This window comes from Staurois parvus, unplaced genomic scaffold (genome assembly GCF_062004578.1).
Source record: "Staurois parvus isolate SC_StPar_1 unplaced genomic scaffold, SC_StPar_1.0 ptg000308l, whole genome shotgun sequence".
Classification (NCBI taxonomy): Eukaryota; Metazoa; Chordata; class Amphibia; order Anura; family Ranidae; genus Staurois; species Staurois parvus.
The window spans coordinates 2,859,798-2,931,886 of record NW_028318104.1 but is presented as its reverse complement, the minus strand read 5'-3'; the positions used below and the strand labels follow the sequence as shown (position 1 = coordinate 2,931,886).

Genomic DNA, 72,089 nt, shown 5'->3' with positions numbered 1-72,089 from the left:
GCGAGGTCACTGGTGGATAACAAATGCTTTCTATGACACCCAACTCACCTAACACCATTTACAAGCCAACCTCATCTCCACCGTACTCTTTGATTACACACCTTCTATTGGCCTCTAATACCTCCTCTCCTAAGCATACTCTATATACCTATCATTCACATAAACCACTTTACTCATTACTTACTCATACCTACTTTAAAATTCGATGTCATATGAACGCTTTCTATTAACTGCTCTCACCACACTGAATGAGTATTATCCTTTCTTCTTGTTCTATGTTTTTTCTTCTCTTATACACTTCTACACTGCTCTTCTACCACTCCGACCAGAATTATTGTGGCAAGTGTATCTTAATTGTCATGACTTTTTGATTGGTTCAACCCTGTTAAAACCCAATAAATAATAATAAAAAAAAAAAAAAAAAAAAAAAAAAACTTTCACGTAAACCAATTAATTTACACATATTGGTATTTTTTTTTTAGCAAAGACACGGATCGAAATACATTTTGGCTTAAGGTTATGAAAAATTAGATTTTTAATTTTTTTTTACTGGATATGTTTAATGGAAAAAAAGTCAAAAATATTGTTTTTTTCCAAAATTTTGATGTTTATAGCGCAAAAAATAAAAAACGCAGATATTATTAAATACCACTGAAAGAAATCTCTATTTGTGGGAAAAAAATACCTAAATTTCATTTATGTACAGCATTACATGACCACACAATTGTCAGTTAAAGTAATGCACCTCCGTATCACAAAAAAAATGGCCTGGTCAGGATGGGGGGGGGGGGGGGTGGATCCTCTGGACGACAAGTGGTTAATTAACCACCTGATGCCAAAAGTATGCGTATATGCATACTTGTGTTTATGCTGGGAGCTTGCTTGCACAGGGGCCCGGGTTGTCACCAGGATGCCCAGGTACTGTACTAGTGATTGGGATCCAGGACTCCTGGTTCCGGGTCACCTGATTTCTATGATACCCTCTGATTGGCTATCGCAGTGATCAGTCACGGTGCAGCCCTCCCCTGTGAAACGGAATGTACCTGGGTTCTGTTTGGGGTAGGTTCTGCAAATGTTACCAAAGTTTGGATCCCAAATCTGAACCCCACTGAAAACAATTAAAGCCAAATGTTGGAAATCAGTAATGGTCATTTTCTAGGTTAATAGACAAGGAATATTAAAGCAAGGGACAAGGGGAGCTGAGCAGTGGTCTTGAACACCAGGCACTAGTGATGGGCCGAACACCCCCATGTTTGGTTCTCGGTCGAACATTCATACCTGATGAATTTTCGATTGCAAACTTCAAAGTCAAAGTCAATGCAAGTCTATGGGACTTGAACTTGTACATTCAAAAGTGCCCATTATATGCAAGGTATTGGCCATAAACGTGGTATGGGGACTCGTGTGCTGCCCTATGGAACATAAATCAGTAAGAAAAATTTTTCAAAAAGAACCGTTTTTAAACAGGCATTCATTTTTCATTGCTTAAAGCTAAAGAAAAAGAAACATTCCTTTAAATATCATGCCTGGGGGGGGGGGGGTCCCCTTAAACTACCTGCAAAGTTGCACATCTATACAATGTATAGAACCTGCTGCAGTAGGACTGACATATAAAACTCCCCTAAAAACAGCATGGACCTTTAGGTCTGGTAGGAAGGTAGGAGGGATACCACAGTAAAAAAAAAAAATAAAAAGTGTGGGAGGGGGTTTACCCTAAAAGTCACACCAGGCCCTTTAGTCCTGGTAGGACCTTTAGGGGAAACCCCCACCCTCAACAAATGGGGGAAAAATTGTGGGGTCTCCCTTAAATTCCTACCAGATCCTTGATCCAAGCACAAGCCTGGCAGGGCAGGAAAGAAGGGGTCAATCGAGTGCCCCCCCTTCCCTCCAGCTTACCAGGCCACTTGCCCTCCAGGGACAAGGGCTTCTTCCCTACAACCCTGGCCCGGTAGTTGTAGGGGTCTGTGGGCAGGGGGCTCATTAGTATCAGGGTTACCCATTTAAATAAGGGGGCATCCTGATTCTGCCCCTCTCCCTTGTGAATGGGTAAGGGGTACTTGTACCCATTCACTAAAGGGTTCATTTAGAAAAAATAAAGACGCCAGCCTTTTGAAAAATTCCTTTAACTGACCAATAAACAAAACAGTTTTTGACCACTACCTCTGCCCAATTGTTTACATATGACCGGCAATTGTCAAACCTGTCATATTGCGGTTTGCTCGATGGGTGCGGACGGGTCGGCGGGCATTGCTTTTTGTTATTTCGGCGAGTCGACGTCATCAGGAAAATGCTGGAAGCTGTGATTGACGATGGATTACATCAATGGAACCATTTTTTTGGCTTTTTTGTTTAATTAAAGGACTTGTCAAAAGTCTGGAGTCTTTATTTTTTTTTTGTAGGAGGAACCCCATGCACTTTTTTTTTTAAATTTTTTACTGTGGGATCCCTCTTAACCTTCCTACCAGACCTAAAGGGCCTGGTAGGGATTTGGGGGGGGGGGCACTCTGTTTCTATATTCAAATGTATTTTTTGCTTTATTTCTATTTGTTTTATTTTATTATTTATTTATTCAAGGAGCGTATTCTCCCCTCTGTTTTCAACAGTGTCCAGCAACACAGTGCATAAGGCTGCAGTGTAAACAGCTTTATATAGTGTGAAGCGTGGACTTATATAGTGTATGCCATGAGCCACGATTGGCCAAAGTCACCATCACTTTGGTCAATCATGGCTCTCGCGATGCACACAGAGCACAATGCATTGTGGGGAGCTTGGCGGGCAAACAGCTCGCCGAATGTTCTTACCATTCGTGTGTTTGGCGGATGGCCAGTGTTCAAGTCGAACTTACATTCAGCTGGAACATGGAGCCCAACACTACCAGGCACCAACACACAAATATATATATAATTTTTTTTTCATCTTATGTATTATACATATCCATGTATAATACATAAGGGGGATATGATCACCATGTATAATACATAAGGGGGATATGATATCCATGTATAATACATAAGGGGGGATATGATCTCCATGTATAATACATAAGGAGGATATGATCTCCATGTATAATACATAAGGGGGGATATGATCTCCATGTATAATACATAAGGGGGGGATATGATCTCCATGTATAATACATAAGGGGGGATATGATCACCATGTATAATACATAAGGGGGATATGATCACCATGTATAATACATAAGGGGGGATATGATCTCCATGTATAATACATAAGGGGGATATGATCTCCATGTATAATACATAAGGGGGGATATGATCTCCATGTATAATACATAAGGGGGGATATGATCTCCATGTATAATACATAAGGGGGGATATGATCACCATGTATAATACATAAGGGGGATATGATCACCATGTATAATACATAAGGAGGGATATGATCACCATGTATAATACATAAGGGGGGTTATGATCTCCATTTATAATACATAAGGGGGGATATGATCACCATGTATAATACATAAGGGGGGTTATGATCTCCATTTATAATACATAAGGGGGGATATGATCACCATGTATAATACATACGACCCTCCTACGACCTTCCTCCTCCTCCATCCTACGCTCCCTCACCCACATCTTCAATCTCTCCCTCTCCTCAGGCACTTTCCCCTCCCCTCTGAAACATGCACACATCACCCCCATACTTAAAAAGCCCTCCCTGGACCCCAATGACCCGAACAACCTCAGACCCATCTCCCTGCTCCCATTTACATCTAAACTCCTCGAGCGCCTAGTCTACACCCGCCTATGCTCTCACCTCAACGACAACAACCTCCTCGATCCCCTACAGTCCGGCTTCCGTCCCCTACACTCCACCGAAACTGCCTTACTCAAACTCTCCAACGACCTGCTAACCGCCAAAGCTAATGGACACTATTCAGTGCTCCTACTCCTTGACCTCTCTGCGGCCTTCGACACAGTCGACCACCCCCTCCTCCTCAAAAAACTACACTCCCTCGGCCTCAGAGATTCTGCTCTCTCCTGGATCTCATCCTACCTGTCACAACGCTCTTTCAGCGTTACCTATAATGCCACCACCTCCCTCTCACTCCCCCTCTCTGTTGGGGTCCCTCAAGGCTCTGTCCTCGGGCCCCTTCTCTTCTCCATCTACACCTCCTCCCTTGGCCAACTCATACACTCTCACGGCTTCAACTACCACCTCTATGCTGACGACACACAAATCTATCTCTCAACCCCCCACCTCACCCCCTCGGTCTCAGCCCGAATCACACACCTGCTGAGCGACATATCAGACTGGATGTCGCTCCACTTCCTTAAACTGAACCTCTCCAAAACCGAATTTCTTGTCTTCCCTCCAGCCCGGACACCACCCCCCATTGACTTCTCCATCATGTCCAACAACGGCACCATCAAACCCGCCCCGCAGGCCAGAATACTTGGTGTCATTTTGGACTCCAACCTATCCTTCCAGCCCCAAGTCCACTCTTTAACAAACTCGTGCAGACTCCACCTCCGCAACATCGCCAAAATCCGCACGTTCCTAACTCCAGAAACCACTAAACAGCTCATCCACTCCCTCATCATATCACGACTCGACTACTGCAACTCCCTCCTCACTGGCCTGCCTCGCCGCTGGCTATCCCCGCTTCAGTCCATCCTGAATACGGCTGCCAGACTCATTCACCTTTCCAACCGCTCTGTCTCTGCCACCCCCCTCTGCCAATCCCTCCACTGGCCTCCGCTCAGTGTCCTCTACCCCCCTCTGCCAATCCCTCCACTGGCTTCCGATTGCGCAACGGATCAAATTCAAAATCCTAACGCTGACGTACAAAGCTGTCCACCATACTGCCCCAAACTACATCACTGACCTAATATCCAAGTACCGCCCAGCACGCACACTCCGCTCCTCACAAGACCTCCTTCTCTCTAGTTCCCTGGTCTCCTCCTCCCATGCCCGCCTCCAGGACTTCTCCAGGGTGTCACCCATCCTCTGGAACTCCCTGCCCCAACCCATCAGATTATCACCTACTCTCCTCTCCTTTCGGTGCACCCTGAAAACCCATCTCTTCAGGGAAGCCTACCCCGCCCCCTGCTAACTTGCTGACCTCCTCCACTCTTCCTACCACTCCATCCCCCACAGCTATCTCCTCCTGTGCCACCATCCCCTCCCTCCTAGATTGTAAGCTTGAAAGAGCAGGGCCCTCGATCCCCTCATGTTTTGCATTGTATTGGTATTGTTCTGTCACATGTTCTGTCCCCCTTTGTAATGTACAGCGCTGAGCGAACTATTGGCGCTTTATAAATACTGTATAATAATAATAATAATAGGTAAGTGTCTTTTTTTCTGTCGGGGGGGGTGTTAGTGGTAGGCTCTCTCGGGTGGGGTGGAGAAGGGGTGCTGTTTGTTCACCATCAGGCTCTCTCCATGGGGGGGGATGTCCAGAGCTGTGAAGGTGTCTTTTTCTGTTGGGGGGGTGTTAGTGGAAGGCTCTCTCAGGTGGGAGTGGAGCAGGGGTGTTGTTGGTCACTGTCAGGCTCTCTCCATGGGGGGGATGTCTAGAGCTGTGAATGTGAGTGTCTTTTTTTCCATCGGGGGGGTGTTAGTGGAAGGCTCTCTCGGGTGTGGGTGAAGCAGGGGTTTTGTTGGTCACCGTCAGGCTCTCTCCGTGGGGGGGGATGTCCAGAGCTGTGAAGGTGAGTGTCTTTTTTTCTGTTGAGGGGGTGTTAGTGGAAGGCTCTCTCGGGTGAGGGTGGAGCAGGGGTGTTGTTGGTCACCATCAGGCTCTCTCCATGGGGGGGATGTCCAGAGCTATGTAGGTGAGTGTCTTTTTCTGGGGATGGGGCAGGCGTGTGGTTAGTCACTGTCAGGCTCTCTCCACGGGGGGGTGCCTGGAGTTGATTGGTGGCAATCTCTCTCCGCGGGGGGGGGTCTGGTGTTGGTTGGTGGCAGGATCTCTGCACCGGGAGGGGGGTGTCCAATTTTTGTATTACCTAGGGCAGCACAATACCTAAGTACACCTCTGCTGTTACTACGATCCTATCATAGATTACATAGTAATTGTGTGACCAAAGTGAGATGGACCGCGATCTCCGACCTCCCTCTCACTGTCCGCAAAATTGCCGGCAATACAATGTTTGTTTCTCCTATACAGTTTTTAAATATAATTAAATAAATGGTTGGCTATTAAAAGGGGGGGATTTTTTTTTTATTAATTGTATATGCCATGTTATGAGACACATTCAAATAGTCCAGGTTCATATATAATTGATATACATTATATATATACAAAAAATATATGTGTTCAAAATAATAGCAGTGTGTTGAAAAAAGTGACTAAAGCTGAAAATCCTTCTAATAGCTTTTATTTCCATCCACACAAATGCATTGGGAACACGACACATTCTATTCCAAATCACAACATGAAGAAAAACACATCAAATTTGTGTTGTTCCTCTAAAATAATGGAATAAAAGTGAATATTAGACGGTTCAAAAAAATGGCAGTGTTTGTATTCTTCTTTACAAACTCAAACATTCACTATATAAACTGAGAAATGTTTGAAGATTTTGCTTTCCTTTGAATGACTTCATGAATATTTGGTTGTAGTCGCACTGTTTCTGAGAACTGCTGTACATCTGTGTTGCATGGAGTCACCCAACTTCTGGCTCCTGTGATCAGGTATTCCAGCCCAGGATGATTGGACCACATTCCACAGTTCTTCTCTATTTCTTGGTTTGGCCTCAGAAATGGCATTTTTGGTGTCACGATGTCACAAGTTTTCTATTGGACTAAGATCTGGGGATTGGGCTGGCCACTCCATAACGTCCATCTTGTTGGTCTGGAACCAAGATGTTGCACATTTACTGGTGTGTTTGGGGTTGTTGTCTTGTTGGAACACCCATTTCAAGGGCATTTCCTCTTCAGCATAAGCCAGCATGACCTCTTCAAGTATTCTGATGTATTCAAACTGATCCATGATCCCTGGTATGTGATAAATAGGCCCAACACTGTAGTATGAGAAACATCCCCATATCATGATGCTTGCACCACCATGCTTCACGGTCTTCACAGTGTACTGTGGCTTGAATTCAGTGTTTGGGGGTCGTCTGACAAACTGTCTCCGCCCACTAGACCCAAAAAGAACAATCTTACTTTCATCAGTCCACAAAATGTTCCACCATTTCTCTTTAGGCCAGTCAATGTGCTCTTTGGCAGATTGTAACCTCTGCAGCACACGTCTTTTTCCCAACAGTGGGACTTTGCGGGGACTTCTTGCAGATAGCTTGGCTTCACATAGGCGTCTTCTAATTGTAACAGTCCTCACAGGGAACGTCACACCTTCTTTCATCTTCCTGGAGCTGATTGTTGGCTGAGTCCGCCCCATTTTGGCTATTTTTCTATCCATTCCAATGGTAGTTTTTCGCTTTCTTCCACATCTTTCAGGTTTTGGTTGCCATTTTAAAGCATTTGCGATCATTTTAGCTGAGCAGCCGATCATTTTCTGCACTTCTTTATATGTTTTCCCCTCTCCAATCAGCCTTTTAATCAAGGTACGCTGTTCTTCTGAACAATGTCTGGAATGACCCATTTTCCTCAGAATTTCAGAGAGAAATGCACTGTAACCAGCATGTCCAACATTTGCTGCCTTCCTTCCTTAAATAAGGGCAATAATTGCCACCTGTTTCTCAAAGAATGAATGACCTCACTAATAGAACTCCACACGGCTATTATTTTGAACACTCCCCTTTCAATGAGTGATTCAATGACACAGAATCAGCAGCATGCATGTCATGACTGTTGGGTCTGTTGGATTTCTATGACTCTACTACACCTGCTAGGAAATTATTTGCCATGTAGAAATATAATTTCCACCAAAAACAGTGATTGATCCGGTTAGTGATGTCTGACTGCTATTATTTTGAACACAACTGTATCTGGAGTATATATATATATATATATATATATAAAAATATATATCGTATTTTACATTCCATAAGACACACCTAGGTTTTAGAGGAGAGAGACAAGAAAAAAATATTCTGAACCAATGGACTGCAGACACAGTACAGGGGATGACCAGAGACTGCGGACAGTACAGGAGATGACCAGAGACTGCAGACAAAGTACAAGAGATGACCAGAGACTGCGGACACAGTACAGGAGATGAGCAGACACTGCGGACACAGTACAGGAGATGACCAGAGACTGCAGACACAGTACAGGAGATGACCAGAGACTGCAGACACAGCACAGGAGATGACCAGAGACTGCGGACACAGTACAGGAGATGATCAGAGACTGCGGACACAGTACAGGAGATGACCAGAGACTGCGGACACAGTACAGGAGATGAGAAGACACTGCGGACACAGTACAGGAGATGACCAGAGACTGCAGACACAGTACAGGAGATGAGCAGACACTGCGGACACAGTACAGGAGATGACCAGAGACTGCAGACACAGTACAGGAGATGAGCAGAGACTGCAGACACAGTACAGGAGATGACCAGAGACTGCAGACACAGTACAGGAGATGACCAGGGACTGCGGACACAGTACAGGAGATGATCAGAGACTGCGGACACAGTACAGGAGATGACCAGAGACTGCGGACACAGTACAGGAGATGAGCAGACACTGCGGACACAGTACAGGAGATGACCAGAGACTGCAGACACAGTACAGGAGATGAGCAGAGACTGCAGACACAGTACAGGAGATGACCAGAGACTGCAGACACAGTACAGGAGATGATCAGAGACTGCGGACACAGTACAGGAGATGACCAGAGACTGCGGACACAGTACAGGAGATGACCAGAGATTGCGGACACGGTACAGGAGATGAGCAGAGACTGCAGACACAGTATAGGAGATGACCAGAGACTGCGGACCTTCGGGGAGCGGGTATCCAAATTTGACAGGTACCCACTCCCACTTCTGCTGCGATCGCCTCTCTCCCTGTAGCTTTCTAGGACACGTGACAGGTCCCAGAAGACTAGGGGGCCATTCACAAAGTGCAGCATTTCTCACGCATGCGCAGTGGGCTCCCAGCAGTGAAGCTGCAAGCTGTAACAGCCGGGTGCCCACACTGAAGATGATGAGGTGATGAGGACACAGCTGGACCGAGGAGCAGGATCTGCTGCACAGAAGAGCCGAGCGGCCAATCCCTCTACTGGCCTCCATCCCTCTCTGCCAATCCCTCCACTGGTCTCCACTCAGTGTCCTCCACCCCTCTTTGCCAATCCCTCCACTGGCCTCCACTCAGTGTCCTCCACCCCTCTCTGCCAATCCATCCACTGACCTCCACTCAGTGTCCTCCACCCCTCTCTGCCAATCCCTCCACTGACCTCCACTCAGTGTCCACCACCCCTCTCTGCCAATCCCTCCACTGACCTCCACTCAGTGTCCTCCACCCCTCTCTGCCAATCCCTCCACTGACCTCCACTCAGTGTCCTCCTCCCCTCTCTGCCAATCCCTCAACTGGCTTCCTGTTGCCCAATGGATAAAATTCAAAACATTAACAATAACATATAAAGCCATCTATAACTCCGCCTCCAAATTACATCACCAATCTTGTCTCCAAATCTTTCTCCAAAATCTTTTCTCCCATGCTCATCTCTAGGACTTCTCCAGAGCCTCCCCCATCCTCTGGAACTTTCTACCCCAATCTATCAGACTATCGCCTACTCTGCTCACTTTTAGGCGATCTCTGAAAACTGATCTCTTCAGGGAAGCCTATCCTGCCCTCAGCTAATAATAGAATCTTCTATTCCTCCTTCCAGCCCATCCCCCACAGTTATTACCTTTTGTACCACTAGCCCCTCCCTCCTAGATTGTAAGCTCCCAGAATCAGGGCCCTCCTATCCCTCTTGTATTGATCTGTATTGTTGTTGTATTGTCTCTCGTTATATTGTAAAGTGCTGAGCAAACTGTTGGCGCCATAAATCCTGTATAATAATAATAATAACTGGAAAAGCTCCAATTTCTGGGGAAATTGTGTGAAGTGTTCTTGCCTCCACCAGTAGTCTATAACTCACACTCTAGCTTTTGTCACTCTGCTGGCTGCTCACACACCTGGGTTCCTATGGCAACTCACTCTACAGCAAGGGCAGAGAAGAGCGGTTAAAAACAAACTGCTCCAACTTGCTCACTTCACTGGCAGTTGCCATCTTCAAACGGTTGTAGTTTAACAATTATAAATCCTACAGCGAAGAGCTTTATATTGTGAGAATCACAAGACCCAGACCTACATTTTGATGCATAGCATAGTATGTCTCTGAAATATTAAAAATGAAGGTACAGTCGTAGTTTAGAATTTGCCCTTCAAATTTGAGGTGTCTAGAGTGGAGTTTCAATGAATGTCAATGGGCGGCGTGAGCGCCTAGTCTACACCCGCCTATGCTCTCACCTCAACGACAACAACCTCCTCGATCCCCTACAGTCCGGCTTCCGTCCCCTACACTCCACCGAAACTGCCTTACTCAAACTCTCCAACGACCTGCTAACCGCCAAAGCTAATGGACACTATTCAGTGCTCCTACTCCTTGACCTCTCTGCGGCCTTCGACACAGTCGACCACCCCCTCCTCCTCAAAAAACTACACTCCCTCGGCCTCAGAGATTCTGCTCTCTCCTGGATCTCATCCTACCTGTCACAACGCTCTTTCAGCGTTACCTATAATGCTACCACCTCCCCCTCACTCCCCCTCTCTGTTGGGGTCCCTCAAGGCTCTGTCCTCGGGCCCCTTCTCTTCTCCATCTATACCTCCTCCCTTGGCCAACTCATACACTCTCACGGCTTCAACTACCACCTCTATGCCGACGACACACAAATCTATCTCTCAACCCCCCACCTCACCCCCTTGGTCTCAGCCCGAATCACACACCTACTGAGCGACATATCAGACTGGATGTCGCTCCACTTCCTTAAATTGAACCTCTCCAAAACCGAGTTTCTTGTCTTCCCCCCAGCCCGGACACCACCCCCCATTGATTTCTCCGTCACATCCAACAACGCTACCATCAAACCCGCCCTGCAGGCCAGAGTACTGGGTGTCATTCTGGACTCCAACCTATCCTTCCAGCCCCAAGTCCAATCTTTAACAAACTCGTGCAGACTCCACCTCCGCAACATCGCCAAAATCCGCACGTTCCTAACCCCAGAAACCACTAAACAGCTCATCCACTCCCTCATCATATCACGACTCGACTACTGCAACTCCCTCCTCACTGGCCTGCCTCGCCGCTGGCTATCCCCTCTTCAGTCCATCCTGAACACGGCTGCCAGACTCATTCACCTTTCCAACCGCTCTGTCTCCGCCACCCCCCTCTGCCAATCCCTCCACTGGCTTCCGATTGCGCAACGGATCAAATTCAAAATCCTAACGCTGACGTACAAAGCTGTCCACCATACTGCCCCGAACTACATCACTGACCTAATATCCAAGTACCGCCCAGCACGCACACTCCGCTCCTCACAAGACCTCCTTCTCTCTAGTTCCCTGGTCTCCTCCTCCCATGCCCGCCTCCAGGACTTCTCCAGGGTGTCACCCATCCTCTGGAACTCCCTGCCCCAACCCATCAGATTATCACCTACTCTCCTCTCCTTTAGGCGCACCCTGAAAACCCATCTCTTCAGGGAAGCCTACCCCACCCCCTGCTAACTTGCCTCCCTCCTCCACTCTTCCTACCACTCCATCCCCCACAGCTATCTCCTCCTGTGCCACCACCCCCTCCCTCCTAGATTGTAAGCTCGAAAGAGCAGGGCCCTTGATCCCCTCATGTTTTGCATTGTATTGGTATTGTTCTGTCACATGTTCTGTCTCCCTTTGTAATGTACAGCGCTGAGCGAACTATTGGCGCTTTATAAATACTGTATAATAATAATAATAATAATAATGATCTCCATTTATAATACATAAGGGGGGATATGATCACCATGTATAATACATAAGGGGGATATGATCTCCATGTATAATACATAAGGGGGATATGATCTCCATGTATAATACATAAGGGGGGATATGATCTCCATGTATAATACACAAGGGGGGATATGATCTCCATGTATAATACATAAGGGGGGATATGATCTCCATGTATAATACATAAGGGGGGATATGATCTCCATGTATAATACATAAGGGGGTGTATGATCTCCATGTAAAATACATAAGGGGGGATATGATCTCCATGTATAATACATAAGGGGGGATATGATCTCCATGTATAAATACATAAGGGGGATATGATCTCCATGTATAAATACATAAGGGGGATATGATCTCCATTTATAATACATAAGGGGGGATATGATCTCCATGTATAATACATAAGGGAGGTATGATCACCATGTATAATACATAAGGGGGGATATGATCACCATGTATAATACATAAGGGGGGATATGATCTCCATGTATTATGCATAAGGGGGGATATGATCTCCATGTATAATACATAAGGGGGGATATGATCACCATGTATAATACATAAGGGGGATATGATCTCCATGTATAATACATAAGGGGGTATGATCTCCATGTATAATACATAAGGGGGGGATATGATCTCCATGTATAATACATAAGGGGGATATGATCTCCATGTATAATACATAAGGGGGGATATGATCACCATGTATAATACATAAGGGGGGATATGATCTCCATGTATAATACATAAGGGGGATGTGATCTCCATGTATAATACATAAGGGGAGATATGATCTCCATGTATAAGACATAAGGGGGATATGATCTCCATATATAATACATAAGGGGGATATGATCACCATGTATAATACATAAGGGGGGATATGATCTCCATGTATAATACAGAAGGGCGGATATGATCATCATGTATAATACCTAAGGGGGGGTATGATCTCCATGTATAATACATAAGGGGGGATATGATCTCCATGTATAATACATAAGGGGGGATATGATCTCCATGTATAATACATAAGGGGGATATGATCTCCATGTATAATACATAAGGGGGGATATGATCTCCATGTATAATACATAAGGGGGGATATGATCTCCATGTATAATACATAAGGGGGGGATATGATCACCATGTATAATACATAAGGGGGGACATGATCTCCATGTATAATACATAAGGGGGGAATATGATCACCATGTATAATACATAAGGGGGGATATGATCTCCATGTATGATACATACGGGGGGGGATATGATCTCCATGTATAATACATAAGGGGGGATATGATCACCATGTATAATACATAAGGGGGGATATGATCTCCATGTATAATACATAAGGGGGATATGATCTCCATGTATAATACATAAGGGGGGATATGATCACCATGTATAATACATAAGGGGGGATATGATCTCCATGTATAATACATAAGGGGGGATATGATCTCCATGTATAATACATAAGGGGGGGATATGATCTCCATGTATAATACATAAGGGGGGATATGATCTCCATGTATAATACATAAGGGGGGATATAATCTCCATGTATAATACATAAGGGGGGATATAATCTCCATGTATAATACATAAGGGGGGATATGATCTCCATGTATAATACATAAGGGGGGATATGATCTCCATGTATAAATACATCAGTGGTTCATATAGTGAACTCGGTGTAGTTATTCCCCCGGAGGTCATCACAGAGGACAAGGGGGCGCTCTTTACGTCTGGAGGAAAAGAGATTTAATCTCCAAACACAGAAAGGTTTCTTCACAGTAAGAGCTGTGAGAATGTGGAATAGACTCCCTCAAGAGTTGGTTGTGGCCAGCTCAGTGGATTGCTGTAGGAAAGTCCTGGATTCTTTCTTGGATACACAGAATATAACTGGATATAACATTTATAGGGAAAGTTGATCCAGGGAATATCCGATTGTATCTCGGGGGATCAGGAAGGATTTTTTTTCCGTGCAGAAGCAAATTGAATTGTGCTTTGCTGTTTTTTTTTTTGTTTGCTTTCTTCTGGATCAGCTTTGGATGTAGGATTAAAACTTTTTTTTTTAATGGTTGAACTGGAAGGACTTTTTTTTTATGTCTTTTTTCAGCCAGACTAACTATGAAAATATGTAACTATATATTCTGGTTGGATCTGAAAAATTCTAAAGGGCCCAAAGAGCTCTTCGGTGTCTCTGAGTTGTACCATTGAGAATATCTAAACAATAAAATAAGTTCTCTAAATTGGGTAAATGTCAAGGTATGAAACAGGTAGAGAATCCAAATATCAATAAAAAAAATTTTCAGAATGTATTCTTGCTGTTTGATAGCTTCTGTTATGTCATGTAGCATACATTTATACCGTTTTTGAGATAGATCTAAAAGTGTGTGGAGATCCAATTTGTTATTATTCATTTTTAGTTACTAAAAGAACAAATCTATTTAAAGTAGAGTGAAGCTTGTCACAGATAGGCTAGAATGAAGTAGCAATAAAGAAGGAGAGAGAAGGCATAGACCTCCAGATAACTAAATTAAATAGCTATATTATACTATATATACAGTACTAGCCATTCTCTATAGCTAAAGAACGGGGAAATTAAGGTCCATCATAAATGTGGGCAAGATAGATTTACAGTCAATACTGTCAATCTTTAATTTTGCCGTAAAAACTTTGTAAAAAAACATAGTGTGCATTGTGCGGATAGCTTACTGAGCGCTCCTTGAGAAGAAAAAGAACGGAAGCTAAATAAGAGGAGCACAGTGGCTAAATGGTTAGTTCTTCCATCTAGCAGCACTACGGTCATTGGTTCATAATCCCAACCATGGACCACCTGCCTGGAGTTTGAATGTTCTCCCTGTGCTTGTGTTGGTTTCCTCTAAAAACATGCTGGGAGGTTAATTGGCTCTTGTCGAAATTGTCCCTAGTATGTGTATATATGAATGTGAGTTAGGGATCTTAGATTTTACGCCCCTTGAGGGTTAGGGACTGATGTGAATGTGCAATATATAGCATATATATAGCACTGCGTAAATTGACAGATCTATATAACTATAATAAATAAATGTCCATATTGTATGGAAGTTGGGATCACAGGGGAAGTGGTGGATGGAGGTAAGAAAGCTTCAGGCAGCTCCTCAGCTAAGATCTGGGAAGTAGATCCAAAAGGCAGTATGCAAAAGACAGAGCTAGGGTGCTGGAACTACTAAAACCGTATGCACAAAAAGTTTATTTAAAAAGCACACTTATATGTTAAAAACGTGATGTTCAGCAAATAGGAACCAACCCTGGCACAGCAAAACATGATGAAGTATAAAAGCCACAGGAAACCACGCAGGACATGCATCAGGCAAGGACACAGTGAACACCATAAACTGCTCTGGGAGCTGGCAGGCAAAGCAGCAGCATCCTCCACCGCATGGGGGAAAGGTCACCTGTTCTTCAATACTATTACAGAAACTTAAAAAAAAAAAATCTGAAAAAAACACTATATACAAAAAGACAAAGAAGCTTGATAGTGATATACAGGACTATAAATTAGATAGGGGTTTCACCTGGACAGTTTACAGATTATTTTTACTTTCTAGAAGCCACCCCCTCTCCCATTTGTACCCCTGATGGACCTAAAACCCATCCCCAAGCTCCCACAAAAACAAATAAAAAATCTTGCAGAAGCTGAGTTCACCCCAACAAAGTTTAAGGACACCCCCCTCAGGAAATGATGAATAATGCCCCAATCATATCTATAAGGGTAGATACTCCAGCCTCTATTGCCACATCAAATAATATCATCTACTCTTTGGAGACAGACAGTACTCCCAAAGGCAATCCTAGTGGTAATATTTAAATGGCTACTACCCCACTGTAGTTACATTCCTGATGTCAGAAGTATTGACTTTTTTAGGATTACCCCCACCTCTCTGTTCCCAAGGGAAGACAGAAAAAAGAAAAACAAGAGAAGAGAGAGAAGAAGCAAAAGGCATAACAGAGTCCATGATGAGTCCTGTGACACAGTGAAAATATTTCATTTATCTTCACACTCCCTGGATCCTTCTGAAAAGATTTACATTTTGTGCCCACTAACCCCCCCCCCCCCAATTCTTTCACCATATTCAAAGATTTTTCATATTTCAAAGAAAGTTCAAATACAAACTTACCCTGAAACCGTTCTATTATATTAAGGATCTAGCAGTCCAAAAAGCCTCTAATTCCATCCTTATCCCTGACACTCCACCTGATGATTGAGAAGAAGAAGATCTAACTGCATTGGATATATTGGAGGTACTCTGGTCTGATCCTTACCCATCGGCTCCTTCCCCTTTATTGGACTATATTGATCTTTCCAATAACCTTATCAGGCACACTAGCTTATGCCTTCCCTCTACTTTTTATCACACTCATGCCAAAGAAGTATTCATAGATACTTGTTATTAGGTAACTTTTTCCATCATTAAATTATGTACCACTCCCCATTCCCCTCGTTTGAGTGCTAATAATCTCACCATGTCTGAGAAAAAGACACTTGAAGACCTTGTACAAAATAAAGATATTGTCCTTAGGCAGGCTAACAAGGGTGGAGACATTCAGACAATTTAGACTATATCACTGAGACCCTTAGACTACTTTCGGATAGTTCCACATACATCAAGCTTTCTCAGAGCCCTTTGGAAGTTTATAAACTAAAAGACTGCTAGACACTGCCCTATCTAACAAGGCCATCAATATACTGTTGGTGAATTTTCCTTCCTCTTTAGGGATTTTTTCAAGCACCCTTATTTCTACCATCTACTAAAAGTGCATAAAGATCCCAGTAGCCCTCCTATAAGGCCCATAGTGGCCTCCATGGAGAGAGTTACAAGTGTATTGTCCCAGGACATCGGTTGTTTCAAGCAGCCAATTGTCATTACCCTCATATAAGAGACTCGTCCCATCTTCTAGACACTCTTAAAAGATACACATGGAATTCTTCATGCTGTTGGCTTTCCTTGGATGCAGCCTCTTTGTATACAGCCATCCCCCATGGGATGGGTATCACCTGTGACATTTTTTGGCTGGGGAGTCTTCACCCTTCTTAAGCCAAGATTTTTATGGATGGTGTTTTTTTCTGCTTGGAGCACAAATTATTTAATCTGTGAGAGTAGTTATTACTTCCTGGTATGGAGCACAACCATGGACGTGTCTTTTGTACCCTTTTGTGTTATGCAGACCTCACCATTGGGTAGTAGAATGAGCTTCCTGTCTGGAGGAATAACCCCTTTGATGCTTATATTGTCTTCTATGGTAGATTGTTATCTAAGATGGCCTCCCATCCACCATTGGCCCTTTTGTGCAACACTGCCAAGACAATGATTTTTGTTTGTCCTTTATCCATGTGTCCAGTCCATCTTCCTTAATTGTTTTTAGACTTGGAGTTGGGTGCTAGAGATGGTATGAAAATATGTTCATGACTAGTCTGCTCTCACCAGTGTCAGTGTCACTGTATCCAAATATTGTATATCCCATAATGACACTAGTCACTATCAGAACCTCCCATCAACTATCATGCTGACTGATGTCACTGAATACAACTCTCACAGCTATCACACCTACTCCTGTCACTGTATATAATCTGTATCCAACTAGCATAAGTCTTCCTAGTTGGTCACATTAGATCAGACACCATTTATCCAGGAGACACCTCTAGGAGCGCTTTATGTTTTGAAAATAAATATCATAGAAGAAAACCACATGCATTTCCACATGCAAAAAAAGAACGGCAATCAACAACCTTCATTACAAAAATTACTCCATTCATGAATGGCACATTGCTAGTATATCTTAAAATAAGGCTACAATTCTAAAAATCATAGCTATGAATCTTCTCAGCAAATGATATCAATAGAAAACAATCAAGTAATTTCTTACTTTGCCTCTTTTCCAGAAGAAGGGATTACTAATATGTTTTTTAAATGGTTCAGACACATAATCTGGGCCTTGAAAAATGGAAACTGAGGAACGAAACAACGTTTTTTTGGTAAAAATCCATCCTTGTAAACAAAGATCGGTTGGAACTTCTCTTCTGTCATTAAAGTAGACCTCACCTCCAGTTTGGTCAGTGTAATGAACGTTTCTCACATATTTGTGCAGCTTTTCATGGAAGACAGAGATACACACATTACTACATACAGATATAACACTTCTGGAATCAGATTCTGCTTACAAAATACAAAAAGTGATTGAGTTACATTCAAGCTACTAGGCGGTCTTTCTATGAGGCCCAGTTCACACTGGTGTGGGCCGTATGGCCTGAGTTTGCATAGGTCAGATGAATGGACTGCTGTACCACATATATACTGTATATTCAATGCATACTACTATTTACTATAATTAGTATTTGTTCCTGAGATGAGAGATGGGATCTCATTACGGAAGGACCAATCAATGAGTGCTGGAGGTCAGATCTGACTGTAAGTAAAATGTGTGTACTCGAGGAGGGATCTCACTGGGAAAACCCAATATGAATACTGCGAAGGAGAGTTATGGAGAAGACATGACAGTAGGCAGTATAAGGATGATGATTGTATAGACAATACATGTTGGGTGAAGATTGAGTACTGTGACGTCATCACACTGACATGAGACATCTCACAGAGCAGGAAGTACATTGAAGTGAAGCTCAATTTATGTCTTGGCTATCAAATCCTTAATGCTGAGCTGAGCACTATCTCTGGACTGTTTTCAATGTGATCATTAAAGAAAGAAGTTATTTTACACTATGTGCTCTTTCTCCTTTGTTAGATTTAGACATGTGCAGAACGGAAAAATGTAATTTGCTTCATTTTGGATAGATTTGTTATGTTAGTAATTTTTTTTTCATCGATTCATTTTCAGAATTAATTTTGTTTCATTTAGTTTAGTTTATTCCTTTTCAGAATTTGTTTAGTTCCATTTAGGTTTGTTTCGATTATTCTTTTTCCAGTGAATTCCAAATTGATAGAAAATTGAAAATAGCAAATTGATTGTCTAGAATTCTGTGTGAAGAATAGCTGATTGTGAAGAAGCCAGCTCCTTAACAACCAGAACTCATCTGCTGTCAGCGGGATTCCCTGTTGACAGCAAAATGTAAACAAAATGAATTCCTGTTTAATTTTTTATTTTTTTTAAATGCCATGCGGTCCCCCTAAAACCAAAATCAGAACCTTATCAGAGCATGCAGCTAAGCAGGCCAGGAAATACTCCCCCGAACCATACTAGGCCACATGCCCTCAACTTGGGGTGGTTCTTTGAGGCAGGGGGGACTCTTTCCATGTTGATGGGGACAGGGGCCTCTTCTCCACAACCCTTGTCTGGTGGTTGTGAGGGTCTTATTGGGGGAGCGGGTCTTGGGGCTTATCCAAAACTGGAAGCCCCCTTTAACAAATTGGCCACTAGATCATGCCCCCCCATGTAACATGCATAAATAATATGAACAGAACCCGGGCGCTGTGTAGTTTTGTGATAAAAGTAATACACCTTACATGGAGGTGTGCCTTTAATAATTCATATGGTAAAAAATAAATAACCAGCCTGTGGCTTTAAGAAGCCAGGTTCCAAGATGGACGGCCCGTCCGCTCAGAGGGAAGCAGTGGAGTAGAATACCTGTCAGTGCAGGGACCACGTGTACCCGACGTCCCAGCGTCCTGGATGACGTCACCACGATGTGGAGAGATGGAGGGGGGGGGGACTCTTGCTGGAGCCGCAGCTTTAGAAGGAAGAGGCCGGTTGCCGGGACAACATGTTTCACGCACATGCGCTTTATCAAGTCTCACTGTGGAAACTTCACAATGGACTTCAAGCATCTTGCTGTGTGTGCCTCTCCATTCTTCCTCCATATTCTTGGTTTCCAAATGAGATGCAAAAGTTGCTCTCATCAGAAAAGAGGACTTTGGACCACTGAGCAACAGACCAGGTCTGTTTTTCTTTAGCCCAGGTAAGACGCTTCTGACGTTTGTTGTTCAGGAGTGGCTTGACAAGAGGAATACGACATTTGAAGCCCATGTCCAGGATCCATCTGTGTGTGGTGGCTCTTGATGCACTGACTCCAGCCTCAGTCCACTCCTTGTAAAAGTCCCCAACACTTTTGAATGGCCTTTTCCTGACAATCCTCTCCAGGCTGCGGTCATCCCTGCTGCTTGTGCACCTTTTTCTTCCACACTTTTCCCTTCCACATAACTTTCTATTAATGTGCTTTGATACAGCACTTTGGGAACATCCAACTTCTTTTGCAATTCCCTTTTGAGGCTTTCCCTCCTTATGGAGGGTGTCAGTGATGGTGTCAGGTCAGCAGTCTTTCCCATGATTGTGATTCCTACTGAACCAGACTGAGAGACCATTTAAAGGCTCAGGAACCCTTTGCAGGTGTTATGGCTTAATTATCTGATTAGAGTGGGACACTTTGAGCCGAGATTATTCCACCTTTTCACAATATTCTCATTTTCTGAGATTGTGGATTTGGGGTTTTCATGAGCTGTAAGCCATAATCATCACAATGATGACAAATCACGGCTTGAACTATCTTGCTTTGCATGTAATGAGTCTATCTCATATATTAGTTTCACCTTTTAAGTTGCTGCACTGAAATAAATGAACTTTTTTCACCTGTATATGAGTGCACATGCTTTCCTGTCCTGGTGTTTGGGTCAGCAGGTGAGTAGAGTATCAGCAGGAGGTGATGAGAGCAGTAGTAGGGAGATGGTAGCAGTGAGGGTGATATGTATAAGCTTTCAGGAGGAGCAGAGGGGTAAAGAAATGAGATTTTGAGAACAAAGGATTGTAACATGAAAAGCAGGAGTAGAGGGGGCATATTAAAAGGTACATGGAGTGGGAATCAAACTTGTAGATGTTTCCCAGGGTGTTTACTTGCAGTCCATTCAATGTGCAGTAGAATTATTTCTTGTGTCTTCCTGCTGCTTGAGTTATCCTGCTTTAGTTCAACTGCTGTGTTCAACTGCTGTGTTCAACTGCTGTGTTCAACTGCTGTGTTCAACTGCTGTGTTCAACTGCTGTTTTGCTGTTTTCCACTCCAGCAGAAAATGAACTCACGCAGGACAATGCCCTCCTCTGCGACTGTACCTCCCCCCCTCGGTCTAAGTTTATAGGAAGTTGATCAAATGAGCAACTCTTATCTGCCCCAATTAGGAACTGATAAGGATCACATGAATTTGGGGGAGGTTGGTCAAAACCAGACCAACAGCAGACACAGGCCAGGGTCATAAAAGATGATTGATTCTCTGATCACAGAAAGGCAAAGGATGTGAGAATCAATCACCACAAACAGACAAAAAAGATATAGGACTAATTATCCTGAGTTTTGCAGAAAGTCAGTGCATAGCAGGGAGACAGTTTAAGGTGGAGATCACAGGACAGCATTTACCTGTGAAATAGCAGAGGACATAATCAGAGGGCTGTGTTCAACTGCTGTTTTGCACTCCTGCAGAAAATGCACTCACGCAGGACAATGCCCCCCATCTGTGACTGCACCCCCTGTCTGATGATGTGGACTAATTAACCATGAAGATATATAAATTCAATTGTACACAAATATAATACATTTAAATACATATAAATATATACAGAATGCATATAAAATATACCAAGAAATCTGGACTGTCTGTTAACATGGCATACTATATAAAGCAATTAGTAAAACAAATCAATAGAAAATTGATATAAAAAATCACTTCTTCCCCTTGTTTAAAAAAAAAAAGACATTTGTTAATTTATATTTAAAACCTTTAGAGATAAAACAAATGTGTTGGTGATTGAAGTTTTCCTGATTGCCCAGGAAATGGAAGGGTGGTGAAGATAGCTGTCCATCTCACTCCCTGAGTTTTTTCCACATAATTATTATATAATCTAGGATTGGTTCATAGTAATATAAACACTTATTATCCAACTCACCCTGTGCTGGAATCCAGTTTGTTCAGATGTATTTTTCTTCATGTACATCCAATGGAGAGCATTGGCCAGAACATATACAGCCCTGTATGCATAGGAGGGCAGAGTTGTATAAGTAGTAAACAGATGTGAGAGCTCTTTTAAATCTTTACACGGTTTTGCAGGAAAGTCATAGTAAAATTGTAAAAGGGCATTTTTGAATAGGTTTGAGCTGAGGCAGGTGAAGTAATAAAATCCAATATCTTCCAGTAATGGGTCATTTAACCAGCTAGAGAAGTTGACACTCATATTATAGAACTTTAATGTTATCTTTTGTGGCCAAATGAAAAAGAAGCTGCAGTTGATTAAACGTACACAGTTTCCAAAAGTGATACTATTTAGTTTATTCCATGTTGGTGGGAAAATAAATGTGATCGTTTCTATAACATTGGATATAGGAGCAATAAAATATTCAAAGTTTACATCGTAGGTTCCACACACTATGATAACTTTAGCTGCTGATTCATTAACAATCCTCATTCTCTGAAAGAAATCCGCTTCATTATTAGGGAGTTGAATGATATATTCTATGCAGATTCCATGTTGGTTCATCATCTTACTCAGTTCTTTTGTCTCATCCTGACCGCTGCCATCCCATGTTGTTAATATTCCAACCCAGTTCCACCCAAAATGCTGCAAAAAGTTTATAATAGCTGCAAAACGGACCCGGTCATCTGGTGTCATACGGAAGAAGGTTGGACTCATTTTTCCATCACTCATCAGAGGGTCAGTGGCCTGATAACTGATCTGGATAATATGATGGAAAATACATAAATGGGATGGACACATGGCAAACACTGAAATGTCACCCCTGTCCCAACATCTGACACCCAGAGATCATTAGACCATAATATCAACTCAGAAAATGAAAGTCATACTCATGATCTGTAAAGTCACAAATTATTGAGCTATTTGAAATGATCACCACCCCTTCATTCCTTTCTCTGATGGAATTGTTCTATGATGTCATCAAAGTCATTTTTTTGTTTCATCTCTTTCCACGCTCAGCAGAGCAAGATCATAGCATCGACCTTGACCCATGATGGCTTTCAAATATGAAAGTCTTCCATTGAGCATCATAGCCCCCCTTCACATCAGCAGTGCCCCCGCCACACAATAGAGCACCCTTACAAATCAGAGCCCTCCCTTACACACCACATTTCCCCTACACATCAGAGTCTCTTTGTAAACATCACAAACCCCATAAACATCAGAGCCCCTCTTTACATATTTGAGCTTCCCTAATAAAACTCCTTATACATCACAGTCCTCTTTACAGATCAGATCCCCCCATCACATCAAGGGTTCTGTCTTACACATGACAGCCCCCCTTACACTTCAGAGTTCCACTTATATATATGAGCACCCTTCTACACATTAGATCCCCCCTTCCCATGAGAGGCCCTCTTACACATTAGAGTCTCCCTTACACATCAGAGCCCCTCCCTTATATATTAGAAACCCCCTCACACAGAGCCCCTTTTACACATCAAAGTCCCTCCCTTATACATCAGAGCCTATCTCTTATAGTCTCATAGTCCATTTTACACATCAGAGGTCCCCCTTACACAACAGAAGAGTTGCCGTATACAAACACTACAGGCAGCATAGGTGCATGGCCATGAAGCCAGGAGGCAGAACCAGTCTAGATGAAAGGTTTGTTGTCCTGTAAATGCTGGGACCTGCACATCATTGCTTACAATCTGGGCTTCTGTTAGAAACCACGAGGCCCCATACAGCCAACCTGACAGGGCCCCCCTCCAAAAAGAAACACAGTTTACTATGCTTCAGTTATTAATCACAGATCACTCATTGTGTTCATTCAGGAAAAGAAGGGGCTAGTAAACACAACATATTTACCAGACCCTTTTCCCACTCTCTATCCTGAAGGATCCTATTGTGTGCCTACACCTGCTGATGGGAAGGAAAGGAGGGAGGCCAGCAGCACTGCGGGGGTGGCAGGCAGCAGGGGGAAACATATGGTGCACAGGGAGGGAGATGGGTGCATGGGAGGCACAATGGCTGGAAACCGATCCCTGTACGGCGCTCTCTGCAGCAGCTAAAAGCCGGCGGTAGGGAGAGGAGAAGCCAGATTTCAGATATAGAGGGATTGTTTCCAGTAATTGCCCCCCCCCCACACCATGCCGGTCACCCTTTCTGCCCACATCCAACTCACGCAGCTGCCTAGGCCCCCCTACTGGCCTGGGCCCCATACAGGAAGAATGCTGGTACTCCCTTATCTACGGCCCTGGTTGCAAGGACAGTGGTGGGCCCAGAAGTCAATAACAGGTGGGGGCATGGGACTTTGCATGGGAGACTGCAGGGTAGCTGGGGAGAAGGGTAATCGGTACTGAAGACTGCAGAGGAATGGAGAGAGGGAGAGGCAGAAACCAAAGACAGCTGCTGTCACGGATGGCATGCCAATAGACAAGATGGCTCTTCTGGATGGACCTCTGTGCACAGGCTAATACATGTTCCCTCTAATGCTCACAGGAACTGGGCAGATTATCGTACCTGTGCTCATACTCATGTGCGCTGGTGCCCACATGCACTTGTGACAGATGCTAGCACAAAATGGGCTATTTAATCTGGGCCATTGTTCAGGAACAATGCTGCTTTGTCTTCAGTCTCCTGTGTATCCTGAGATCCTGTATGCTGATTCCAGTTGCTGAACCGACTTTTCTTTTTTTTTCCCATAATGTTTATTAGAAACAAGAAAACAATGCAAGTCAAGAGTACAGCATAAAGGGGATATCATATAGATCACAACGGTCAAGGCATGTAGAAAGGCACAAGCTTTTAGGCAATACAATTAGTCTGAAACACTCAATCAACATATAATGTGGAAAGAGGATGTAGACTGCAAGAGATTACATCCAGACTAGAGGAAGAGCAAATCCAAACCAAGGTTTGGGTGTAGGACTCTGCGTAAGGACATAGACATCTATCTGATCTGAAAGCCTATTAAAATATCCTGGATTCATATGAGGATCAATGGGGGATGAAGCATGGCATGAAACCAGGTAAGTCTACATAGGAGGGGAATGCAGATCGGAATTTCTAGAAACTGTTTGTCAAGCCAAGGGGTACATATTATATTTTCAGAAATTACAGTATATACACTTCTCCATCAAGATCAATAACACAATCATCAGTCCCTCCCCTCATGCCAGGGTACTAGGTGTAATCCTAGACTCCCATCTGTCCTTTCAGCCCCAAATCCAATCGCTCTCCAAATCTTGTAGACTTCACCTCCGCAACATCTCCAAGATACAACTGTTCCTAACCTTGGAAACCACTAAGCAACTCATTCACTCCCTTGTTATATCCCGCTTTGACTATTGTAACTCCCTCCTCATCGGCCAACCTCATCGCAGGCTATCCCCTCTTCAGTCTATCATGAATGCTGCTGCCAGACTCATCCACCTTACTAACCGTTCTGTATCTGCCATCCCTCATTGCCAATCCCTCCCCTGGCTTCCCATTGCCCAAATTCAAAACACAAACAATAACGTATAAAGCCATTTATAACTCTGCCCCAAATTACATCACCGATCTTGTCTCTAAATATCACCCAAACCGTACTCTCCGCTCCTCACAAGACCTCCTACTCCCTAGCTCCCTTGTCTTCTCCCATGCTTGTCTCCAGAACTTCTCCAGAGCTTCCTCCATCCTCTGGAACTCTCTACCCCAATTTATCAGACTATCGCCTACTCTGCTCACTTTTAGGCGATCTCTGAAAACCAATCTCTTCAGGGAAGTCTATCCTGCCCTCAGCTAATACTGGAATCTTCTACTCTTCCAACCAGTCCATCCCCCACAGTTACTACCTTTTGTACCACTAGCCCCTCCCTCCTAGATTGTAAGCTCCAAGGAGCAGGGCCCTCAAATCCCTCTTGTATTAAACTGTATTGTTACTGCATTGTTAATGTATTGTCTCCAGTTATATTGTAAAGCGCTGAGCAAACTGTTGGCGCCATATACATCCTGTATAATAATAATATATATTGTACATTCACATCAGTCCCTAACCCTCAAGGGGTGTACAATCTAAGGTCCCTAACTCACATTCATACATACACATACTAGGGCCAATTTAGACAGGAGCCAATTCCCCTAACAGCATGTTTTTGGGGTGTGGGAGGAAACCCACACAGGCACAGGGAGAACATGCAAACTAGGCAGGTGGTGCCGTGGTTGGGATTTGAACCAACAACCCTAGTACTGCCAGGTGGAAATGCTAACCATTTAGCCACTGTGCTACCCATGGCCCACAATGCCTACTTATCATTTACAACAGGTTCTCACTTTACATCTGCTGATGTATACTGTACTTAACTTGATTATATAGAACAAACAACATATCCAGCCCACCCTTCTAATAATCCTATTTGGCAGAATCCAACACAAAGTCCATTTAATCTTCCTCAACTACAAAAACGATTCTGCAGCTCTCTTGGATACAACGCAAGGAATGCATATAGACCTCAAAACAAAAGTGAAAGAAAGATGAAATGCCTAGATCTAGTGCAATGAAAGTTTGTAAGTGTGTAGCCCTCTTTTGGGGGGCTTTATGACCTATAGGTAAATAAGGGAACCAGAACCGTCGCAAAGCAGAAGTTTGGGTTTGATAATGAAGCGGGTATTGCCTCCACCCAGGACAGGGCCTCTGTAAACAGAAGGAATTCCCTTCCTTGGAAATTATCCAATAATCTAATCAAAGTAATTGGGTGCAGAACAACATCTGCAACCAGCTGTCACGGATCCAACCTACACGCACACGCCCACAGTGACTAGCTAACCTAGGCATGCACATGCGGCAGTGACTTGGGGTAAAGAGGGAATGAGGGGGACTTACTTTGAGCATATATATAAGACCAACCGTGAAACACTTTCACAGCCCGCACTACCTCTGGCCACCACTAGAGGGAGACTCCACTCCAATCCATCTGGTTGACCACACACAGGCAGATACAATCTGGTGAATGCTAAGGGTTGAAGGGCAGCCTAGAAATTGGCACACCCTTCTAGGATTCCTCCAGCTATCCTACAAGCTAGAGCCCCGGTGTTAATCACTCTTCCACTGTCCACACACCCCCACACCAGACACAACACAAATGGTAGCTTGCCACCACCTAACAGTTTGTCCGCTGGACCACACACACAGATCTCCGTCTGGCAGACCTGCTACCTTACAATCTGCATGCAATCTGCCAACATGCAGTGCCATTGCATACAGATAGGCAATGAACTTGACCGAGCATAAAAAGACACTGCTATACAATACAATACAATCTCTCCAGAGATATGAGCCCGAGCTTAAGTACACAGAAGTCACTTATTAATTTAATGATTTAATATCCCGAAAGTGGGCAGTGCATAAAATATGTACAAAGAAAAAACAATTACAGAAAATACAAAAAGACACACAATTGGCTATTGACTATAAAATAAAAGGGAATAAAAACAGAAATAAAACTTTTACCAAGAGTTATCCTGCGACTGGAGCAAGTCAGAGAAAGTCCTCGATTTGCCAGTCAATAGAACCCGCTCTGTACGAATCACACCGTCCATATCTCAGGTCCTCAATTTATGGGAGTATGGATGTAGGCTGGACATTAGCCCTTGGCCAATCAACTCTGGGGGCTGTACCAGCCCACAGGACATTCTGGGTACTGAAATGCCCAAAGTCGATTGGACCAGGAACGGTTTGAATCACCAAGTCAGGGATTAAATTTCCAACACCAGCGCATCAGTCTGATCATGACAATACCAATCACTGTTCAGCTGTCGCAATCAGGTGCTATATAATAATTTTCTGCATTTCTCTGGGATTCTACATAGGCTACAAATATAGTTTTACATGCAGTTGTATCCTACAGTGTGTCCAATCAGAAGGAAGTATTTTCATCTCTCTGCAACTAATATTTTAGCTTTTATGAGAGATGAAATATATTCCTTTGATCTGCTAATATACGTCAGAGCTCCTAGACACATCGGAGCCATCTCTTGGGCTCCCACTGCCTCTGAAACCAAAATGTCTAGAGTTCTTCTTCTTAGATTTGTAGAAGTCGACTAAGTCTGACTATGTAGGTGACAAGTCTTATTGGCATCTAGGTGTCACCTCCAGCCTAGAGGATGCTCTGTCCTTTCAGATGCTAATTGGTGACCATAAGTCTCTGACTGAATTCTGAACACATCTTATTATTAACATGGAAAAGCTAAATCTACAATGTCATATTTCTACAGATCACATCTCAGCTACTCAAATCGTACATTTATGTCACATCAGCATATAATATTAACCATAAGTATATAGGTGTATGCCAATGTAGAGCTCCTCTAGTTAGATAAGGAGCGCTAGCTAGTTTTTTCTCAGCTAGAAAGGCCGAGTAACAGCCTGGGCTGAGTTAGAGGGTCAATTTTAGGTCAGAACTGAGAGGCTCTGCAGATCAGTTCCTCAATACTTCCCCCTGCTCTAAAAACTTGGAAAATATTCTAGAAGCAGTGGGCAGGGGTGCGAAGGGTCTTATCTGTATACTTAAGGGATCCTGGTTAATCCCCAGGCAGGGGGCTTGGCATGGAGTCAGGACAACCTTTAAGTATTACTGAGCCTGCTCAGCAGAAGGAGAGTTCGGGTGGAATGTGTGAGGAAGGCTGAGATGTAGGAGCCTGGGAGGGGGTCTGGTGGGAAAAGGCCTAACTACAAGCCTGGACCTGGAAAAGAGTGTCACTCAGCCTTATTAGTACCCAGAGGAAGGATCATCTGTGGAGCCGGGGAAGGAGCCAACATAGGCCTGAAGGCAGCCACCAACCCAAGCAGCTCACAGGCAAATACAGGCAAATAAATGAGTAATCCTGCACCCCCTGGGCCAGACATGGGGAGAGGGTGTTCTGGTGAGAAATCTGACTAGCTCTTTACCCGGGACTGTGTAACTTAAAGTTATAGCCACAGGATCTTCTTGTCCAGAGTTTCCTCCAGATAGAAGAGGATTCATTTAGGGAGGTACACCATGAGAGGCTGGAGAGATCTCCTAGAAGCGAATTTCCCATCTTGGACTTGGACTTGTATATAGTTGCCAGGAAGTTGTCTTCAGTTTGCAGTTTCCTTAGGCATCCCAAAAAAATCTCAAGGACTGCAAGGGCTGGGACAGTGATAATAATGGGGGATTTTAACTACCCTGAAATTGATTGGAGTAATGGTATTTCAGGAACAGGTAAAGGGTAAACATTTTTAAACCTACTACAGGACAATTTTACGGTACAGTTCATAGAGGCACCTACTAGGAACAATGCTCTGCTGGACCTGGTAATCTAAAACCATGCAGAGCTTATTACTAATGTCCATATAAAAGAACATCTGTGTAGCAGTGACCATAACATGATTTAATTTATTGTTAGCTGTAAACAGCAAGCACATACGGAAAAAATAAAACCGCTCAATTTAAAGAGAGTTCTTTTTCCGAGGCTGAGAGCTGCTCTCCAAGTCTTAAACTGGGAGGGAATATTGGCATCGATGAACACAACACAGAAATGGAAGTTCTTCAAAAAGACTGTATGTGAACACACTGCAAAATATATTCCCATGGGCAACAAGTTTAAAGGCTAAAAATCAAACCTATGTGGCTTACGGCCAAAGTTAAAAAGGCTATAGATAATAAGAAAAGAGCTTTTATTAAAAATAAAAATGAAGGAACACGATCATCGTTTACACATTACAAATAATATAACAGAATATGCACAAAGGAAATAAAGGCCGCAAAATTTGAAAACGAACGACAGATTGCAAAAGATAGTAGGACCAACCCCAAAAAATTCTTGAGGCGCATGCGCGGCCAGGGATGATGGCAGACGTATTCTGCTGAGCTCCGCTCATCCCCCGGCCAGGAGTGACTCACCCGCTCCGCACTACAGCTGATCTTCTGCCTCGGGTGAGTCACGTTTCACCAAGCACCCGGCCCAGCACCAGGGAGAGGCTTCTATGGGGAAGATAGGGCGCTGGAAGCCCCCCTCCCCGCAGCCTCAGGACCCGCGGCCCTCGCCTCTGCGGCGCTTCCTATATAGGCCGCAATCCCCGGCCTCTAGTGAGGATAGAGGTCCGAGGAACGATCCCGGACCTCTAGCGGCCGCGGAGGGTACTGCACCCTGTATAATCCCAGCACAGCTGCAAACCTCTGCTCCGATCCTTCCACACATGGGGGATCATGACCCCCAATTGACAGCAGGAGAAGCTATGGACAACCCTACTCCAGGGGGTCTCCCAGCCCCTGGTCTGAATCTTCAGCAGACAAAGTCGTCTCCTCTGCTCACAATCTCCGCGTTAGACGACAAGCTGCAAATTTTTTTACGAAACATTACCGCCTCTATAGCCGCTGAAGTGGGAAAATTGGCTAATGAGCTCAGAGGGGAAATAGCCCAGATTGGGGACCGCACGGATAAGCTGGAAAGTAAGTTTGATGATTTGGTGCAATACGTTCACGTTTTGGAGGAAGATAATGCCTATCTGAAACATTCCATGTCCCAAATGCAGCTCCAGCAAGAGGACCTGGAAAACAGGGAACGGCGCCAAAATATCCGTATACGTGGTTTGTCCGAATCTGTTGCTGATGCTCAATTGCACCGCCATCTACTGTCCTTCTTCATCGCTACTGCCCCCATGGTCCCAGAAGCAGATTGGCGGATGGATAGGGCCCATCGCTCTCTGGGCCCTAAACCGATTGAGGCAACCAGTCCACGTGACGTTATAGTCCGCTTCCACTACTTCCAAAGTAAAGAAGCCTTACTATCAGCAGCCCGCCACAAATCTTCTTTGGAGTTTAAAGGTGATAAACTCCAACTCTTCTGTGATCTTTCTCCGATTACTCTTGCTAAGCGACGGGCTTTTAAGCCGATCACCACACATCTTCAACATCATCATGTCCTGTATCGTTGGGGGTTCCCCTTTAAACTGGTGGTTGTTAGGGACAACACCCATGTTGTCCTCCGTGATCTTCAAGAGGCGGATTCTTTCCTTAAGCAGTTGGGACTTCCACCTCTACCTGATGATATGTCCTCGCCGCCGCCTACTCCATCCCGTCCTTCTGCCACCCCTTCCAAGATATGGACACCAGTCCGCGGAGGTCGGAGGAGACGCACACCGCAACGTCCACGCCCTCCCCGATCAAGCGACCCTCCTGCCTGATGATTTTCAGGGGTGACCTTTTGTGCCGAATCGGGTGTTTTGTTCGGCCATAGCCTTGCTGGGTGCATTTTATTTTATTTTGTTCTTGTTTTCTCTGGCCGGGTTTGACGTCCTCCCGGAAGTGTCGGATGTCGTGCTGCCCTCGATACTGTCTAGCCAATGGCCTAGACGACTTGGGCTTAGTTGACATTCCCAAGTTTATATCCTTGCGGATACCTGCTCTTCATTGTGTATTTTTTTCTGTTGTGTTATGTTTTCTGTTTTCTGTTATTTTTCTTTTTACTACATCGATGGTAATTTTTCCATTTGTCATGCTAATACATGTAGCCCAGCCACTGTTATTCTATAATGGCTTTGAGGTTTCTGTCATACAATGTTAAGGGCCTCAACTCTATTCATAAAAGGTGGATGGCTTTGAAAGAATTTCGATACTCAGGAGCAGACATCATTTTTGTCCAAGAGACCCATTTCAAATCTACAGGCTCCTTTTGTTTTGCCTCGAGATTTTTTCCCCGTGCCTACTCGGCTTTTGATCCTTCTGGGAAGGCCGGGGCGGCAATTTTGATTGGGTCACATTGCTCCCTTCGGGTTGTTTCCTCCAAAGTTGACCGACAAGGTCGTTTCATTCTTCTGGAGTGTATGTTTGGTGAGACTCCCCTAGTTCTGCTGAATTTATACGCCCCTAACACAGGCCAATTGCAATTTCTATCCCAAACACTCGCCGAACTGGATTCCTTGTCCACTTCGCAGGTGATAGTTGGGGGAGATTTTAATCTGATTCTTTCCCCCCATAAAGACAGAAAGGTTCTTTTTGAGTCCTCTCCCTCGAAGCGGCAATGCTCCTCTTCAAAATCCTTTCGTAGATTAATTAGGGAGCATCGTCTCTTTGACGCATGGCGGATTAAACATCCTCTCCATAAACAGTTCACTTTTTACTCTACCCCTCACCGTAGTTATTCTCGCCTAGACCATTTTTTCGTTTCTGCTCCATTGCTTCCACTTCTGGTCTCTTCTGATATTAATCCCATTACTTGGTCCGACCATGCCTCTTTGACTTTAAACCTTTTTTTCCCCCCTCTTATATCCAAACCTTGTCATTGGCGCCTTAATGAGACCTTTCTTTCCACAGACCATCTTAGAGATGAATTATCGCAGGGACTTGATACTTATTTCACCCATAATGTTGGTTCCGTAAACTCCTTCTCAACTCTATGGGAGGCTCACAAGGCGGTTTTTCGAGGGCTTTGTATTTCTATGGGTTCTCGTTTAAAAAAGTCCTCGGCGAGTGCTAGGGCTTCCCTCATACAACAGTTATCTTGGGCGGAAGGTCGGTTATTGGCTAAGCCATCTATTCCTGGGCTCCAGAGGGTAATTTCTCTACGGGATCAGGTTAAAGCTCTTGACTCCAGTAGGACTGCTCAATCCCTCCTTTGGGTCAAGCAGAAATTCTATGAATTTTCCAATAAGCCCCATCGTATGTTAGTCAATCGTCTCAAAGCTCAGTCCCCTTCTACGATGCCTGACTTACTAATACAGCCAGATGGAAGCCCCACTTACGATCCTCGGGCTATGGCAACTCTTTTTGGCTCATTTTACGGGAAATTGTATAACTGTTTAACCCCGGACCTGCACCCACCCCTCACACAGTCATTATTTGATAATTTTTTTGATACATTGTCACTCCCGAGTATTTCACCTTCGGACACTGCCACCCTTAATGCTGACATTACCCTAGAGGAATTACTGGACACAATCAAACTTCTCCCTTCTCGTAAAGCTCCGAGACCGGACGGACTGCCCTACTCCTGCTATAAAACTTTTATTGGTATTCTGGCACCGCATCTCCTCTCTCTATATCACGATCTTTTTAAGGGAATTATACCTTAGACTGAATTCTCCCGTGCATATATCTCGGTCATCCCTAAACCCGATAAGGACCATTCTATCGTGGACAACTACCGCCCCATTGCCCTACTCAATTCCGATTATAAGATTTTTACCAAAATTTTAGCCAACCGATTGTCGGGAATCATCTCCAAGATCATACATAGGGATCAAGTGGGCTTTGTACCTGCCAGACATGCCGCAGATAACACTAGGAGAACTATTGATCTGGTTGATCTGGTTAACAGGTCCTCTACCCCTACAGTGTTATTAAGCTTGGACGCTCAAAAAGCTTTCGACCGTTTAAGCTGGCCTTATATGTTCATGGTCTTGGAGAGATTTGGTTTCAAAGGTCCATTTGTAGCAGCTTTGAAGGCCCTCTATTCATTCCCCCTTTCACAGGTCAGATTAGCTTCTTTTCTCTCGCCTCCCTTTCAGATGTCAAACGGAACGCGTCAGGGCTGCCCACTCTCTCCTTTACTGTTTATTCTTTGTCTGGAACCTCTAGTTATCGCTATTAGGTCAAACCCGGATATTCGCGGGATACAGTCACATTCCCATGAGTACAAATTATCGTTATTTGCAGATGACATTCTTCTCACGCTTACGAGTCCCCATACTTCTTTACCGATTTTGCATAAGTCCTTGAAACAATTTGGGGCTATTTCAGGTTACAAAGTCAATACGTCCAAAACTGAGGCACTCCCAATACATATCCCACCTATCGTTTTGTCCTCGCTTCAGGAAGCCATTCCCTACCGGTGGTGCACACACTCTTTAAAATATTTAGGTACTAATATTTCCCTCTCTTACCAATCCATATACGAGGCCAATTTCCCCCCTTTGTTTATAGCAATCTCTCGCTCTCTGAAACGTTGGGATGCCTTGCCCATCTCTTTTCTCGGTCGCATTAACGTTCTAAAAATGACCGTGTTACCCAAACTCTTGTACTTGTTTGCAACTCTCCCCGTTCCCGTTCCTATGTCCAAGCTTCACTCGCTTCAGAAATCTTTCCTACACTTTATCTGGCACAATATGCGGCACAGGATTGCACGTTCTGTTCTGCTTTCTCCGCGTTCTAGGGGAGGTCTGGGAGCGCCGGATATAATCAAGTATTATTATGCAACTCACCTTAGTTTTCTTCTGTCATGGTCCACGCAACACCCTCCCAACACATGGACTGAGATTGAATCTTTACAACTGTCCCCAGTTCATCCATGTTCCCTTCTTTGGTCAACCGCGGCAGTGGATGTCTCTTCCTTCCGCCATCTATTCCTTGGTCCCATGCAATTTTCATTGACGGTATGGCAGAAATGTAAGACTCAATTTACTCTAGCCTCTGAATGCTCCCCTTTGACAAATATCCTCTACAACCCTAACCTGCCAGACAATATGGCCATATCTCGGATGTCTCTTTGGGTGGTATCTAACCTTTTTCAATTACGTCACTTGGTACATCTGGTGACTCGTAAATTACATTCATTCCCAGATCTCCAGAAAAAAGCTTCTTTACCTCCTCATCACCTATATATATATTTCCAAATACGCCATTTTTTCTCTACTTTATCACCCTCATTGATCCTGGGGAAGCCTACACCCTTCGAACGTTTATGTATGCAGAGCCCCCACCAAAGGGGTATTATCTCCTATACTTATAAAATTCTTATGGATGCATCCCCTTTATCTAATGAAACTCACCTTTACATGCGTAGGTGGTCTCAGTTTGTACAACGTGATATTGATTTACTGACGTGGAAGAATATTTGGGTAAATGCATCTAAATCTTCTGTTTGTGTGGTTTTTAAGGAAAACATTTATAAGATTATGATGTTATGGTACAAAACACCTGAGGTTCTTCATGCTTTCAACCCGAGTGCTTCTCCTGTCTGCTGGCGCTGTGGTAAGGATTCAGGTTCTCTCTATCATATTTTTTGGACTTGTAAATCTATTGTTCCTTTTTGGGAGGATGTCCGTTCCTTGTTGCAATCAATGCTTCATGCCTCGCTCCCTTTTGACCCTCTGCATTTTTTGCTGGGCTTGCCATTCCCGGGTCTATCTAATCCAGCCAGAAAACTTGCTGCTGACGTGTTGACCGCGGCCAGGAGAAGTATTCCTATGGGTTGGTTATCTTCTACTCCCCCCACACTGCTGACTTTGTACAAACCTATTGCTGAAGTAAGACGGATGGAGTATTTGACTGCTTTACATAATTGTTTGTCTGCTGTATTTGAGTTGATTTGGCTCCCGTGGGATTCCTTCATTTCCTCTTTGCCGGCTCGAATCTAAGATCCTGATTGTTTCTGCACTGATTTTGTATGACTTTGTATGATTCTATTGGACATGATTATATGTAGTTATGCCATCGATGTTTCTCTCTGTTCTGTTTATAATTTACTTATTTGAAAACCAATAAAAATTGTTAATACAAAAAAAAAAAAAATTCTTAAAAAATATTGTTAGTAAAAAGGTTCGGTCCGAGCATGTAGGCCCTTTACAAAATAATCTAGAGTGGGTGACTGGGGACAAAGAGAAGCTCTGTGTATACAAAGCAGCATGGGGGAGCTCTTGTCTATATTGGGCATGGTATTGACCCCAGATGATCCACATTGGCTCACAATTGATATGATCCAAAAATATTTAGACAGAATAAAGGTGAATAAAGCACCTGGACTGGATGGCATACACCCACGGGTCCTTAAAGAATTGAGCTCTGTCATTTCAAAGCCATTGTTTCTCATTTTTAGGGACTCTTTAATGACTGGCATAGTACCACTGGATTGGTGTAAGGCCAATGTGGGGCCAATATTTAAAAAGGAGTCAAAATCTTTACCAAGTAATTATAGACCTGTTAGTTTAACTTCTATAGTTGGGAAGATATTGGAGAGTTTAATAAAAGACCACATAGGTGAATTCTTGCTGGAAAAAAATATTTTAAGCAACAGACAGCATGGATTCATGAAAGACAGAAGTTGTCAAACAAATCTGATTTCTTTTTATGGTGAAGTGAGCAAAACCTTGGACAGAGGGGTGACGGTGGACGTGGTATACTTGGACAGAGGGGTGGTGGTGGATGTGGTATACTTGGACAGAGGGGTGACGGTGGACGTGGTATACTTGGAAAGAGGGGTGACGGTGGACGTGGTATACTTGGACAGAGGGGTGACGGTGGACGTGGTATACTTGGACAGAGGGGTGACGGTGGATGTGGTATACTTGGACAGAGGGGTGGCGGTGCACGTGGTATACTTGGACAGAGGGGTGGCGGTGGACGTGGTATACTTGAATTTTGCAAAAGCATTTAATACAGTTCCCCACACATGGCTACTGTGTAAAGTAAAGTCTAAGGGCTTTGAAAAATCTGTATGTCAGTGGATAGAAAACTGGCTAAAAGATCTTATTCAAAGAGTAGTGGTTAATGATTCATACTCTGAATGGTCTGGGGTCATCAGTGGTGTACCCCAGGGTTACTTTTAATATATTTATACACGATATAGGGTCTGATATTAAATATCTCATTTCAGTCTTTGCAGATGACACCAAGCTGTTATATAATGTCCTTACAGGATGTCTTCAACTTACAAGCCGACCTCAATGCTCTGTGTAATTGGGCCAACAATGTGGCAAATGAGGTTTAATGTAGATAAATGTAAGGTTCTGCACTTGGGGGTTAAGAATATGCATCATACATACTGGGGGGTACAACTGGGGGGGTCAATGGTGGAGAAGGATCTGGGGGTTCTGGTAGATCACAAGCTTAATAATGGCATGCAATGCCAAGCTGCGGGTTCTAAAGCGAGCAAAATACTCTCTTGTATTAGGAGAGGTATAGACTCCAGAGAGAGAGATACCATATTACCCCCCCCCCCCGGTACAAATCATTAGTAAAACCTCATCTGGAATATGCAGTTCAGTTTTGGACACCAATTCACAAAAAAGAACATTGGGGAACATGAGAAAGTACAGAGAAGGGCGACTAAACTGATACAAGGCATGGAGGAGCTCAGCTATGAGGAAATATTAGAGGAACTGAATTTATTCGCTTGAGAAGAGGAGATTAAGGGGGGATATGATCACCATGTATAATACATAAGGGGGGGATATGATCTCCATGTATAATACATAAGGGGGGGATATGATCTCCATGTATAATACATAAGGGGGGATATGATCTCCATGTATAATACATAAGGGGGGGATATGATCACCATGTATAATACATAAGGGGGGATATGATCTCCATGTATAATACATAAGGGGGGATATGATCTCCATGTATAATACATAAGGGGGATATGATCTCCATGTATAATACATAAGGGGGGATATGATCTCCATGTATAATACATAAGGGGGGATATGATCTCCATGTATAATACATAAGGGGGGATATGATCACCATGTATAATACATAAGGGGGATATGATCTCCATGTATAATACATAAGGGGGATATGATCTCCATGTATAATACATAAGGGGGGATATGATCTCCATGTATTATACATAAAGGGGGGATATGATCTCCATGTATAATACATAAGGGGGGATATGATCTCCATGTATAATACATAAGGGGTGTCATGGAAATTTTGTATTGTTGGTCGAACTTTAAATGTGTCATATATGAGCGTTATTCATATGTCTCTCGTGTGGCTTAATTAAAGCTCTGAAGGCTGCAATTGGGCCATGCGCATGTACAATGTATGTATTACAGTACTCAGCTCGGTAATGGATGAGATGGCAGATCTGCGCTTATAGACCGGCGTGTATACCACCATTCGATGCGAATGCCGCTGGCAGTAGACCGTGGGCCTGTATCCACATATCAGCAGCATAGTACCACATGGACTTCGTAACGCAATGCGCAAGCGGTACGAACTCCACGTGTAGGCTTATGCATATCTTACAACCCATTACCGACCTGAACTGTATCTTGGATGGATGTGTTTTAATAAAGATCGTATCGGGCCCATCCAGGTACAGACTGATATTTCTAGGGGATGCTTGTACAGGGAATGGACATACTGCTAAGAGCTGGGAAATATGACCTCAGATGGCTCATGGGGGGGAAGGGGAGGAAGTCTGCTGACCTCAGAAGGCTCATGGGGGAGGACCAGTGATAGATAATAGGAAAGGCTATGCTCCAATCGGAATGTACATCCTGTGTATAGGCACTCCCCATTGCATTGTTCGGTGGGAGGGGATTGACTTTATTCATGTGGGGGGCATGTGTGTATTTGTAATAAAACCAAAGGCTGAGGCTGAAGCCGGCCCTTATGTGAATTGCAACACCAACCTTAGAGTGTCGTGTGATCATTCTAGGGTAACGGAGCTTCACCCCCACATTTCAACAGAAGCTAAAGTAGCTGGATGGGCAGGAATCGTGTAGTTTAGCTGCAGTCGTGGTAAGCGAGATTCGCACAGCTTTATGGGGGATTTCTGCGCATCCAACTGCGAGTACTCACGGTAAGGAGAAATTCGTTAAAGCGAATTTCCAAGACAGGGGGGATATGATCTCCATGTATAATACATAAGGGGGGATATGATCTCCATGTATAATACATAAGGGGGGGATATGATCTCCATGTATAATACATAAGGGGGATATGACCTCCATGTATAATACATAAGGGGGGATATGATCTCCATGTATAATACATAAGAGGGGATATGACCTCCATGTATAATACATAAGGGGGATATGATCTCCATGTATAAATACATCAGTGGTTCATATAGTAAACTCGGTGTAGTTATTCACCCTGAGGTCATCACAGAGGACAAGGGGGGACTCTTTATGTCTGGAAGAAAAGAAATTTAACTTCCTGGAAACTTGCCTTTATATAACATCATAGTCCTCCAGTCGGGGTTTCTGATCCAGCTATCAGGGACAGGAAGTATCTGTCTGTAACTAACTAAATCTGTGGTAAATAAAGCCGAACTATATTCACCTTGAATCCAGCAATGTGCTGTCCCTGGAAGTCTCCACCAGCCACTGATGTCAAGATGACGTCAGCTTTGGGATTGCCAAATTTGTGCAGTGAGCTATGTTTGTGCAGCTCCCTGTACAGAGCAAAGCAAGCAGGTAAGCAGCTTTAATACAGACAAAACATGTCTCTTCTGCATTAAAAATCCTGCTTGCCCACCCACTTTTTATCTAGACTAAAGCTCCACTTTGACCACTCAAACTCTGGAAGGTTTTACCCCCTTCATGGCCAGACCATTTTTTGCTATTCGGCACAGTGCTATTTTAACTGGTTATTGTGTGGTCATGCAATACAGTACCCATATGAAATTTATATCATTTTTGTTAAAACAAATAGAGATTTTGTTTGGTGGTATTTGATCACCACTGGGTTTTTATTTGTAATTTTTTTTGCGATATAAATGAAAAAAAAAAATGTTGAAAAAAAATCACACCTAGACACTACTAAGTCATCTATTGTACACACCATATCATATGCATAATCTATTGAAGTGATCACTTACCTGTGTATACCGATACAGACTAAGTAACTGGGCCATCGCATGACTTGTATGGAAATTACTGTCACCAATAAAACCGGCCACTTCTCCACGTTCCTTACAGTAATAGTTGGGAGCTTCCTTCTCTCCAGACAATATCTTCATGGCATATCCCAAAGTTTTCTTTGCATCAGAACAAGTACTAAATATACGATATCCTAGGGTAACATTGGGCAGGAGATCGGGGTCCTTGTTAATCTCATTTACAGCTTTGATCATCGCCAAGATGCTTCTGTACTCTTCAATGTCAACACTGCAGGATATTGGGAGGTTTTAAATGACACAACATGATTACTTCTGAGATTCCAGTTCGGATACAGCACACAGTTCCATCAGAAGTAACACAAACTTTTACAGAGTTTTACAGAGGATGATAATGATTTCATTTTGAAAGGAGACAACACATGTAATACAACCAGTAAAATGAGATTAGTATTCTTTTAACCACTTGCCCTCTAGAGGATTTACCCCCCTTAATGACCACGCCTTTTTTTGCTACTCGGCGCTGCACTAATTCAACTGATAATTGCGTGGTCATGCAATGCTGTACCCAAACGAAATTCTTCACACAGATAGAGCTGTCTTTTGGTGGTATTTGATCACCTTTTTATTTTTAGCGCTATAAACAAAAAAAGACCAAATATTTTGAAGAAAAACAATATTTTTTTACTTTCGGCTATAAAAGATATATAGTAAACTCAAAGTTAGTTATAAATTTAGGCCGAAATGTATTCTGCTCTATGATTTTGGTTAAAAAAAATCCTAATAAGTGTATATTGATTGCTTTGTGTGAAAGTTATAGCATCTACAAACTATGGTATAGATAATGGAATTTACACAGCTTTTACTTTCTGACTGCCCATCACATTTCTTGAGGTGCTAAAATACCAGGACAGTACAAACACCCCCAAATGACCCCTTTTCGGAAAGTAGACACCCTATGCTTTCTGCTGAGAGGCATATTGAGTCCATGGAAGATTTATTTTTTCCACAAGTTTCTGGAAAATGACAAACATTTTTTTTCCCCGCAAAGTTGTAATTTAAATTATATATTTCTCACACATGCCATGGGTATATGTGGAATTACACCCCAAAATACATTCTGCTACTTCTACCGAGTATGGGGATACCACATGTGTGAGACTTTTCGGGAGCCTAGCCACATACAGGACCACTTTGAAAGCCTGAAGGTGCGTAACTTCCTCATTTCACTTCCTCACTACCTATCACAGTTTCAAAGGCCCTGAAATGCCAGAATAGCACCAAAACCTCCCAAATTACCACTTTTTGGAAAGTAGACACCCCAAGGAATTTAAAAAGAGGCATGATGAGTATTTTGCAGATCTCATTTTTTCTCACAAGGATTTGAAATATAATTTTTTTTTTCAAAAACTTGTGGCAACAAACGAGATCTGCAAAATACTCACCATGCTTCTTATCAAATTCCTTAGGGTGGATACTTTCCAAAAAGTGGTCATTTTGGAGGGGTTTGGTGCTATCCTGGCATTTCAGGGCCTCCAAAACTGTGATAGGTAGTCAGGAAGTGTAATGAGGAAATAAAGCCCTTTAAAAGCCTGAAGGTGCTTATTGGATTTTGGGGTCCTGTACTTGGCTAGACTGCCAAAACGTTTCTCACATGTGGTACCCCCATACTCAAGAGAAGTAGCAGAATATATTTTGGGGAGTAATTCCACATATACCCATGGCTTGTGTGAGAAATATATCATTTAAGTGACAATTTTGTGTAAAAAACAGAAAACATTTTTTGTTTGTCATTTTCCAAAAATCTGTGGTGAAAAAATAAATTCTTCTATTGACTCAACATGCCTCTCAGCAAATAGTTTGGGGTGTCTACTTTCCAAAAAGGGGTCATTTTAGTGGGTGGGGGTGTTTTATGCCCAGCATTAGAAGTTTATGCCACACATCACTCACTCTTCTAACCACCTGAAGACCAAGCCTTTTCTGACACTTTTTGTTCATATGAAAAAAATCTGTATTTTTTGCTAGGAAATTAATTTGAACCCCCAAGCATTATATATTTTTTAAAGCAAATACCCTAGTGAATAAAATGGTGGGTGCTGCAATTTTTTATGTCACATAGTACTCGCGCAGTGATTTTTCAAACACAGTTTTTTTTTAAAAAACACATTTTTTTTACTTTTAATGCACAAAAACACTAAATATTGGCCAATTATTTGGTAACATATAAAAGATGATGGTATGCCGAGTAAATAGATACCAAACATGATATGCTTTAAAACTGTGCATGCCCTGTGCAATGGCGACAAACTGCATACTTTTTATTATCCATAGGCAATATTTTAAAAGCCTTTACAAGCTACCATTTTAGATTTACAAAGGAGGTCTAGTGTTAGAATTACTGCCCTTGATCTGACGTTCGTGGCGATACCTCACATGCATGGTGCTAGTATGGGCTCATTGTTGTGGATGGGACACCCCACTACTAATGCCTAGCCCATCATCTATCATTTATTGACATCCAGAAATTTGCAAGAAAGTTATCCATCAAAAGATATTTTCTGAATAACCCCATTTCTAAACAGCCTTCCGGCCAATATACCTCCCTTGCTAATGCATCCACTTTCAACCCCCCATCACAGAATAATTCTGCTGTGGGTTTATTTAAGGACCAAGTACTGAAAGATCTAAAAAATCTCCCTACTAAGAGAATATATAAGGATCCCAAAACTGACGCAGCCATCAAATCCCTTTTGGAGAAAAAAGACCTTGTAGTAAGACCAGCGGACAAGGGGGGAGGGGTTGTGATTTTAAATAAGAGTGACTACACAGCAGAAGTGTATAATATTCTTGGGGATACGTCAACCTATCAATTGCTCCATAGAGATCCTTTACCTGAATATAAACGCATCCTTAAGACCATTATAAAAAATGGGTATGATGGATCCATTATCAATAAAAAAGAGAAGGAATTCTTGTGCCCTAAGGCTCCTCGTCTTCCGGTCCTATATATCTTGCCAAAAGTGCACAAAAATCCATCAAAACCCCCAGGTAGGCCGATAGTGAGTGGCATCGACTCACTCTGTTCGAGAATAGGTGCCTACATCGATCAGCATTTACAACCATTAGTACTTCACACTCCATCTTATTTAAGAGACACTAAGCATGTCCTTAATTCTATCAAGGATATCTGTATCCCTCCATCTGCTTTTCTGGTCACAGCGGATGTTGAGGCGTTGTATAGTAACATCAACCATAAGGATGGGATGATTGTTGCTAAACACTATCTCACACATGAGAGTTTACTACTCTCCCCACATATTGATTTTATATTAGAACTCCTAGATTTTGCCATGTCAAAAAATTATATGTGGTTTGATAGTAAGTACTATCTACAGGTCAAGGGGGTTGCCATGGGGGCAAAGTTTGCCCCCAGCCTGGCCAACTTGTTTATGTCCTTTTGGGAGGAGGATAATATTTATGCCATGGACTGGCCCGAACTACTTTTTTTATAAGCGGTACATTGACGATGTGCTTTTACTCTGGAATGGCACGGAGCAGTCCCTCATTAATTTTTTCACCACTCTTAACAATAATACAGTTAACATCAAATTGTCATATAACTACAGTAATACTGAAATTGATTTCCTAGACCTCACCTTGTTAAATTTAGATGGACATATTACTACCAAATCTTTTTTTAAGCCCACTGATCGTAACAGCTTTATTCCCCTTGAAAGCTGTCATCACCCTAGCTGGTTGGCAGGAATACCGAAAGGACAATTTCTTAGACTCAGGAGAAATTGTACCAGTATTGACGTCTATCATACGCAGGCCAATATCCTCAAAGAAAGATTCCTTGAAAAAGGCTATGATAGGGAGAAGTTGAATGGTATTATGGAATTAATAGCTAATACAGATAGACAGGAATTATTGAGTATCCAGACCAAACCACCCAAAACTTTGGTTTGCCCATTTATCACCACATTCTCGGCCCAGCATAGATCCATAAAACACATAATCACTAAAAATTGGGGGATCCTGAAGGCTGATTCCACGCTCGCTAAGATACTCCCAGAGAAACCTGAAGTTATCTTCCGCAGGTCATCCACTCTGCGGGACAAAATAGCTCCTAACGTGGTCTCTCTGCCCACACCACCTCCCTCTTTGTTCAACCACACTGGTTTTTATCCATGCAATAAATGTATTGCCTGCAAGTGCAATGGGGTGAGGAAAAGAAGGATAGACACTTTCGCCTCTAACCAAACTAGGAAATCATATAATATTGAAAAATTCATTTGTTGCAACAGTAGATATGTTGTATATTTACTGGAATGCCCTTGCTCTAAGCAATACATTGGGAGGACAACCAGGCGGCTTAGGGACCGCCTTCGGGAACATGTCAATAACATAAAAAAGGGGTACAAGGAACACTCCCTGTCCCTCCATTATAGGAAACACCACCATAGAGACCCTTCCAGTCTGAGATTTGTTGGCATTGATATAGTAACTTCACACTGGAGGGGAACCTTTAAGACTAGGGCGGTCTCACAGTTGGAGACAAAATACATTTTTGAATTAGACACTCTACACCCCGCAGGTTTGAATATTGAACTTGATGTCAACTGTTATATTGATAACAGCTGAACCTGCGGTGGTCAAATGAATTACACTGATAACGCCACCATGTTAACTATCTCCATAGGTCGACGGGGAGTTATTATATTTTTATCTCATTTTTTATACGTATGGAATTTTTTATAATTATGCAATCCCAATATCTATACACCTACTAAGGACGCATAATAGGACCGGATTATATTTATCCCCAGCTCTTCTGTATTCATCGGGATATTGTAATGAACACTCGCCATTTGATATATGCGTCTTTATGATATTAATCTCGATTGCGAGTAGGCCTCTCCATATTCATCTGGTTAGTGCCTATCACATCAGGTCCCTTCTTGTTTTTTACAACTTTTTATGATACATGTTCATGACACATGCGTTTTTTTCTTGTATTTTATCCATTTTGTTTTATGTCATATGCGTGTATTTTATTATTCTTGTCTGATTACCTTGTCATCATGGGTTTTGATTTTCCTCGATTAACTTCCATGTGACAAGTATTTTAGATTTTATTAAATGCTATTTTACCATGTTGTTTTGGCCTAATATATAGGATTAGTACCTATGTACACGGCTCGACATTTAATTAGACTAACATTTGCATTTTAACCATTAATCTTGTTTCATGTATCGGGGCTCATGGACTCATTGGCCCCTTAATCAGGACACGGGTATACTTACCGTTAATTCCATGAACCCTTGTCCTGGCTAGTTCACACTATTTGTGAATTTTTCTAAATTCTCCTCTCCTATGCATTATTTTACATTGGATGCCTCCTGAGGGTGTTTCCCTCATAACACCATCAAGTATACAGTTGTTTCACAGCGTATATGATGTCTGGCATCAGTGATGTTGTTTTTGACAGCGCTGGGTATTTTGCCTTTTGGCACACGGCAAAATGGCGCCCGCGCATGCGCTTTTGCGCAATGCGGACGCCCGGACTCCATCAGTATGGAGCCGTAGTTTAAGACGCCTGTATTCACCTTTACCCATGGTAAAATGGCACCCGCGCATGCGCACTTGATGATTGCGGATGCCCGGACCTCGGCAAGATGGCGCCGCACTAGTGCGCATGCGCCAGATACGATATATATGTACGAGGAGATGGTCACGGCAGTCCTATGTTCCACCTCTGAAGAAGTGCGTGCGCACAAAACGCGTCAGGTGGGACCCAGGACGCCATTGACACTAAGCCGCCGGTGCCACGAGGAGGCCCGGCGGCCATCTGTATTCTTTAAGGGTCAGTGTGTTCATTCATACTTGCCAAATACTCTGTTCACTATGCACCTATGTTCTCATAATAAAGCCTTACCTACTACACTATGAGTACTTCCCTATGTCTCCTGTGAGGAGCTTCTTCAATTCTTACAGCCCCAAGTGATCCCTGTGTCAGCTCCTGTGAAAGGGGAGGCTTACCCAGATTGATATTTCTCTGACCTGCTGGACCATTCTTTCACCACACGAGGGCGTAGGACTTCTATCTTTTCCGGCTATTCCTTTGACCAGATCCGAGTGGAGAGGGGATTCTTCAGGATATATACACACATGCGTATATTTTTACGCTGTCTGGTTAGTGTGAATTTTTACCATTTGCACTAGGAATCACGGAGCACTTCTTTCATTGGACTGTGTTTTATTAATACTTCCTTAAAGCGCTGCATTTTATATATATGAATTGTGGGACTTTATATGCGTTTTCCTTTATGTTCAGCTGCTGCCACTGTTGTTGAGCGCTTACTATATATTTATTACCTTTTATCTGTTTTAACCTTATTTATCAGTATAGCTGCTCTTCAGTACACCTTTCATAATGGGAGATATCTTTGATATTAGAGCCTCTAGATCTCTAATATCTGATGACATATTCACACAAGTAAACGAGACGGAGGATCTCAGGGGGTTGTTCATTCATTTGCACAATCTCACTACCTCTGAAATCAAGACCATCTGGGACATTTCTTTCCTTGAGAAATACGTTAAAGATCAAATGGTCCCTAGATCTCTTAGATGGGACATCTCCCCTGACACTGATGATACTTCATCACTGTTGGAATGGTACCATTATTTTAATACGGTTGGTATTGATATGCTCAAATTTCTAATCGTTAGGAAAAAGAAAAAATTGATTTATTTGGATAAGGAGATTAACTCGGTAAGAGATAAACTCACCCCCTATAAAACTAATGATGACTATATCACTGAATCCAATAAGCTAAAAAAACATTTGGAAAATGTTGATTTGGAGCAAAAAAACAAAAAGAGAAAGAAATACAGTAGAGATTTGGCTGACTATCAAACACAGCAGGTGTTCAAATGTTCAAATGTTCAGCTGCTGCCACTGTTATTGAGCGCTTACTATATATTTATTACCTTTTAGGAATGTAGCCCTGCTTGTAATCGGCACTGCACTAGGATTTGCAGCACTACTGGTGGATGCCTGGCCTATCTTCTGGGAGTGCTGCGCTGCTTATACTCACCACTGTGCTACTGGTGGATGCCTGCTCCTCCTCAGATCTCCTGAACATCTTTCTTTGGACTCTCTTCTCCTCAGAATCCATTACTGACCCACTGCTTTCAAGTGGCTCATACTTGAATCTGAGTCTGACAGAGAGAGTTCCCTGCTTCTCTTATCCATCATACTCAGTATCTGGAATGCTTCCTTGCTGCTGTATAATTTTTTAGGCATATTGATGCTGCATTACTGATATTGCTGATGTAGATTTTGATGTTCACTGGTACACTGTGACAGATGTGGATTTGACCCTGGTACATTGTAACAAATGTTAATCACTGGCACAGATGTGGATGACCACTGGTATACTGTGTGACGGAGATCAGAAATATTATTTTATTTTGGTGTTGTTTATTGAAATCAACATATGTGTCCAGCAGTCAGCTTGTCTGCTTAGTTAAAATTTGGAGTTTTGGTGGGAGATGGGATTGATCTCAGCAGGGAGTGCAAATGGCATAGTGTCCTGTGGCTGTGAAAAGCCAGACGTGTTGGCACTGGGGGCTTGAGGCTTGGACAAACTGAGAGGACCATATAATGTCTTGCTTGAGTCAAGATGGACAGCGCAGCTCATGGCTGCAGGCCTTGCTAGAAGATGCATTGAACTGTGCTTTGCTTTGTGCACTGCTGGGACTTGCGGTTCTAAATTGCCTGCGTGGTCTTGAAGCTGCGGACAAAGGCACACAGCCCTCTGAAGACCCGTGAGGAGTTGGTGCCTATCTGCCTAGACTTCCTCTGCTGAGGCAACTGCTGACTGGTGAGTCCCTGAATTGCTACCCTGCAAGGACTTAACCCTCTCTGCTCTACCTGCTGGGTGCCACTCCCTGTGCTGAGGATCCAACCTGGACTTAATCCTTTCCCGCCCGAGTTCTGCCACCCTGCTGTGTGCCACCCCCTGTGCTGAGGATCCAACCTGGACTTAATCCTTGCCCATCAGAGTCCTGAAGCCCTGTTGTGTGTCACCCCCTGAGCTGAGGATCCAACCTGGACTTAATCCTTGCCCACCAGAGTCCTGAAGCCCTGTTGTGTGTCACCCCCTGAGCTGAGGATCCAACCTGGACTTAATCCTTGCCCGCCAGAGTCCTGAAGTCCTGCTGTGTGCCACCCCCTGTGCTGAGGATCCAACCTGGACTTAATCCTTGCCCGCCAGAGTCCTGAAGTCCTGCTGTGTGTCACCCCCTGAGCTGAGGATCCAACCTGGACCTAATCTTTGATCCACATCTGTCCATACTGTGACAGATGTGGATCACTGGTACAGGTGTAGATGACCACTGGTACACTGTGACAGATGTGGATTACTGGTACAGATGTGGATGACCACTGGTACACTGTGACAAATGTGGATCACTTTTACTGATGTTGATGATCACATTGTGGATTGGTGGTGTGGATTATTGTTAAACCTTCTCTTTTGCTCCCAAGAGCATCATGGAAGCTAAGTGACTTTTCATGAACTAAATTTTCCTCATTGTTCTGTTGAAACCAAGATTGGAGAATTTTTCTCTGATCATTGATGATTCCCTGGTCCGCTAATGCAATTAGAGGCATTCAAACAATTTCTTTGGGGGAGAGTCTTTATTGTTGAAATTCCAACTATTAAAAACGAGTCCAAGGAACATGGTTGCTATGTGCCTCAGTAAGTATAAAGTCTTAAGCGATAATACATTTCCAACCCCAATTACACTGCAAAGGAGGTTTTGCTTTCTGCACAGGATGTTCTTGTTCATTTGGCTAACTACTCTACAGAAAAAAACTTTTTTTACACTATGTTGCATTTTATGAAGAAGGGGAACAAACTGGTCACCTTGTGACAAAAATTGGTAATGCCCAATATACTTCCTAAGCCATCAGAGCACTCAGAATGCCAGAGGGCAAACTAGTCAACTCTTCTGCCTTAGTTATGGCTAGTTAGATTCTATTTGGATATCTATACCTCCAAAGCACTAACCTCCTTGGACTCTCTAGTCCGCTATGTACAATCCACTGGCCTCCCTAAACATTCTCTCTCTCAACATACCTTTTTGTCCTCCCCAATTATGTTGGAGAAGCTCCAACTGGTGACCAGCTCATTGCTTGGCTGCAAGGCTCCAGGCCAGCACAGTGGCTGAATAGTTAGCACTTCCGCTGGGCAGCACTAGGGTTGTTCGAGTCCTAACTACGGCACCACCTGCCTGGAGTTTGCATGTTCTCCTTGTGCCTGCATGGGGTTTCTCTCACACTCCAAAGACATGCTGATAGGTTAATTGGCTCCTGTCTAAATGGCCCTAGTATGTGTATATATGAATGTGATTCAGGGACCTTAAATTGTATGCTACTTGAGGGTTAGGGACTGATGTGAATGTAAAAAAAAATATATATATATATATATATATATATATATATATATATATATATATCAATCACACCTATGCAGGTTGCGTTTGAGGAATTTCTGCATTGCGTTTTATGTTTTTGCACTTGCGTTTTGATGCATTTTTGATGCGATTTGATTTTTTTAAAATTTTCTTGTTGCTAGGTAGATTTTAAACACAAAAGGCATCAAAAATGTGGCAAAAATGCAATACATGCTTTTCTGCAGTGTTCCCAGTGACGTCTATAGAAACAAAAACGCAACATTTTTGCGTTCAAAAAGGTCCAAAGGATTGTATGCAGCCCGGCAGGTCAGGAAAGGGGGACAAGCGAGTGCCCCCCTCCTGAACCATACTAGACCATGTGCCCTCAACATGGGGGGGGGGTGAGTTTTTAGTCATCAGCTGTCAGCAGGGTTCCCCACTGACAGCTGTGATGTAAAAAAAAAAAAATTGCTGGCAATTAAAAAATAATTTCAAAAAATGGCATGGGGTCCCCCCCTCCATCCATACCAAGCCCTTCGGATCTGGTTTGGATATTGAGAAGAACCCCCACGCCAAAATTAAAAACAAAAGGTGTAGGGTCCCCCCCAAGATCCATGCCAGACCCTTATCCGATCATGCAGCCCGGCAGGTCAGGAAAGGGGGGGACAAGTGTGAGCACCCCCCCTCCTGAACCATGCCAGGCCACATGCCCTCAATATGGGGGCGTGCTTTGGGGCTGGGGGCTGACAGCTGAAACAGTAACACATGGTTGTCACTACTAAAATACCACATGAGTTATTTTATCAAGCCATGTGGCCTTTTAGTAGTGAAAACCAATGCAGTGTTTGTGTTTCAGCCGTCAGCGGAGTTCACCACTGAGAGCTGAATGTAAAAGAAAAAAAAATGGTGGCAATTAAAATAAATAAATAAATAAATTTAAAAAAACGGCATGGGGTCCCCCCTCCCATGCATACCAAGCCTTTCGGGGCTGGTATGGATTTAAAAGGGAAGCCCCATGCCAATTTTTTTTTAAAGGGCCTCTTCCCCACAAGCCTGGGCTGTGGTTGTGGGGGTCCCTGGGCAGGAGGACCCCAGATTCTGCCCCCCCCATGTGAATGAGTATGGGGTACATTGTACTGATACCCAGGCACAAAATAAAGTGTAGTGTGTAAAAGACAGGACATGGTCCTTTATTAAAAGAAGAAAAATAAAAGAATGTCCCCCAAAGTGGATCCAATGTCAGTCACGATGCCCTCCTCCGCCGCCACAATTACGTGCTTGCAAGGTGCATTGGAGGGCCATTAGCAATGCATGGCATATCAGAGCACCTGTTTTTCTGTTCTGTATCACTATGTATGTTCCTGCTTCCCAATGAGATGAGAATTGTTTATTTTCCTTATTTCTTATATAAAAATTTTATAATTATTTTTTTAGTTATTATTATTACTAATGCGTCAGAGTGATTTAGTGACATTTCTGAAATTTCAAATTTTTCAAATAGAGAAATATTTGAGGATGCATAGTCCTCAATCTCACTCTATTGCAGCTGAGAAGAGAGAATAAACATTCATGTGTACTACCTATGAAGGAATACTGGATCATTAACACCGATCATCTCCATGGTCATTAGGGACAAGCAAAGGATCAGTAAACGTGACACACATATTTACCGATACTCTGCTCGTCCATCCCGAAAGATCAGTCCTCCCAGATGGGGCCGGCGCTCTTCTCTCTTGCACAGGTCACTCTCTGTGCCATTTAGTACTTCCACCTGGCAGTACTAAGGTCATTGCTTTGAGTCCTAACCATGGCACCACCTGCCTGGAGTTTGCATGTTCTCCCTGTGCCTGCATGGGTTTCCTCCGGGTCGTCCGGTTTCCTCCCACACTCCAAAGACATGCTGGTAGGGTAATTGGCTCCTGTTTAAATTGTAGAATGTGTATGTACAGTATGAATGTAAGTTAGGGACCTTAGACTGTACACCCCTTGAGGGTTAGGGACTGATGTGAATGTACAATATATATGTAAATTGCTGCATAAATTGATGGCGCTATATAAGTACATAAAATAATAAATACATAAAATAAATACTACAAGCATGGGGGGTCAGTGGACACAGCAGTGACAGCAGATTGTGTGGGATACAGAATGGAACTGTTTGTCGGAGCCCAAATGTCACAGATCTTCCCCATTGGGTGCTGACTGCTTCCCCCCCGCACAGTCCACTGTCTCCCCTGCTACAGGTGGGGAGATAAGTGGGGAGGGGGGGGTGGTTAGAGGAAACAGGGGAGATCAGGCTTTGCAGGGGACACAGCAATCATTTTTCTTTTTCCTCTGCCCATCGGGGTGGATCCATGTCAGTAGAGTGGCAGGTCTAGGTGGGTGGTGGAGGTAACATCGGGGGGGGGGGGGGGGGTTATTTTGTGAATGAATTGCTGTGATCATCAGCTTGTCAGACACTCATCCTGGCTATTCATGTATTCAGTAGAGTCAGGAGAAGCTCTCTGATATTAGTTCATGGTGGCTGAATTGATCATGAACTTCTATCAGAGTGGGACATTCAGCCGACATAAAGCATACTGGCCTGACAAGCTGGAAGCAGTCCTGTGCCGCCATATGCATTACGTCACTGGCAGCCAAATGGTAAAAAAAAAAACTTTAAAATATGAAATATTTTCACATACGACCATTTCATATTTCCCTGTGGCAAGCAGATGATGAGTGAGGGGGAATAACACCCAGGAGCGTATTTATAAAGCAGTGGTTGTGACTTGGTGGTGAATCAATCACTGGCATTTAAAACACATGCAACTGTGCAATTCACCTGCAATGAATGTTTGGTGAATGTAAGCCCTCATGCACACTGGACATTAGATAACGCTGGTAACGTTAGCTGTGTAAGCCCTGGTTCACATATATGTGGCCGTGCGGGCTGTGTTTTGCGTGGGTACGAGAGCCCATTCATTTCAATGGACTCCTGTGCTCCATGACACGCAAAGAAGTCTTTGCACTTCTTCTGAAAATGCAGCTCACACGGGAACCTTGGTTGTCAGTACGGTTGCGTTTTCCAGTGCAGGCGGCATGACATTAGAACTAATGGTACACACCAGCGGGTCCACATTTTTCTGTGCGGCTGGTGCATTTTTGTGGATTTTCGTGCGGATCCGCAGTGGCACCACCCGCACAGATGTCAACCTAGTGTAAAGTCAGCTTCTTTTAGCGTTTTTGAATTAGCGTTTAGCTGCGTTTTCCCTGCGTTTGTAGTGTTTTTTTACCCCCAAAAAATTTTTGGGGAGTTAAAAAAAAGGTCCATAAATGCCGGTTTGAGGCTTTTAACCATGTTTTGCCACATTTTTCAGCGTTAGAGTGTTTATACAGCTCCTCTAGGAACCCACTAGTTCTGGAGGTTTGTTTTCCAGCCAGACAACATTGATTCCAGTCTATGTGTACATGGACACATAAGATAACATGCTGGGGGCTGTAGAAAAACACATTAAAAGACAAAAACATTCGCTGTAAAAACGTCCCGTGTGCATGAGGACTAAGATTCACTGATTTATAGATTTGCCTTTTAATTTTCATCAGACTGATTTACAGCAATGCGATGAATTGTCTGTATTGTGAATAGACGGGAATAGGAGGGGGTCATACACACAAGTTATTGCATGACAGCACATCTCCCTCCCTCCTGGCAGACAGTGACCCATCTGGATTCCTCAGTCTGTAGGTACTCTCTATAAGGACAAGACATTTATTAGAAATCCCAGCATGGCGGCCTACAGACAAAATATGATGGAAGCCCTAGGCATTAAATGTATATTGGTGAAACAAAGACTGTAATCTAATAATGAGAATATAGAAATGATCAGACTACACATTTGTAAATTTTCATAAAGGATTTAACTGAACTTGGAGAATTATATTTTCTCTTTGTTGAGTCATAAAGAGAGAGCTAAGATAATAAAAATAGACTTACACGTCACAAAAGGAAAAGCACATTGGAGAACCAGGGAAACCCATACTTCCATCTATTACATCTTTCTGATTTATGGTCCTAATGTGAGCAGAGACTAATCCTCCGATAATGACGTCTCCCTCCTGGTAATATTCATACTCACATGCTGGCTTCTGCATATTAAGGCTACAACGAGGTGCTGGGATCCGGGTCAGTCTTACACCATAGGATGCAATGGGAAGGATGAGGATCAGCAGGTAACAGACACAGAGGAGCGGAGACCAATTCATGGTACAGCAGATCCTCTCAGTCACCGGCAGATCTGCCCAGGAAGAGACACAATCACCAGAACTTTATACACATCGACTGAGACTGATTTACACTACAGAACAAAGAACGGAAGAATAGAAACATCGACTGAGACCGATTTACACTACAGAACCAAGAATGGAAGAATAGAAACATCGACTGAGACCGATTTACACTACAGAACAAAGAACGGAAGAATAGAAACATCGACTGAGACCGATTTACACTACAGAACAAAGAACAGAAGAATAGAAACATCGACTGAGACCGATTTACACTACAGAACCAAGAACAGAAGAATAGAAACATCGACTGAGACCGATTTACACTACAGAACAAAGAACGGAAGAATAGAAACATCGACTGAGACCGATTTACACTACAGAATAAAGAACGGAAGAATAGAAACATCGACTGAGACCGATTTACACTACAGAACAAAGAACGGAAGAATAGAAACATCGACTGAGACCGATTTACACTACAGAACAGAGAACGGAAGAATAGTAACTTCAATCTGAAAATATGAAATCTATATCAGAAAGTGTAACTGATCTAATAAAGTCGGTTTATACCCTTATTTCATATTCAACACACTTTCAGTAGTTATTTTTTCCTAAAAAATAATTATTATTTTTGGTAAAATTATTATTATTATAATACAGGACTTATATGGCGTCAACAGTTTGCTCAGCGCTTTACATTATAGTGGGAGACAATACAGTAACAATACAGTTCAATACAAGAGGGATAGGAGGGCCCTGATCCTTGGAGCTTACAATATAGGAGGGAGGGGATAGTGGTACAAGAGGTAATTAGCTGTGGGGGATGGAGTGGTAAGAGGAGTAGTTGATTCCAGTATTAGCTGGGGTCGGGGTAGGCTTCCCTGAAGAGATGGGTTTTCAGAGTGTGCCTAAAGGTAAGCAGAGTAGGCGATAGCCTGATAGCATGGGGTAGAGAATTCCAGATGATGGGTGAAGCCCTTGAGAAATCCTGGAGATGAGCATGGGAGGAGGAGACAAGGGAGCTAGAGAGCAGGAGGTCTTGCGAGGAGCGGAGAGTACGGTTTGGGTGGTATTTGAAGACAAGATCAGTGATGTAATTTGGGGCGGTGTTATGAATGACTTTATACGTCAGTGTTAGTGTTTTGAATTTTATCCGTTGAGCAATGGGAAGCCAGTGGAGGGATTGGCAGAGAGGGGTGGAGGACACTGAGTGGAGACCAGTGGAGGGATTGGCAGAGAGGGGTGGAGGACACTGAGTGGAGGCCAGTGGAGGGATTGGCAGAGGGGGGTGGAGGACACTGAGTGGAGGCCAGTGGAGGGATTGGCAGAGGGGGGTGGAGGACAATGAGTGGAGACCAGTGGAGGGATTGGCAGAGGGGGGTGGAGGACACTGAGTGGAGATCAGTGGAGGGATTGCCAGAGAGGGGTGGAGGACACTGAGTGGAGGGATTGGCAGAGAGGGGTGGCAGATACAGAACGGTTAGTAAGGTGAATGAGTCTGGCAGCAGCATTCATGATAGACTGAAGAGGGGATAGCCTGCGATGAGGTCGGCCATTGAGGAGGGAGTTACAGTAGTCAAGACGTGATATAACAAGGGAGTGAATGAGTTGCTTAGTGGTTTTCAAGGTTAGGAACGGTTGTATCTTGGAGATGTTGCGGAGGTGAAATCTACATGAGTTTGTCAGTGATTGGATTTGGGGCTGAAAGGACAGATTGGAGTGTAGGATTACACCTAGTACCCTGATGTGAGGGGTGGGGCTGATGGTAGTGTTGTTGATCTTGATGGAGAAGTCGGGGGGGGGGGACACAGGCTGGGGGGAATACTAGAAGCTCAGTTTTGGAAAGGTTGAGTTTGAGGAAGTGGAGTGACATCCAGTCCAATATGTCACTTAGTAGGCTGGTGATGCGATTGGAGACTGAGGGGGTGAGGTGAGGGGTAGAGAGTTGATAATTTTACATCACAGGATTGAAAGTGAATGCCCAACAGGGGTGAAAGAGAGTCATTCATAATTTCCTCTATTTGTTGTTTTTTTGAAGCCAAAACTCACTCTAATGGGGAAAACACAACAACAAAAAATGATAAATCAGTAAAATGAGTTACTATGGCGTTAAAGGAGTTTATGGGGGATGTGATAAGTGAATATTTTCACAGAATTAATGAACCCCATTGTAGAGGACAGGGCAACCACTTTTGCAGACTTTGTAGCAGTTTAAGGGCCAATAAACATGACATGCATTTCAGTTACTTTTTTTCTGCGTCCAAAACACACAGAAAGTAGGTTATATAGCTGTCAGTGTCATAGTTCACATCATATTTATATAGTTACATAGTTACATAGTTAGTCTGGCTGAAAAAAAGACAAAAGTCCATCTAGTTCAACCATAGAAAAAAAAAAAGTTAGAATTCTATACCCACAATTGATCCAGAGGAAAGCAAAAAAACCCAGCAGAGCACGATCCAATTTGCTCCTGCAGGGAAAAAAATCCTTCCTGATCCCCCGAGAGGCAATCGGATATTCCCTGGATCAACTTTACCTATAAATGTTATATCCAGTTATATTCTGTGTATCCAAGAAAGAATCCAGGACTTTCCTACAGCAATCCACTGAGCTGGCCACAACCAACTCTTGAGGGAGTCTATTCCACATTCTCACAGCTCTCACTGTGAAGAAACCTTTCCGTGTTTGGAGATTAAATTTATTTTCCTCCAGACGTAAAGAGCATCCCCTTGTCCTCTGTGATGATCTCAGGGGGAATAACTACACCGAGTTCACTATATGAATCACTGATGTATTTATACATGGAGATCATATCCCCCCTTATGTATTATACATGGTGATCATATCCCCCCTTATGTATTATACATGGAGATCATATCCCCCCTTATGTATTATACATGGTGATCATATCCCCCCTTATGTATTATACATGGAGATCATATCCCCCTTATGTATTATACGTGGTGATCATATCCCCCCTTATGTATTATACATGGAGATCATATCCCCCTTATGTATTATACATGGAGATCATATCCCTCCTTATGTATTATACATGGAGATCATATCCCGCCTTATGTATTATACATGGAGATCATATCCCCCCCTTATGTATTATACATGGTGATCATATCCCCCATTATGTATTATACATGGTGATCATATTCCCCTTTATGTATTATACATGGAGATCATATCCCCCCCTTATGTATTATACATGGAGATCATGTCCCCCCTTATGTATTATACATGGAGATCATATCCCCCCCTTATGTATTATACATGGAGATCATATCCTCCCTTATGTATTATACATGGAGATCATATCCCCCCTTATGTATTATACATGGAGATCATATCCCCCCTTATGTATTATACATGGAGATCATATCCCCCCTTATGTATTATACATGGTGATCATATCCCCATTTATGTATTATACATGGTGATCATATCCCCCTTATGTATTATACATGGAGATCATATCCCCCCTTATGTATTATACATGGAGATCATATCCCCCCTTATGTATTATACATGGTGATCATATCCCCCCTTGTGTATTATACATGGAGATCATATCCCCCCTTGTGTATTATACATGGAGATCATATCCCCCCTTATGTATTATACATGGAGATCATATCCCCCTTATGTATTATACATGGAGATCATATCCCCCCCTTATGTATTATACATGGTGATCATATCCCCCCCTTGTGTATTATACATGGAGATCATATCCCCCCTTGTGTATTATACATGGAGATCATATCCCCCCTTATGTATTATACATGGTGATCATATCCCCCCCTTATGTATTATACATGGAGATCATATCCCCCCTTATGTATTATACATGGAGATCATATCCCCCTTATGTATTATATATGGATATCATATCCCCCCTTATGTATTATACATGGAGATCATATCCCCCCTTATGTATTATACATGGAGATCATATCCCCCCTTATGTATTATACAGGGAGATCATATCCCCCTTATGTATTATACATGGAGATCATATCCCCCTTATGTATTATACATGGAGATCATATCCCCCCTTATGTATTATACATGGAGATCATATCCCCCCTTATGTATTATACATGGAGATTATATCCCCCCTTATGTATTATACATGGAGATCATATCCCCCCTTATGTATTACACATGGTGATCATATCCCCCCTTATGTATTATACATGGAGATCATATCCCCCCTTATGTATTATACATGGAGATCATACCCCCCCTTATGTATTATACACGGAGATCATATCCCCCTTATGTATTATACATGGAGATCATATCCCCCCTTATGTATTATACATAGAGATCATATCCCGCCTTATGTATTATACATGGAGATCATATCCCCCCCTTATGTATTATACATGGTGATCATATCCCCCATTATGTATTATACATGGTGATCATATCCCCCTTTATGTATTTATACATGGAGATCATATCCCCCCTTATGTATTATACATGGTGATCATATCCCCCCTTGTGTATTATACATGGAGATCATATCCCCCCTTGTGTATTATACATGGAGATCATATCCCCCTTATGTATTATACATGGAGATCATATCCCCCCCTTATGTATTATACATGGTGATCATATCCCCCCCTTGTGTATTATACATGGAGATCATATCCCCCCTTGTGTATTATACATGGAGATCATATCCCCCCTTATGTATTATACATGGTGATCATATCCCCCCCTTATGTATTATACATGGAGATCATATCCCCCCTTATGTATTATACATGGAGATCATATCCCCCTTATGTATTATATATGGAGATCATATCCCCCTTATGTATTATACATGGAGATCATATCCCCCCTTATGTATTATACATGGAGATCATATCCCCCCTTATGTATTATACAGGGAGATCATACCCCCCCTTATGTATTATACATGGAGATCATACATGGATACCATTACAAGGATTTACCTTCCATCCAAATGGTTAATAACACCAGACCAGATCACATACCATACCACTGTAGATGAAGTTACGGCATAAAGAAGACTCTGTAGTTTGATCATAAACCTATCAGATGGAATATATCATCTCTATTAAGGAGATAAGGTCACCCCATGGGCAGAACTAGTTGGACAGTATAATCTGTCTTGCTACAGATATGTAATACAGGTACACTCATCCACGGGACTTAATACCAGCCTCTAATGGACAAGCCCCATACATCACCATATCCAGCCAAAAATACCTCACTATCTTGAGGAATGCAAACGATGTACTATAAAGCACAGTACAGACCTCTCCGAAAAAAAAGGGGGGGAGAGTAAATACCATGTGCATTCAAAAAATGCTCTCAAAGAAAGACCCAAAGAGAAAAAAAAAAAAAAACTCTACATGTTTTGCTCCAAAAAACAGAGCCGCTTCAGGAGTATAAAGAATTGAAATAGGTCACATAGTGGCTGGAAGTTGTGCTCAATTTTGCATGGTAGCAAAATGGCACCTAGCATTTTTTCACCTCTATATATAGAGGTTTGGCCATCAAAATGCCCCCCACACATGCTCAGTTGCTCAACAGATGCCATCTTGTGGACAAAAAAACAACTCCACAACAGTGGTGGCCCCTATCATTTGTTTCACCTCTATTCATAAAGGTGTTGGCCATCAAAATGGTCTCCACACAAGCTGAAAACAACAGTGGGGATGCTGAAATACTTGTTTAAGTTCAAAATTTCATTGTAACTTTACAGTGTGACTTGATGCGACTTTGGATGAGTGTGATTTTGGTGTGACTCTGGCTTTGACCATGGATGACTGCACACAAGCCGTACACGAGTCTGATGTATATCATTCAGGTGTGACTTTCATGTGTTTTTTGTAAAGATACCATTGATCTCTATGGCCCTCAAGTCGCATGAAAGTCAGACAAAAGTAGTGCAGGAACTACTTTCAAGTCGCTGTGACTACAGGTCACACAGATATGAATGGTACTCATTGGAAAACATGAGGTACTACTTGTCTGGACCTCAAAGTCACATGACGAGTGGCACAAGAGTGGATGGGCTCTAAGAGTCAGAGGTTTAGTAATATGACATGTATACTAGTTCCCTGGTCTCCTCCTCCCATGCCCGCCTCCAGGACTTCTCCAGGGTGTCACCCATCCTCTGGAACTCCCTGCCCCAACCCATCAGATTATCACCTACTCTCCTCTCTTTTAGGCGCACCCTGAAAACCCACCTCTTCAGGGAAGCCTACCCCACCCCCTGCTAACTTGCCGACCTCCTCCACTCTTCCTACCACTCCATCCCCCACAGCTATCTCCTCCTGTACCACCATCCTCCCCCTCCTAGATTGTAAGCTCTAAAGAGCAGGGCCCTCAATCCCCTCATGTTTTGCATTGTATTGGTATTGTTCTGTCACATGTTCTGTCCCCCTTTGTAATGTAAAGTGCTGAGCGAACTATTGGAGCTTTATAAATACTGTATAATAATAATAATATTGTAGGCCTGGAATATAAAAATGCCACTGAACAGACTCAAACTAAGGACAAGCTGATGGCTCACCATGTTGTCATTTCACAACAGATGAGAATGATTGGGTTGGGTTGATAAACAGCAAAAACCTTCATAACTTAACCACTTGCCCTCCAGAGCATTTACCCCCCTTCCTGACCACACCTTTTTTTGCTATTCAGAGCTGCGCTATTTCAACTGGTAATTGTGCGGTCATGCAGTACTGCACCGAAACAAAATTTATGTCCTTTTTTTCACACAAATAGATATTTCTTTTGGTGGTATTTGATCACCTCTGAGCTTTTTATTTTTTTGTGCTATAAACAAAAAAAGACTGAAATATTTGGAAAAAAACTATATTTTTTTACTTTATAAAAAATATATAGTAAACTCAAAGTTAGTTATAAATTTAGGCCAAAATGTATTCTGCTCCATGTTTTTGGTAAAAAAAAATCCCAATAAGTGTATATTGATTGCTTTGTGTGAAAGTTATAGCGTCTACAAACTATGGTATAGACACTGCAATTTAGGCAATTTTTTTGCTATAGAGCGCTGTGCTAGTTTAACTAACAATTGTGCGGTCATGCAATACGGTACATAAATGAAATGTATGTCCTTTCTTTCACACAAATAGAGCTTTCTTTTGGTGGTATTTGATCACCTCTGTTTTTTTTTGGCGCTATAAACAAAAATTTTGAAGAAAAAAATTTCTCATTTCTGTCATGAAAAATATCCAAATAACTCAAATTTTATCATAAATTTAGGCTAAAATGTGTTTTGCTACATGTCTTTGGTAAAAACAATCCCATTAGATGCATATTAATTGGTTTGTGTGAAAGTTATAGCATCTACAAACTATGGTATAGATCAGCGTTTTTCAACCACTGTGCCGCGGCACACTAGTGTGCCGTGAGATATTGTCTGGTGTGCCGTGGGAAAAATTCCAATTTCATCCGTAACATGTGGCCTCGGCTCACAAATAGACCAATCATTAGAATCTAATGATTGGTCTATTTGTGAGCCGAAGCGCATGTTACGGACTATAAATAGCTCCGGTGTCACTGTTACACTGACAGGAGAAGACATCGCAGTAGATCGTCGATGCGCAGAAGAGCACCGAAGGATCTGGACTCTGGAGGATTATCGCGGACGCAGCACAGAAGAGCGCTGAGTGATGGATCTGGAGGAGACAGGAGCAGAAGAGCGCTGACTGATGGATCTGGATGGAGTGCTGAGTGTGACGGACAGCGGCTATCTGGAGGAGACAAGCGCAGTAAGTACTGAGTGACAGTGAGACAGGAACAGATACTGCAGTGATGGACAAATTTTTGAAAAGGAAAGAACTGGACTCTGAACAAAATTCGGAGCCAGATAAGAGCCCAAGTATGAGTGGGGATCAAAAGAAAGCAAAGATGGTTAGCTCAAGGAAATTCTCTGGCACAAGGCAATATAGCGAAAGCTATATTTCATTTGGATTTACTTTCACCGGAGATGCAAAGAAACCAACTCCACTGTGTGTGGTGTGTGGTGAAAAGCTATCTAACAGTGCTATGGTCCCAAGTAAACTTAAACGCCATCTCCAAACGAAACACCCTTCGCTTCAAAACAAGAATGCAGACTTTTTTGTTCACCTGCGTGAAAACATGGAGAAACAGGCAACTTTCATGAGAAAAACCACAAATGAAAAGAAAGAGCTCTTAAAGCTAGCTATCAAGTTGCTGAACTTATAGCCAAGTCAAAAAAGTCGCACACTGTGGCAGAGACATTAATACTTCCTGCCTGCAAAGCTATTGTAGAGGAGATGCTCGGACCTGAAGCAGCTAAGGAAATAGACAAAGTCCCTCTCTCAGACAACACAATTTCCAGACGTATTAATGACATGTCTGCAGACATAGAAAGTGTGGTTTTGGAAAAGATCCGTATCAGTGAGAAATTTGCATTGCAACTTGACGAGTCTACTGATATCAGTGGACATGCTCAACTCTTGGCCAATGTGCATTTTGTGGATGGTGATGCAATTAGAGAAAACTTCTTTTTTTGCAAGGCATTGCTAGAAAGAACAACAGGAGAAGAAATTTTTCGGGTCACATCAGAATACCTTGAACAAGGAGGACTTAAGTGGGAAAACTGCACAAGTGTCTGCACCGATGGAGCTGCAGCCATGGTCGGGTGCACCAAAGGCTTTGTAAGCAGAGTGAAGGAAAGAAATCCAGATGTGATTGTTACGCATTGTTTTGTACACCGTGAGGCCCTCGTAGCCAAGACTTTACCAGCAGACCTAGTTCCTGTGTTGGATGATGTTGTGGGCATGGTAAACTTTGTAAAGTCACGACCCGTGAAAAGTCGCATGTTTGCAGCTTTGTGTGAGGAGATGGGAGCGAAGCATAAAACCTTGCTGTTTCATACGGAGGTCCGGTGGTTGTCGCGTGGCAAGGTCTTGGTTCGTGTGTATGAGCTGCGGGAGGAACTTAAAGTGTTTCTGACAAATGAGAGGTCAGATTACGCAAAGCTGCTTGCAAGTGATGAGTGGTGTGCAAGGCTGGCATACCTGGCAGATATTTTTCATCATCTGAATGAGCTGAACACACGAATGCAAGGCCGAAATGAAAATCTGCTTACAAGTACAGATAAAATAAATGGATTCCGTTCAAAGGTGCAACTCTGGCATCAACACGTGGAAAGTGGCAATCTTGAAATGTTCACACTCACCAAGCAATGGCAAGGTGTTCACACTGCTGCACTGGGTGAGATGATAGTTAAACATTTAAAAACTCTCGAGGAGAAGTTGTCATTTTATTTCTCTTCAGTCTCCACTGAATGCCTTGACTGGGTTAGGGACCCTTATAGCTCAGCATCAGTTGGTGGAAAGGACATGACTTTACAGGAGCAGGAGGAACTAACTGAACTGAGACAAAATCCTGGTTTCAAGCTAAGATTTGCTGATCTACCTTTGGACAGTTTTTGGTTGGATAATGCCAAGGAGTTCCCCGTTCTGGCAAACAAAGCTATTTTGACATTGCTCCCATTTTCCACTACATATCTGTGTGAGATGAGCTTTTCAAGCCTGATTGCTATAAAAACTAAAGACAGAGAGAGACTGAGAGCTGTTGACGAAGAGCTACGTGTGTGTCTTTCTTCGATTCCTGACAGAATATCAGCTTTGTGTTCAGCCAAACAGGCCCAGGTTTCGCACTGAGTAAGTAAACAGAAATATGAACAATTATAAAATACTTTATTATTTCATAATAAAGTAATTATAAAATAATTTTTTTGTGTTTGATTCCTATTCAAGAGTATTACTTTATATATAGTCAATATAGGCACAGAGGTAAATTTTTTTAACATTTTCTAATGGTGGTGTGCCTCGTGATTTTTTTCATGAAAAAAGTGTGCCTTTGCACAAAAAAGGTTGAAAAACACTGGTATAGATAATAGAATTTATACAGATTTTACTGACTGCCTATCATATTTCTTGAGGTGCTTAAATACCAGGAAAGTACAAGCACCCCCAAATGACCCCTTTTTAGAAATAAGACACCCTAAGCTATCTGCTGAGAGGCATGTTGAGTCCATGAAAGATTTATTTTTTTCCATACGTTTTTGGAAAATGACAAAATATTTTTTTTTACACAAAGTTGTCAATTGCATGATATATTGCTCACAAATGCCATGAGTATATGTGGAATCACACCCCAAAATGTAAGCCGGAAGGTGCGTAACTTCCTCATTTCACTTCCTCACTACCTATCACAGTTTTGGAGGCCCTGAAATGCCAGGATAGCACCAACCCCACCCCAAATAACATCTTTTGGAAAGTAGACACCTAAAGAATATAAAAATAGGCATGGTGAGTATTTTTTTTTTTTTAGTTATTTAGATTTTTTTAATTTTTTTAACACTGTTCCTTTTATTTTTAAAAATGTTTTGGATCACTTTTATTGCTATCACAGGGAATGTAAATATCCCCTGTGACTGCAATGGGCATTGACAGGTATTTTTTAGAAATCTGGGATCTATCAGACTCTACATATCTCCTCTGCCCTTACATCATGTAATCTCACCAAGATCGGAGTGATCAGATGCTTTCCCAATTTACAAATGGTGCTGTTAATATCCTGTGAAACTGAAGTGATGAAATGCTCATAGCTTCCGATTTCTAAGACTATAGAGATGATTGGCACCACTCTGGTCTCCAATCAGCTCTATGGTCAGCTGGCAGAAACACTGGCTGCATTCTCAGGTTCCCCCGATGGCACATGACTGCCTGAGAAGGCCATGGAAGGCAGTTGGAGAGCTTGTAAAAGCAATCCTGCAGCTTATTGGCCACTAGGATTACTTTTACATGAAAGCTGATTGCCGGATAAAAAAAAATTATACCAATATGATGCCTGCAGCTGCAGGCATCATCCTGGTATAACCAGTCCAGTCCAGTGATGTACCAGTACATCGTTGGTCCTTGTTGAGTATATATGCTATGTTCTTTTTTTATGCAGCCTGTGGGCTGCATAAAAAAAAAGGGAAGAAATCTCTGCCAGAAAAAGTGTGTGGTATGCCCACCATTAGAATATACCGCCCTGCATCCACCCACTTCTAATTATGAGCACACATGAAATATCCTTTTTTTGTCATTCAGCCCGTGGGCTGGATGAAAAAAAAGAACCTAACAGATTCCTCTATTTACATCGATCAATGTGGACAAAGAAATCTCTGCCAACATTGTTTTTTTAAATATATACGGAAGCATAGGGGCCATCCACCCACTGGCCACCCCAGGCCCCATGCTTGGGCATATATGCTCTTTTTTAACTGTGGATGAAAAATCTCATCCAACAGTGCTGCACACACCTACTTATGTGTATCCTGAGAGCAAGACCCTGTTTCTGTCAGAATAAACAAATCGGAGCTGCAGCTGAATGGCATTCCTGCAAAGAAAACAGCAATGGTTAACAATAAAAAAGTAGCAATAAAACAGTAAAAGTGTAACAGTAGAACAGAAACTTGACAACAACAAAAAAAACAATTTTTGTTTTTTAAAATTTTAACCACTTGCCGCCCTGCCACTGCATATATACGTGTGCAGGGCGGCACTGGGGCGCAAAACCACATTTTAAAATGGGCTCCGCGCTCCCAACGTTTTCACCAGCCTGGGGTGCGCGCTCCCGCCGACCCGCGGGTGACACCATTTGATCCAGGAGGGATCAATCATTTGATTTCAGCCAGTGATGTCTGGCTGAAATCAGATGATCGGTCCCTGTCCTGTGTTGACATTTACACAGGACAGGATATGATGTCATTCTTCTCTGCCTGGACACATTCCATTCCAGACAGAGAAGAAGACATCCAAACAGTGAGTAAAACAGCACATACCCACAGTTAGAACACACCTAGGACACATTTAACCCCCTGATCGCCCCCCCAGTTAACCCCTTCACTGCCCTGTCACCAGTGTCACTGATCAGTGAATCGATTTTTACTGATCACTGTATCAGTGTCGCTGGCGACTTCCGATAGTGTTAGTGCCCCTCCCAGATAGCGCTAGTTTGCCCGCCAGTACACCAGTAATCCCGTTTAACCCCTTAACCCCCCCCCCCCAGTTAACCCCTTTGCTGCCCTGTCACCAGTGTCAGTGATCAGTGAACCGATTTTTACTGATCACTGTATCAGTGTCGCTGGCGACTTCCAATAGTGTTAGCGCCCCTCCCACATAGCGCCAGATTGCCCGCCAGTACACCAGTAATCCCGATTAACCCCTTGATCGCCCCCCCCCCCAGTTAACCCCTTCACTGCCCTGTCACCAGTGTCACTGATCAATGAACCGATTTTTACTGATCACTGTATCAGTGTCGCTGGCGACTTCCGATAGTGTTAGCGCCCCTCCCAGATAGTGCCAGTTTTCCCGCCAGTACACCAGTAATCCCGTTTAACCCCTTAATCCCCCCCCCCAGTTAACCCCTTCACTGCCCCGTCACAAGTGTCACTGATCAGTGAACCGATTTTTACTGATCACTGTATCAGTGTCGCTGACGACTTCCGATAGTGTTAGCGCCCCTCCCAGATAGCACCAGATTTCCCGCCATTACACCAGTAATCCCGTTTAACCCCTTAATCTCTCCCCACTTCCCAGTTAAGCCCTTCACTGCCCTGTCACAAGTGTCACTGATCAGTGAACCGATTTTTACTGATCACTGTATCAGTGTCGCTGGTGACTTCCGATAGTGTTAGCGCCTCTCCCAGATAGCACCAGTTTGCCCGCCAGTACACCAGTAATTCCATTTAACCCCTTGATCACCCCCCCCCCAGTTAACCCCTTCACTGCACTGTCACCAGTGTCATTGATTACAGTGAACAGATTTTTACTGATCACTGTATTAGTGTCACTGGTGACTTCCGATAGTGTTAGCGCCCCTCCCATATAGCGCCAGTTTGCCCGCTAATGCACGGGATTTTTTTTACCAAAAACATGGAGCAGAATACATTTTGGCTTAAATTTATGACTAACTTTGAGTTTACGATATATTTTTTATAGCTGAAAGTAGAAAATATTGTTTTTTTTTCAAAATTGTCGTGTTTTTTTGTTTATAGCGCAAAAAATAAAAAGTGCACAAGTGATAAAATACCACCAAAAGAAAGATCTATTTGTGTGAAAAAAAGGACGTAAGTTTTGTTTGGGTACAGCATTGCATGACCGCGCAATTATCATTTGAATTAGTGCAGCGCTGTATAGCAAAAAAAGGCATAAATTACAGTATCTATACCATAGTTTGTAGACGCTATAACTTTCACACAAAGCAATCAATATACACTTATTGGGATTTTTTTTACCAAAAACATGGAGCAGAATACATTTTGGCTTAAATGTTTGACTAACTTTGAGTTTACGATATATTTTATATAGCTGAAAGTAGAAAATATTGTTTTTTTTCAAAATTTTCGTGTTTTTTTTGTTTATAGCGCAAAAAATAAAAAGCGCACAGATGATAAAATACCATAAAAAAACTCTATTTGTGTGAAAAAAAGGACGTAAATTTCGTTTGGGTACAGCATTGCATGACCGCGCAATTATCATTTGAATTAGTACAGCGCCAAACATCAAAAAAGGCCTGGTCATTAAGGGGGGTAAATCCTCAGGAGCTCAAGTGTTTAAAACATTTTTTGTACTTGTACTTTTTATTCCTTATGGTTTTTTTAAACTTGAATTTAATCAGATTGTAGAGTCTCTCAAAATGTGATATCCAGTTTCCTGACTACCTAACATCCTTCGAGACGCTGTGCAAATATGTGCCCTGAAATGTGCCGTGCTGTACCCTATACTAATACTCCACTAATGTGTGGTAGTGACAGAAGCAGTGCTTGAGGCAGAGACCAGGTTGGCCAGGACAGGAGGGACAAAAAAAGTGGGTGTCACGCCTAAATACATATCTGCTACAGACACAACATCTTTTTTGCAGTGTCCTTTGGGTTGGGGTACCAGGAATGGCATCAGGAAAATGCTTCTCATGCAGCTGGCTAACTGCATCTGGATTTAGGGTTTGGGGCATAGCACCTTCTGGATACAAAAGAGCCATGATGAACTCTTCCTGGAATTTTACGAAGGATCCACTTCATCCAGTTGCTTTGTAAAGCACAAAAGCATTATTTAGAGGCAGTTGAAATAAATAAACAGACTCTATTTTGTACCAGTGTCTGGCTTTTCAGGAAACTCAGTACAGCTTCATCATCTGGTTGTAGAAGTCCACCCCTCCCATGTTAAGGTTATAGTCATGGACACAGAGGGGCTTCTCAACAACACCAGCGGCAATTTGGATGGTCGTGTCTGCGTGAATGGAAGACAGGACGGAAACATCCTGTTTGTCCTTCCACTTCACTGTGAGCAATTCCTCATTTCTCAAGCAGACTTTTTCCCCCTTTCTAAGACGGGTATTTACAAGCCGTTGGGGGAAGCCCCGGCGATTAGGTCACACGGTGCCACATGCACCAATTCCAAGATTTTACAAATCTCTAATTAATGGCACGCTTGAATAGAAATTGTCCACTTAGTGGTACCCTATATGGAAAAAGGATGACACCAAATCCCAAACTATCTTGCCACTGCTCCCCATGTAGTCTGGGCATCTGGGGGGGCTCTACGTGACTATCTTTTCCCTCATAATTCCAAAACTTATATGTATAGCCTGTTGCCCTCTCACAGGTCTTCTACATCTTGACCCCATATCTGGGATGCTTGCTGGGGAGAAATTGTTTGAATGCAAGGCGGCCAGAAAAATTAATGAGGGACTCATCAATGCAGATGTTTTGCTGGGGAGTATAGACATCTGCAAGTTTTTGGTTAAGGTGATTTATGAGGGGTTGAATTTTGTGGTGCCAGTCAAATTCAGGGTCACCCTTAGGATGACAGTGTATTGTCATTGAAATGCATAAAATGCATTATATTCTCATATCTATGCCTGGCCATGGCAGCAGAGAACACAGGCATATGATGAATCAGGTCTTTGGACCAATACAACCGCAATTCATTTTTTTTTTATAGTGCCCATGTTGAGGGTTAGGCCTAAAAAAACTTTGAATTCAGAAACTGTAATAGGTTTTCATGCGAATAGTCTGGCAAGGTTTGAATTTGGGTTGGCGGCAATAAACTGTTGTGCATATAAATTGCTTTGATCCACAATCAATGCATATAGATCTTCTGTGAAAAACAGCTGAAAAAATCAAAGGGAATGGTTAAATTTACTGTTTCCACCTAAATTCTGAGCTGAGCAGTGTATGGGGGAAGTACGGATCCTGCAGAATTTGTGGCCTGCCAATCAGGATTTGCAAGCACATTCAGAAGGATGCTAGGAGCCCCCCCGGGCCACAAATCTCGTATATATATGCAAGTCACGTATATATATGTGATTTTGTGCACCCGTGCCGCCTTGTAGCAGTATTACTGCTATAGGGCGGACAGGAAGCTGTTAAGAGAGGGAGATGCCTGCTGTAATTTCATCCTGTGGCCACCTGGGGGAGTTGGCCAGTAGAAGTGCAGCAGAACAAAGTCAACGTACTCAAATGAAGATGGCAAAACCTGTTACGCTTTTGGGTAAGACTGTTGATGTTAAAGTCATGAGGAAGACTGACTGTGTGATTGCCCAAACCGCTATGGGAAGGACCCCAACTGAGAGACCTATCGTCTGTGTGAAAAAGGACTTTCCTCAGTGCAGTTCCCTGTGTAGTGGGGAGGAAAGGGTTAAAATCAGTCTGTTGATGTGATGTCTATTGATGAGTATGGTATTGCTGCTGTGTATACACCTGTGTCAGCTGAACAAAGTTCTGAATTGAATGAGGTGGGGTGACCACTAAACAGGGTATGCTATCTCCCCTAGAAACAGTATATGAGGCCGCAGAGCTGTCCCTAGAAACCTCCAGGGAGCTCTGTGTGTTGGGGCCGGAGGTTGCTCGGGACAACTATGGTGCTGCTCTTATGGACAAGAGGGTACTTGAATCTAGTGTGGAAAATGTGTTAAATGGTAATGATTACTTCTTAATCTTTTTTAGCTTTTTCTTTGACATGTCTGACCAGGAGATCTTAGAGCTTGGAGACATACCACCTTATGGGTCCTACATTAAGCTCCTTGGTTGTTGTGATTCTGAGAATAAAACCTCTGATTGATCAATGCACCCCTGGAATCTGTTTTTACTTTAGAAGTTTTCACATCAGTGTCTGGCAAGGTCTGGCGTATGAGAGTTGTCTCTGCAGCATTGTATGGGGAAGCCGTATACTCCCTTGTGGCAGCAGTTTGCAAATAAATGTCTACAAGGAGAAAGATTTAGTAGGTCCTATAATGAAAATGTCCTTTAAAACTAAGTAAACCTTTCACTTTAAATGTGATCTTCCTGAGAACACGCTCTCATCAACTTTAACTAATATTAAAAATGATTTTTAAAGTAAACCAAGCAAAATGTATTTATTAATATAGACAAATACATCTACATACAATATAATTACAGTGACCCTGACACCAAACTAAACTACATTAAAGTCAGCTTACGAAAGAACATGTATAATATTTATCTTTCTGGAAGGTGGTGAGTGAAATCTTCTCTCTCTTGAAGAGTGATGGGTGTCTCTGGTATCTGACACTTTAGGATGTTTAGAATACGTTCCCCCCTCTGGTAACTGTGGTTCCTCCTCACTAAGTGACTACATTGTTCTGTAGTGATGTAATGGATGGTGGGAGGAACCACTAAACCCAGCAGGGGACAAGGTTTCCAACAAGTCCAAAGTGCCTGATACCAACGGTGTCCAGAGCAAAAATTACACCCACTGTCCACCGTCTTACTGCATTCCAGAGACGTAAGTATTAAATATTTATATATAACAGTGTTAATTCTCAATACACTAGCAAAATACTAAAATGAACAATAATAGAGATAATTCTATAACTACAGGTAACCCAGTGTTGCTCCTCACATATTAGTGGATAAATGTTTTTGTATTCAGGTCAGGTCTGAACAGAATTATGTAACATTTTGGGAAAAATATACAACCAAGAAGTCCAGAACTTGAGGCCATTATAGCAAAAACCTCCACAGCCACCATGTATTTCCCTCTGGTGCTCAGATAGGCCGGGATCATGGCAATCCAGACACTGCAGAACACCAGCATGCTGATGGTGATGTACTTGGCCTCATTAAAACTGTCCGGTAATGTCCTGGCTATAAAAGCTATAATGAAGCTCACAGCTGCCAGAAGCCCCATATATCCCAGGACAGAGTAGAAGCCGATAACTGAACCCTCATTACACTGAATGATGATCTTCTCCTGATAAGAGTGAGTGTCCTGATCCTGGAAGGGGGGAGAAATAGACAACCAAAGGACACAGATTAGGACTTGGACCAGTGAGAAGACGCAAATGATAAAATAGGACAGTTTGGCTCCCATCCATTTCCTCCAGGGACTCCCAGGTTTGGTGGCTTTAAAAGCAATACACACCATGATACTTTTGGCAAGTCTTCACTGTCTGCAGGAAGAACAATACAAACACAATGAGCATCGGGGTCAGAGCTTAGAAAACAAATTAAAAGGAATAATTCATTTAAGATATAGAGATAGAAAACTTAAAGGAAGACTTTGAAAACATATCAGATCTCAATGGGGAAAAATATCATGCTGGATATCTATACTGATATGGACGGGTAATGTGTTAGGATGCAAGGAAGCCCCATCGTTTGATGGAAATGAAAATTATCAACTTACAGAGGACTGAATTCAAAGACACCCTGAAAATCAAAGTGAAAAAATGATTCAGCAGGCGAGTCCATTTTGCTGAAATTTCATTGCACAACTCAGAATGGTACTCAGAAGTTTGTATGGCCCCCACGTGCTTGTATGCATGCCTGACAATGTCGCAGGAGGCTCCTAATGAGATGACGGATGGTGTCCTGGAGATTTTCCTCCAAGATCAGGACCAGGGCATCGCTGAGTTCCTGGACAGTCTGAGGTGCAACCTGTCGGTGGCAGAAAGACCAAAACATGATATCCCAGAGGTGTTCTATTGGATTTAGGTCAGGGGAGCGTGGGAACCATTCAGTGGTATCAATTCCTTCATCCTTCAGGAACTGCCTGCATACTCTCACCACATGAGGCCGGGCATTGTTCTGCACTAGGAGGAACCCAGGACCAACTGCACCAGCGTAGGGTTTGACAATGGGTCCAAGGTTTCATCCCGATAACTAATGGCAGACAGTGGCCATTGTCTAGCCTGCAGAGGTCTGTGCGTCCCTCCATGGATATGCCTTCCCAGACAATCATTGACCCACCACCATAATGGTCATGCTGAACGGTGTTACAGGCAGCATAATGTTCACCACAACTTCTCCAGATCCTTTCAAGTCTGTCACATGTGCTCAGGGTGAACCTGCTCTCATCTGTGAAAAGCATAGGGCGCCAGTGGTGGACCTGCCAATTCTGGTGCTCAATGGCAAATGCCTATCAAGCTCTATGGTTCCGGGGAGTGAGCACAGGGACCACTAGAGGACGTCGGGCCCTCAGGCCACCCTCATGAAGTCTGTTTTTGATTCTTTTGGTCCGAGACATTCACACCAGTGGCCTGATGGAGGTCATTTTGTATGGCTATGACAGTGCTTGTGCTGTTTCTCCTTGCACAAAGGAGCAGATACCGGTCCTGCTGATGGGTTAAGGACCTTTCTATGGCCCTGTCAAGCTCTGCTAGAGTAACTGCCTGTCTCCTGGAATCTCCTCCATGCTCTTGAGACTGTGCTGGGAGACACAGCAAACCTTTTGGAAATAGCACGTATTGATGTGACATCCTGGAGGAGTTGGACTGCCTGTGCAACCTCTGTAGGGTCCAGGTATCGTCTCATGCTA

At 42.9% G+C, this 72,089-nt stretch overlaps 2 protein-coding genes across 2 annotated transcripts; one reads left to right on the top strand and one right to left on the bottom strand.

The window, feature by feature from the left end:
• Positions 1-21,315: 21,315 nt before the first annotated feature.
• LOC149457671 (vomeronasal type-2 receptor 1-like) lies at positions 21,316-50,625 on the bottom strand. Its single transcript, XM_089683399.1, has 5 exons — positions 50,607-50,625; positions 43,237-43,333; positions 39,450-39,738; positions 21,861-22,643; positions 21,316-21,333 (listed from the first exon to the last, which is right to left on the bottom strand). Exons 1-5 carry the CDS (start codon positions 50,623-50,625, stop codon positions 21,316-21,318), a joined length of 1,206 nt encoding a protein of 401 aa, XP_089539525.1.
• Positions 50,626-61,526: 10,901 nt separating this feature from the next.
• Positions 61,527-62,921, top strand: LOC149457670 (zinc finger BED domain-containing protein 5-like). The gene has a single exon (XM_089683397.1). It carries the CDS (start codon positions 61,527-61,529, stop codon positions 62,919-62,921), a length of 1,395 nt encoding a protein of 464 aa, XP_089539523.1.
• Positions 62,922-72,089: the final 9,168 nt, after the last annotated feature.

Coding starts and splice junctions, on each gene's coding strand:
- LOC149457671 (XM_089683399.1), bottom strand. Junction 39,739..43,236: donor TCTAAGAAATTGTCCTTTCG/GTATTCCTGCCA, acceptor AATATCCTGCAG/TGTTGACATTGAAGAGTACA. Junction 22,644..39,449: donor GTCTGTATCGGTATACACAG/GTAAGTGATCAC, acceptor CATATTATCCAG/ATCAGTTATCAGGCCACTGA.
- LOC149457670 (XM_089683397.1), top strand. CDS start 61,527: ATGCTCGGACCTGAAGCAGCTAAGGAAATAGACAAAGTCCCTCTCTCA.